This window comes from Quercus lobata, chromosome 8 (assembly GCF_001633185.2).
Source record: "Quercus lobata isolate SW786 chromosome 8, ValleyOak3.0 Primary Assembly, whole genome shotgun sequence".
Taxonomy (NCBI): Eukaryota; Viridiplantae; Streptophyta; class Magnoliopsida; order Fagales; family Fagaceae; genus Quercus; species Quercus lobata.
Window position 1 is genome coordinate 102,461 of NC_044911.1, and position 72,089 is coordinate 174,549.

At 35.7% G+C, this 72,089-nt stretch overlaps 4 protein-coding genes across 6 annotated transcripts; 1 reads left to right on the plus strand and 3 right to left on the minus strand.

Moving 5' to 3' along the window:
• Positions 1–25,992: 25,992 nt before the first annotated feature.
• On the minus strand, positions 25,993–41,538 carry LOC115955645 (peroxisome biogenesis protein 5). Its single transcript, XM_031073860.1, has 14 exons — positions 41,320–41,538; positions 40,975–41,242; positions 40,151–40,344; positions 39,269–39,517; positions 38,438–38,554; positions 38,200–38,355; positions 35,216–35,409; positions 34,416–34,662; positions 33,455–33,539; positions 33,188–33,297; positions 31,041–31,265; positions 28,542–28,607; positions 26,816–26,910; positions 25,993–26,735 (listed from the first exon to the last, which is right to left on the minus strand). The coding sequence occupies exons 1-14, from the start codon at positions 41,440–41,442 to the stop codon at positions 26,657–26,659; spliced, it is 2,208 nt and encodes a 735-aa protein (XP_030929720.1). The 5' UTR covers positions 41,443–41,538; the 3' UTR covers positions 25,993–26,656.
• A 712-nt stretch (positions 41,539–42,250) lies between these two features.
• Positions 42,251–53,729, plus strand: LOC115957662 (COP9 signalosome complex subunit 6a). The gene is made up of 8 exons (XM_031075965.1): positions 42,251–42,730; positions 43,547–43,640; positions 51,576–51,637; positions 51,728–51,806; positions 51,949–52,041; positions 52,490–52,590; positions 53,184–53,239; positions 53,363–53,729. Exons 1-8 carry the CDS (start codon positions 42,353–42,355, stop codon positions 53,442–53,444), a joined length of 945 nt encoding a protein of 314 aa, XP_030931825.1. The 5' UTR covers positions 42,251–42,352; the 3' UTR covers positions 53,445–53,729.
• Positions 53,730–61,339: 7,610 nt separating this feature from the next.
• LOC115955579 (F-box protein At-B) lies at positions 61,340–66,985 on the minus strand. Of its 2 annotated transcripts, XM_031073753.1 has the most exons (4): positions 66,704–66,985; positions 66,376–66,602; positions 63,100–63,190; positions 61,340–62,940 (listed from the first exon to the last, which is right to left on the minus strand). In XM_031073753.1, the coding sequence occupies exons 1-4, from the start codon at positions 66,854–66,856 to the stop codon at positions 61,570–61,572; spliced, it is 1,842 nt and encodes a 613-aa protein (XP_030929613.1). In that variant the 5' UTR covers positions 66,857–66,985; the 3' UTR covers positions 61,340–61,569. The 2 variants fall into 2 exon arrangements, with proteins under 2 accessions (XP_030929613.1, XP_030929614.1); XM_031073754.1 differs by lacking the exons at positions 66,376–66,602; positions 66,704–66,985 and adding an exon at positions 63,766–63,852.
• A 2,631-nt stretch (positions 66,986–69,616) lies between these two features.
• LOC115955580 (putative 4-hydroxy-4-methyl-2-oxoglutarate aldolase 3) lies at positions 69,617–71,920 on the minus strand. Of its 2 annotated transcripts, none has more exons than XM_031073756.1 (2): positions 71,798–71,920; positions 69,617–70,332 (listed from the first exon to the last, which is right to left on the minus strand). In XM_031073756.1, exon 2 carries the CDS (start codon positions 70,311–70,313, stop codon positions 69,813–69,815), a length of 501 nt encoding a protein of 166 aa, XP_030929616.1. In that variant the 5' UTR covers positions 70,314–70,332; positions 71,798–71,920; the 3' UTR covers positions 69,617–69,812. The 2 variants fall into 2 exon arrangements, with proteins under 2 accessions (XP_030929616.1, XP_030929615.1); XM_031073755.1 differs by having other exon boundaries at positions 69,617–70,320; positions 71,798–71,919.
• Positions 71,921–72,089: the final 169 nt, after the last annotated feature.

Here is a 72,089-nt window from a genome sequence, read left to right on the forward strand (position 1 = left end):
ATGTAACATGTCATCACAAGCATGAGGATACATGCTCATAAAGGCATTTTCACAAACAAATGGCATGTTACAATCAACATCATCCAAAACATGAAAAGAAACTCACAAAGCACTATCCATGGCAATAAACACAAAGGGTCAAGGATCACATTTAGGTATTTAAACCAAAATAAGTGTATCCACTCTGATACCAATTGAAAGCTCAGTTAGTGTGAAAATACTAATGCTTGTTTAGACCCTCAATTTTTAAAACATGGCTTAATTGCTTTTACCGTACTTAACTAAGTGCAGAATAAGAGTAAGTGTAATGCAATGAAACTGGAACTACTTTCTAAGGCATAAGCATATCCACTAAAAAATGAATATAAAGCTTAAAGAGTAAGGGAAGAGAGATGCAAGTACAAGATAACACCAAGACGTGTTATCGAAGAGGAAACTAAAGAACATGGCTAAAACCTCTCCGCGACCCTCCAAGTCGAAATCAATCCATTAGTGAATAAGTTGGAGTACACGAATATCAAAACGACCCTCCAAGACTTGTCTACCCAATGTACTTGAGCCATCCAAGCTCCTGCTACCAACAGACTTCTTGGAATCTTGTCTTCACTAGTTATTCGGATCCCGCAATACCGCCCGATTACATCTGCCAAGCCTTACTAGCTTTTTTTAGAAAATCTCAAATGCTTCCCAAGCTCCAAAACACTTTCTACACTCTGAATAAGTGTAGGTTGTGTTTAGGTACAAATCTCCTCTCAAAGTATAACAATGGGAGACGAAAGGAGAAGAGACTACAATGATTTCTCACTAAAGGATGAGTAGCTCTCTCTCTCTCTCTCTCTCTCTCTCTCTCTCTCTCTCTCTCTAAAAGGTCAGTGTATTGTAGAAACCTCTTTAGGGTTTTCTTCTGAATAGTCTCCTTTTCAATTTTGTGAGTAATGAGGGTATATATAGTATGGTAAAAAATATGAAAGGTTACACTTAAAATGCTCCAGGTAGAGAGTTTCACGGGTACCTCGTGAGATGGCCTTTCTCGTGAAGTACTGGCGAAATGACAGACTAGCATGATTCTTCAACTTCTAATCATGTGCTTCACACGTGGCCTTTTTGTGGGTACTTTTACTCGCGAGCTATTCGCGAAACTGCACTGATCTTCATTACATGCTTGATTCTTCACCAACTTAATACTAAACCCAATACAATAAAATCCCACAAAATACAAGGAAATAATTTGTTGCAATTACAATACTTTTTGTCATGGAATAAAGCCAACATAAAACATAGTTGTAAATCACAACTTTACAATCCTTAAGTCAATTTCTTTTGATTAGGGCATTTTCTGGCCTTGATCTTTGAGTTTAAGATTACTAATCACTCTTTTATTGAACTAAGAATAGATTTGACTGAGGGGAACGATAAAAAATAAAGCTTGAAGAGCTTTTGTTTGAGGTATTGAGTCTAAACTTTTCTTTTTCTTTTCTTTTCCTTTTTGCACTTTAATCTTTCTGTCTGCTTTAGTTTCTTGTTGTAATATGTTTTAATATGTTTATATAGCTTAGGTTTATGTAGTTGTACGTTTTAAAAGTGATAGGCCAAGAATGTATTGACCCTTTGGTAAATTAATCAATTAATTAGTCAAGTTAATTAATTAGATTCAATTACATGTAATAAGCGTGATAACATAAATAAATCACCAACTAAGTTAAATGTAGCGGAAAATAAATTTGACATAAGTAATTTGTTTACGAATAGGGATAACCGCCGTGGCAAAACCCCACCAAGTGAATTTAAGGTCACCACTCCCAAGAATCCACTATTATCAAAACAAGCGGTTACAAGTAAAAGGAATCCCAGTATCTAATACCAACCTACAATTGAACCCTTACTCCAATACCTAATTGGACTTGCAATGTAGTGACAATTTCTCTTTTCAATGCATGGCTCCCAGTACGTAATTAACCAATCGATGTATAGATCCAAGTATGTGACTAACACACCAACTCGAGGAAGATGTTGACTGCAAAATTCTTCAGTTCATCTAAACGATGAAGATCAAGAAACTCCTTGGTTACAAAACTCTCCGTGCAAAGACGCAATAGTGTCTATAAAGAATATGATGAACTAGGGCAATTGTCTCCAGTCAAAATATGCATGCACAATGACTTTGCATCAAGTTGCATAACCTTACATCATCTTTGAAGGACCTTAAAATAATTCTTATACATGTCTAGAGTTGTGAGAAAAGAAACCCTACACAAATAACTTAGATATGCGTGAAAAACAAATCTGGAAATTTGAATTTCGTAATTCTCGATAGATACTGTTTCTGTCGAGTAGCTGTTGAGAATTCTTATTAAAACTTGATAGATATTATCTGTCGAGATATCTGTCGAGCTTTAATGAACACAACTTCTTCACTTGTTTTTTGGAAAGACTTGCATAGCTTCAATACTAGACTTGAACTCTTGTTCCTTGAAGTAATAAACCATCCTAGATCTACCCAATTACAAGTAAAGTGCATTTTTTCAAAGGATTAGCCAATTTACAATAACATATGTTCTAACAAGTTCCACATATATCCTAATAATCTCCTCCTTTGGCAATTCGTGACAAAACTACAACAAACAAATAAAGTATGAGAGAAGTCATAAATCACTAAACTCATTATCACTTGTTGAATACAATAAAATCTAATCTTAACACAAACTCTTGAAAAACTTTGCAAGAAGAGAGTTCATGGCATGATAGATTTTGACAACCTGTCTTTCTAAAACACTTTAAACAAAAACTCATCAAGCATCTTAGTGTGAAACAGAAATAAAAGATTGTATACATTAATAGAAACATGTGTATAAAGAGAGAAAAGAAGCAACACATGGAGAGATAGGTGAAATGATAACAACATCATCATATATATAAAAGATAAATAAGTACAATGTTTGTTATCACTAAATGGTCACAAGACTGATGTACAAAAAGATAATGTAGCTACAAAGAAAGAAAGAAGAAAAGTACATAAATCCTCACTACATCCCTCAAAAACAAAAGACATTCCCCCTATCAAAAAATATCCTATACTAACACTCCCCCTAAATACATGACTACTCTCAACCCAAAACTACTCCTCCTTTTTGTCACGAATGACAAAGGGTAAGTCACTGAGAAGTCGTCATCTCCTCATCACTGGAAAAGCTAGCATCCTCATCCTTATCATCATCATCATCATCACCAAAACCATCATCAGCATCCTTGTCCTCAGAAGCCTTTGGAGAAGGAGAGGGAGACGGAGACGCGGTGGAGCCACCCATACGAGCCTATCGTTGTGCGATACGACTAACACGGGTGTTCACCTGATACAACTCAATAGAGAGTATATCAAGGCGAGCATCCATGTGCTCAAGCTGCGCCATGATGGCCTCAAGCGTCATACCATCACTCGAAGAAGAGGGAGCAAAGGTGGATGGAATGGAAGGAGCTAGAGGAGTCGTTGTCTCGGTCCATGGCCGCATCGGGTGAAGTTGGGCCTCGCTCCGGTGAACAGATGCCTCGCTAATGGCACCTATGATGGTGAAATCAGAAGACTTGAGATAAGGAATAAAAGAATGGCAAATGATCCTCGTGATAACCGAAGGGAAAATGAGCTTATCATGGGTCACCGTATCTTTATAGACATCCATGAGAGAGAGAATAAAGTGGGAATGAAAGTCTATAGTAAGGTCCTCAATGAGGGAAAGCAAAAGGTGAGCACAAGGCTCGGTAATGGAGTTATAGTGAGACAAAGGATGGAGAACAAATGTCATCACCATGTTTAGGAACCCCAGACCTTTTGCAAAACCCGAGCATGAGGTGTTTTAGCACTTACCCCATGAAGAAGGTGTCTTACAGAAAAGAGACAAAAGTTCGTCCTTGGACATAGTCCTCAAACATGGACAAGCAAGGTAATCAGGATGCGACACCTGCGGAAGATGTTGTATCTCGGAAATAATATCCAGAGTGACTATGATAAATGTACCTCGAACCTACGTAACAAACCGAGATATAGAGGTATTGAAACTGTGCATGTTGGAGTAGAACTCCTGAATGATCACGGTGGGACATCTCACGGGAATCTCACATAGAGATCCCCATCCCCGATTGTGAATGACAGTGGGTAGAGCAGTATCGAAAAAATCCGATAGAACCACGTGGCATTCCGAATGAATACCACGGTTGGAGAAGTTCTCCTAGAAGTCCTTACGGGCCTTCTCATCACAGAACTGGATGTGAAGAGGAGTAGGATCAGAAGAAGATGTCCCGAAACAAAGAGGGTTCCGAAATGGAGCAGATTTGCGATTGGGTCTTATGCGCAGACTATCAGAGAGAGGGAGACAAATAGAAAAGCACCATCACAACAAAGTACCAAAATATAGAAAAGAAAGGGTATGTATGCATAAAAGAAAATGCATGAACATGTGATATGCAAAAAAAAATTACATCATGGGTTCAACCCAATACAAACCTATCAATACATAATTTTCAACATATAAACACACATCTAAATGCATGAAACATTGTGAAAATGCAAAAATGGAATGCAATGCATGATCATATAGCATCAAAAATACAACACCCAACCCAAAAATTTCACAAGAAACTCAAAAGTTTTCAAAAACCCCGAAAATCTCACTAAAACCCAAAACCTAGGTCTAAATGCATGAAATGCATGAAGAATGAAGGATTAGAGAAGCATACCAAGGGGAAATGCTCAAACTAGGCCGAAATCTAAGAGAGTAGAAGGTTTCGAGTGAGAGGAGGGTGTTTGGGAGGTGAAAAGACAGTTTTTGTTGAGAGAGAATGAGAGAAATGAAAACAGATTACGCGCTGAAGCTATTTAAAGAAATTGCAGCTCGATGGATCGAGGACCTGTCGAAATCTGTCGAGCACTAAATCTTAACAGATAAAATCTATTGAGGTGCTGTCAAGAATCTGTCGATGGCAAAATTACCTCGATGGATCAAACAGCTATCGAGCAGCTATCAGCTAGACAAAAACTTTCTCGATGGATTGAGAATCTGTCAAGAAGCTATCGAGACAAATTCCAGTAGCTCAATGGATCGAAGATGCGATAAGATCTGTCAAGAAAAGAAGTCCAAGGAGCTCGATAGATAGTTATTTGTTGAGGATCTGTCGAGAAGATATCGAGCTTGATAAAAAACAATTTTTCAAAGAGAGGAAAAACACACAAAAATGAATGCAACCAAGCAAGCTACTCAACCAAAGATCTAAACAACATATTAAGCTTTCAAAAACATCCCTCAACAAGAAAAATGCAAAGCATTCATGATTCAAAACACACACACACACACACACACAATAAACAAGTCTAACCAATTTTATAATTCAAAAGAAGTCAAGACAGTTTAGTAAGCACACATTTGCACATGTATCCTTTGTAATGGCCAAATCACACTGTACCTGCACATGTATCAAAAGTAGCAAAGAATATGCATGTTGTGTGTGAAAATATCGCAAGAGTGAATAAGTGTCTCAAGCAGTTATGATTGTGTGAGAGTTAAAATAAGCACACCTTTGAGGTACATCCTATAACTCTCACATCTCCTAGAAACATGCTTGTCAACCATATTTAAAATAATTTTGATTCTTTTTGCTTTTATTTTTCTTTGCATATTTTTTTTTTCTTTTTAGCATATCATGCATGGGCATATAAGAGAGAGAAGAAATACCCAATTACATTAAGTTTTAAACATCACAATTTTGCTATGCTGAAGCACACAGATGTTATTAATGATTGGCGAGCTTTAGTGGTGAGATGGTTATTTATGTTTTTCTCTTAGAATTTTTTAGTCCTTCCCGTCAAAAAGAGTGATATGATTGTTAAGTATAAGAGATTACTTAATCGTACTCATCACAAACACGAGCCACAAAACTCACTTGCTTAGTTGAACATTGAGATGCTCATCTAAGCTAAAAAAGATACAAAGTTTAGAAAACTTTATTTCAATAGCCATCCAAGGTACACAAGTACCAATGTACACTAAACACATACTGTTTTTGTATTTTTCTGATTTTTTTTTTTCAATTAAATTTTTTTTTTGACAAAAAATAAAGCAAAACTGAAAACAAGCAAACAAAAATATGTTAAAAAAAACATAGCATAAAACTAGACTGATTGAATAGCAAGAAAGCAAAACACATAAGTAATGCATAAACAGAAAAAGGGAGAGAGAGAAAAAGTGACTAAATCACTTCGAGCCTTTTTTCCTTCCACACCTTGGAAGAACCTTCCCTTTTAGCGAACCTTTGATCAGGTGGTGAGGGGGAAGAATTGAAGCCGTTCAAGTTCGAAATGAACATGAAGGCCTTAAGAAGATCTCTAAGAGGAGCAAAAGAGGATGAAAACTGATTCTAGTTTCCAGATGAGATCATACTGTTGCTCTATTAAGTGGCTAACCATTTATAGCAATTTGGACGAGTATGCCCTAAAGCTCCACAGTGATGATAGACATGCTGCTTCTTTTGTTTAGACTTTTGGTTATTACCCTTCTTAGTCCTAGGGTTTCTAGTCTCTTTCTTTTCAAGTTTAGGGGGTTCTCCTAAAATTGATTTGCCCTTGTCTACGTTCTTACTAGTTATATCAGTTTTACATTCATTGTTCTCACAATTAACATTATTAGCAAGTGAGACAAACACACTAGAAGAGGCAATATTAGAAGAAAAGAAATCATACCCCAAATCGGTCCTATTAGAAGCAGATTTCATCAAGTTAAGCATTTCATCAAGCTTTGCACTAGAAGTCCTCTCCAGTTGAGCTTTGACCTGAAATAGCTCCGCTTTAAGCTTCTTAGTCCTTTCTGCTAAGAAATTGTTCTCAAATCGCAATGCTCCACTAGTCTGATTTGCTTCATCAAACTTCGTGGAAAGCTCCTCTCGATCTTGCTCAACATCACTTAGCTTCTTGGTGGCCAGCCTATATAGTTTCTCATGCTTCTCAGAAACCTTGTACAATTTTTCATAGGCTATATGGATATCATCTTGGTCGTCCATTTTCTCAAACTTAGAGCCTACCTAGTCCTCTTCATCATCTACTATTTCTAAAATCCCATCAGTAGGATAATTGTAGCAGTGAAGGCATTCAAGATTCCCTCGTCATCATTGTCATCTGAATCATCCTTAAGCTCGGTGTCACTCAAGGTAACAGCAAGGGCCTTGCTTTTCCCAATAGTCTTGAGATATGTTGGACATTCTTGTTTCATATGTCCAAAACCTTGACATCCGAAACACTTTGGTCCGAAGGGAACAGTGTACTGATTGCCATCCTTAGCATCCTTCTTTCCTCTGTCTTGGTTCTTGACCTGAGATGAACTGGATTGCTTACAGTTCTTGTCAAATCCTTTTACATTGGCATTTTTCATAAACTTCTTGAATTGCCTAGTGATGTAGGATTTCTTCTTGGAATCTTCATCATTAGAAGACTCATCTGTAACACTGCTTTTGGCCTTTAGTGCCATACTCTTGCTCTTGCTTGATTTTCTGATCCTAGTCAAACCCAATTCATAGGTTTGCAAGTTGCCTACCAGCACTATCAAAGGAATTTTGTAAATGTCATTTGATACCTTAATGGCAGTGATCTTGGCATGAAATTTCTTCAGTAGAGATCTGAGCACCTTTCTTAGAACCTTGTGTTTAGAATGGTTTCCCTAAGATTAAAGGCAGAGTTGACTATGTCCTTCAGCTTGGCATAGAACTCATCTAATGACTCCTCCTCCTCCATCTTAATTTCTTCAAAGCTTGTGGTAAGCCTTTGAACCTTTGAATCCTTAATAGCCTTAGTCCCTTCATAGGTTGTTTGAAGGATAGTCCATGCTTCCTTAGCAGTTTCTATAAAGGATATCTTCTTGAACTCCTCATTGGTGACTGCATTGAATAAAGCATTCAATGCTTTGCTATTGAAATTTGCCGCTTTGATCTTAGCATCATCCCAATTAGCCAGCACTTCCTTTGGCTTAGTTTAGCCAATCTCCACAGCTTGTCATACCTTCTCATCTAAGGACTACAAGAAAGCTCTCATGCATACTTTCTAGTATGCATAATTAGTGTCATCAAATAAATGAGGTATAATTAAAGATTTTCCTCTGTCCATGAAAAATAGGGGTCAATGGATCACACAGCAAAGATTAACCCTAATCAAAGTGTGCCCGCTCTAATACCACTTGATAGGCCAAGAATGTATTGACCCCTTTGGTAAATTAATCAATTAATTACCCAAGTTAATTAATTAGATTCAATTATATGCAATAAGCGTGATAGCACAAACAATCACCAACTAAGTTAAATGTAGCAAAAATAAATTTGACACGGGTGATTTGTTTACGAATGGAGAAAACCACCGAGGCAAAACCTCATCGGGTGAATTTAAGATCACCACTCCTGAGAATCCACTATTATCAAAACAAGTGGTTACAAGTAAAAGGAATCCCAATACCTAATACCAATCTACAGTTGAACCCTTACCCCAATACCTAATTGGACTTACAATGTAGTGACAATCTCTCCTTTCAATGCACGGCTCCCAGTATGTGACTAACTAATCGATGCACAAATCCAAGTACGTGACTAACACACCAACTTGAGGAAGATGTTGGTTGCAAAGTTCTTCAGTTCATCCAAACGATGATGATCAAGAAGCTCATTGGTTACAAAAACCTCGGTGCAAGTTCCACATATGTCCTAACAAAAAGTATGTTAGGTTGTTAGGTTCTAAGGTTTCTGGGTAGAAACCCACGTGTGCATAATCTTGCTTGTGAATGCAGGCTTGATTATGCGCACGCAGGGTTCATGTGTGCACATGAACTGGCCCGAAAACCCTAATTTTGTTTTATTTGCTTTTGCTTTTGCTTTCACATGTATACTTTTGTTTATACTTTTTTTCATGTTTTCATGCTTTTAACCTTCTGTTTTATATGTTTAATTATTGGTTTGTCTCTCACATGTTAGAGTTAGGGTTTATCTCATGTTGTCTTATTTTGATGCCATGAACATGCATTCACAAGCTTATGCATGATGTCATAGGTGCTGAGTTGCTGCAAGGTAAGTGAGGTAAGTCATGCATTAGTATGAACATGCATTTTTGTGTTGTTTGATGCTTGATTTCATGCTTAAGAGACTAGAATACATGTTATGACCTATGTATGATTGCCATGCCCTTTTGCCGCCTTGTCTTTGTTATTGCCTTGTTTGGGATGTTATGTCATGATTAGATGAATGCCAAGATGATGTGATATGCATGGTAGATGAATGTTAAGAGATGCCATGCTAGATGAATGTTAGGGTCTATGATGTGATGAGATGCTTGATTAGATGAATGTTAGGCTTTGGTTGACAAGCATGATCGATGTATTGTTAGGGATGATTGATGCCATGTTGTGTGCTTAGATGTATGCTAGTGTGTGGGGGGGTTAGATAACAATATTGAGGATATTTTGGTGGAGTTTCTATAGGACAAAAGTTTCTGACCTTTTGGATGTTGAAAATGAGGGTATTTATAGGGGAAATGGGTGTCTAGTGTTTGATGACATTGTTGGGCAAACAACTAATTAGGCTAGTTGCCCTAGAATCTAATCAAAATGGAGATTGAGTGATTTAAGGCTTTCTATCTAGAGACTGCATACACCACAGATTGGGTATGTATGCATCATACGCACTCTTTGTCAACCTCGGCCAAATTAGGTCAAAATAGGCTTTTTCGGCTTCGACTGTATCGAGCCACTTTTAGGGTTCTCATCCTCGTCAAACTCCACACATGATGCTGATCATTTTGGTAGCGATTTGATTTATCATTGTTGGGACTAGGGGACTTTAATATGGGTCTAAACGAAATGGGGTGTCTACATTAATCATTACCTATGGAATAATATTTAACAAAACTAACTAAATAAATCAAATTATCATATGTTTATAACATACACATTCAAATTGATTAAACTCAAAAGTTCTAACACATGATATACGAGCCAAAATATTAATTTTTTTTTCATCATCTTGCCTAATCAACTCCATCTAAGTCAATGTTTTCATCATGTTTATCATCTTTCAAATATATTCTTTCATTTACATTTTCTTCATCATCATCATGTACTATCTCTTTTCTTTTCTTTTTTTTCTTTTTTTTCCTTTTAGTCTAATAATTTTTTCTTTATATTTCTTTCTAGCATTCTAAATTATTAGGCTTATAACAATAATAACAAAAATAAAAAAAAGAACTATATTTTCATTTAATACATTTTGTTGATACCACAAGATCGTTGACCACCCTAAAACGACGATGCACATGCCTTTCCTTGGAGGGCATGCACAACTCAAGTGCGAAACTATGACTAGTGAGTCATTTTTAATGTTGTTCATCAAGCTTATGAAGTCTTCACCAAGCATTGGGTTTTTCTAGGTGTGATTGGTCACCTGAATTTATTTGTTTTTATTACCAATCTTAGGTTAAGAAAAAGTCGGTTTTCTCCTAATCTAAATAGATGATAAAAAAAAAAATCTATATTCTTAGATTCAGAAGTCTGGTTACGTGTAAGGAATGTGTTAGGCACCCCATAATGCCTGTTGTGAGATAGTCCTTTGTTTTGGTAAAATCTTAATTTTTTTGGTCGTTGGTAGATAAAAACAAGCTATTCGCATTAGGTTTCGGGGCTTTAAAGGAGTTAGGCTATGAGATTTGATTTGGGAAAAGTGTGTGGCCTTTATCAATGCTTTGCTAGCACATTGGAATTATCACCAAATTTCCATGACAAAAATTCGGTAGCATTTAGCCTTATTTTCGTGATGGAAATCTAGTAGCATTTCAGATCAGATGCGTGGTGGCACACATAACACTATTCTCACCATGTTTTCATGGTGTGAATATGGTAAGAAGATGCCACATTTTCACGGTGAAAATCCAATAGAATTTCATGCTAGGTGCGCCATGGCACACCGACAAGGTTTCATTCTTATGTGTACGACATGCATCAATGTGCTTGAACTAAGGCATGCCGAGGCTCACCGAAGTATCAAACACATGATGCATGTCACATATACGGGAAAACCAATGTCACTAGCTGACATGAATAAAGGCAATGACACACGTGGTAGGTCATGCACCCAATGAAGCATGAATACACATCTAGGACTGATATCAGGTCGGGTTGGGTCGGTTTTCCTGCCACCCGCAACCCAACCCGATAACAATCAAGTTTATCAAGGAGAAACCCGACCCAACCCAAAAATTACGGGTCTCAGGTTGGGTCAGGTGGTCGAGCATTGGGTCGGGTCTATCTTTTTTGTTTTTTTGCAAATTGTGTGAAGGTGAAACTATGAAAGGCCTAAAGGAACATTGAAATAGCCACCACTTTAATGAGTTATTAATGGGGAAAAAATTACTTACCCTATTACTCAAACTTGCCATTTAAAAGTTGTCATAGTTTTATTTTTATTTTTAAACTTCCATGTTTGAAGGATCTCCACTTTTTATGATAATAAATGTTAATTCCTTTTTTTTTTTTAATCAAGTTAATGCATGTATGTTTAGGCAATATTTTATTGAAATTATTTTACTTATTTATTTATCAAGAAGCATTTTCAACATGCAAATATCAACAGTGCCATGGAAATCAAAATCCCAAATTTGTCATGTGTTTCTGACTCTTATTTTTCTTTCGTTACATTGATAGGACTCTCAAAAGTCAAAATCAATTCAAAACACATATCTTTTCAACAGAGAGAAATTCAACATGCAAATTTAGTAGTTGTTTAGGAAATATTTTATTGAAATTATTTTACTAATTTAGTGATTTACATTAATGTGAAAAATTATATTCAATAATTTATTTATTGTCGTATAGGCTTAATGGTCGTGATTTCTTGATTAGGTAACAAACTTTTACAATTTTTTTCCTTGTGTATATCTTGACCCGCTCCTCATTGAATGAGAAAATAAAATTTACCATTTTTGTTTACATCAGCACTAGGCCTAGTTTGGAAATATACTTTCCAATAAGAAACAAGATCCTAGATATAATTAGGACTGAAATAAAATATTTTTTGAACAACAATTTGACTTTCACTATGGAAAATATTATTGTTAGAGTTATTCCTTTTTTGCAAATTCCAATTATTTTATTATCATTTTAACCTTCATTTGGATGGAAAGTATTGTCATTAGAAAATTATGCTACAATAAACTAAATTATGCTAAAAATCAACACTTGACATTGAAAATTACGGAAAAGATCTATTAAAAATATTAAATAGTAGAGTTAATATATGGAAACTCATTAAAGACTATTGAAAACACCCTTTAAACAATAAATTAAGAATATTAAATTTCATTATCCAATTAGGTGCTAAGTCTAACTAACGAGTATGGAATAGTATCATTTTCTTATTTGTTTCTATCATCATAAATACAGTCCTATTTTCTCTAGCATAACCAAAAAAAAAAAAAAAACACTACATGTCTCTCTCCCTCTCTCTCTCTCTCTTGGGTCTGTATCATATTTTTACTAAAAATAGTACAAGATTTTGAGCCATAGTTTCATGCTTGTCTGATACATTTGTTGTGTGTGTGGGTTTTTTTTTTTTTTTTTTTATAAGATCGGTCGGGTCGGGTTGGATCCGAAACCGACCCGAACCCAAGGCAGACTCAAAGATTGGACCCAAACCCGACCCAAGCATCCATTCAACCCACCCAAGACCCTTTGAGTCGGGTTGGGCCAGGTTGGCCGGGTCTATGCTCAGTCCTATACACATCTACAACATAAGCCTTGAATGCATACCCATACTCCAAGGTGAAAAGCATCCATGACTAGGGAAGGGTTGCCTTCCTAACCATGTATGTCCATCATACGAAGTGCATGACTACCTTTACAACATACATAGAATGCATAATATACATCAACACACAAAGCGGAAATGTAGATATACCCACAACCAGAGGGTGTGGCCCAAGGTAGAAGAAAGGAAACCCTAATCTAGGAAAGCTATAGACATGGTTCTAAAGGAAATGCTAGGATAAAAAGGATCTCAGGGAGGGGCTAAACCCCTAATCTATTGATCGTTGCCTTTTTGCTTGCATTAAGAAGTTGCGCATGTGCTCCATCCATCACATGCAACAAACAAAGAAAGAAACTAGTAGACAAGCATAGGAGCAATAAACAGAGAAAGATAGGACAAAACATGCAAATAAAGTAAACAAGCTAAGGAAGGAAGCATGCTAACAAACAAACACACGAAGGGGGCAAGCAATGATTAAGGCAATGCTTGATGACACAGACAAGCAAGCAAAGACACATGCATGAACAAGACAAGCGAATATGCCAAGATGCAACTAAAGCATGAAGTTCACACAAGATGGCATAGTAATGCAAAAAGCAAAAGAAGGTGAGGCATGTTATCACATATACATGGATAAAAGCTAATCATGTCATAACACATATACAAAGCTAACATGAGAAACTCTAACATGCAAACTAAGCAAGAGAGAGAGAGAGAGAGAGGCAAGAAATAAGCATGTCAACATCATCAAGATAGATCTCACACATGGTTGCTCCCAAACAAGCCACAAAAGGGAGAAGATGCAACCAAACAAGACAAGAAATGTACAAAAAGGAGCAAACAAACACATACTAGGAGAAGGAAAACATGTGAAGTAAGGTAAGGATGCTAGAAACTAGATCTAAGCATACAAACATGAATCTAAAGATGAACATGGACCTAAGCATGGAGCATCCAAACATATCATCACAAAAAAGAGGATCTAAGAAAAAGAACACTTAAAAGTAAAAAGGCCAACAAGCATAAACATGTAACTAAGACTCTAATCCAACATCATCAAAGCAATGAAAACATGATGGAGAGATAGATAAAGCAATAAAACATGCTAGGAATTCAAAATAAAGCAATAAAGAGCTAGGAATTAAATGGGCTACACCCTCAAAACCTCAAAACCAAGGAAGATGGACTAAGGAGAAGGAAATTAAAGCAAGAACACTACCTCTTGATGTATGGAAGATGAGAGAATCAAGGATTTATGTGTGTGTGTGTGTGTGGAGGGGGGAGAGAGAGAGAGAGAGAGAATTGCTTCAAAAAATTGCTCTGAGTGCCTAAAAATCGTCTATGAACTGAAGGGCTTATATATTGTGAGAGACCGCGCCCCCGGCCTCCTTTTTTAGGATATTGGGCCAAACCCGCTTGAATGAGTGAAGTCGTGTTATTGCCTCTCAAAATGGAGATTCGACTAGTTATATTTTCCCCTTTAGATTAAGGGTTTTATAATGGAGTTGTCACTTATTTAATTATTTGAATAAATAAGAAAACCAAAATTGAAAAACTCCTCATTTTATTAATTTGCTATTGAATTTACATTGATCATAGGAAAATTACATGGCTTTGATCCTAGATACAATCTAAGATAAAGTACATAGCTTTGTTTTCTAGTTACAATCTAGAAATTGAAAATTACAAGGATAAGCATTGGTCTATCAACCCTTGATCTAAGCTCGAAGGCTATGTTACAAAGTGGGAAGGTGTTAGGCACCCACCTTACCCAGTGAAACCAGTCTTCTAGACTATGGTGACCAACATTCATATCACATCATCCAATATGTTATCAATCAATTTGCATGTTGAATTTAAAGTGTGTGCATGTGATAAACCCTAATTCTATTTATTAAGCATTTCATTTAGATTGAAAAATAAATTCTAGTGAATGTGTGTTGATGGTGATATCCTAGATTCAAGAATTTAAAAGAATTATTAAACAAACATATTTTTCATGTTTTTTTATGTGGATTTAAGATCACAACTAGTGTTACGCATGAACATGTGATGAACAACCAAGAACACATAAGAACATTTAAGAACATTCAAACATATTCAAGAGAATTTAAATAGTCACTATCATGATTTAATCCTAAATTCTTATCATGGCAACACAAAAAACAAGTTAGGGAAAAGGATTATACCTTCATGCAAGATCCATATGGTAGAGGAGGAGACTCTTGGTAGAGGTCTTAAGGGTGGAGAAAAAGAAGAGTTGGGAGAGGAAGAGTGAGTCTCACTCAATACCTTAAGTTTTCGAAAAACCAAGATATGACAAGACTACTCGACTTCACTAGAACTCAAGAGAGGGAAAGAGAGGGTGTTTTTGTGTCTTTTGGAATGGAGGAGATAGGGGGTTTATATAGTAGTAGTGGAGGAAATATGAATGGAATGCCATTTAATGAGGGTTGACAAAGAATCATGAACCTAGACCTCATTTTAGCCTTGGGAGAAATTTGGTGCATTAAATGTAGAGATTGGTGGGAGTGAGGGGCAAGCAAAATTCGGTTTTCCCGTAGCTACTATAACAGCCTGTAAAGCCAATTTCAAAAAATCATATCTTACTCAATTCTGATCGGAATTATCTCGTTCTTGTGCTCAAATTGAAGCCTCGGATGTCTAGTTTTTGGGAAAATAAACCTCATGCACAGATTCAAAATATTCTGAGAGATATCAATGAAATAGTGAACAAAGGTCATTTGTTAAAAAACAATTTCAACACAATTAACATTAATAGTTCCAAATTTATCCTAATTAAAAGATAATTGCACAAATTACTCATTGAATAATTAATGTTTATCTATCTAATTAATTAGGTGTATGCAACCTTACCATAAAATGTAGTCCTAACCAATCAAATTATGACACATCATTAATCTCAAATTGATTATAATTATAACCAATTGGAATTAATTGTTCATAATCATATATAGTCGAACTCAATTTGTGATAGTTCATCTCAGCCATTAAAACTTGATTTGATAATAACTTTCAATCTAATGGTCTGATTAGGGCTTAAGACCAGTTGATATGATTGTTACAATATCAAGATCATTTTGGTGAAGTGAGATTAAGGATCTAGTGACCAAAATCAAGATGCATATTTCCAAGGCAAAATTATCCTTTTACCCTCCATGTGAGGTTAAATGCAGGTTGCAAAATGGGATGTCAACATATATATATATATATATATATATATATATATATATTTAATGATGTTTGTTCTAATATCCCCAATGCTTTTTGGCAAAGGAAAAAGCACACTGTTAATTTGCCTTATGTTAAAATAAGTTTTGATAATAAACCCCTGATGATCAATGAGAGAAGAAATTCTTTTGCATGATCTACTATTTCAGAAGATTTGAAAAGAAGAGATCAAGATCTCAATGAATATTTAGAAAATAATTATGAAAAACCTGATTTAAAACTGAAAGGAGTTGTAAGTGATAACTCTCAAGTAAGCATTGCTTATTATTCTACAAAAATGAAGCATCCTCCTAAACATGGCAAATATTCTATTAATGAAGAAGAAGAGACCGAATCTGGGTCTCCAACTGCTTCTAATTTTCAAGTTTCAACTGCTTCTGATTTTCAAACCCTAATTATTCATAGTCAACCAAGAGTTTTAAACAAAGCTTTTGAAATTGATATGATTGATTTATTTGATAAATTTAAATCTGCAAAGAACAAAGATAAGAGAAAATCTTATCATGCTACTTTTGATCAAAAAGAAAAAGATCATGTTAAAAGAAAGTGGAAATAGATAATGCATGAGTTGCAAAAACATATTTTGTTTTTCAATTTTGTTGAAAACTATTATGTTTCGAAACTATTTCAAAAAATAGTTTGAAGATGGTTAAAAAAATTTTTTTTTTAAGGAAGATAAGACTGTTGTTAGGTCTAGCCATCCGCCCCTTGACACGATTCTTATTAACTGTACAAGGACTGAGGTGAAGGCCTCCCCTTTCAAAATTGCTGAAATAATTGATGTTAACACCCCTATTTCCATTGAAAAAAAATTATTGAACAAAACAATTTTGTCAATAATTCTTTACGTATTATTAGCCAACAACTTGATCATATTGAAGAGAGAGAGAGAGAGAGAGAGAGAGAAACCTGTTTCTTCTATTAAAGTTGAAAAACCTTTGATTGATTTACCTGGTCAAAGGCAAAACCTGAGCCTCAAAACCACTCAGAGTAAAACCATTGAAAAGGTTGAACAAATGCTTTTTGATTTACAAAAGATAAAAACCAAGCAGAATACTACTTCTACTAGTACTGCCTATGCGATTTCAAGGAAAGGAAAATATATTGTTTCTTTAGGAACCAAATTTTGACTCATCATCCTCTGCTTCTAATATTAAGATATTACAAGTTTTGATAAACCTGCTTTTGAATTCCCTAAAGTTAAAAGATTTGTTGGAAAACCTAATCCCATGTCTTTTTCAAAAAATTGGTATTCAAAACCTACTCCTCTTGATATGCAATTTGAAGAAAGTTTTTTCAAGCCCAATTTTCTGTTTCTACTGATAAACTTTATGAATGGAATATTGATGGTTTACCTGAACAAGAAATTATTAATAAAATGGGTCATATGTCTACGGTTGCTAATGCCTATATAACCAATCATAATCTTGACCATGATGAGATTGTTGATCTTCTTATTACTGATTTTTCTAGAACTCTTCGTGGTTGGTGGGAGAAATACCTTATCGAAGAATCTAGAGAATCTATTAAAAAGGCTGTTAAAAAAGATGATGATGGTTTACCTATTTTTTATGAAAGAATTGTTCAAGGTATTCCTGATAGAGTTAATACTTTGATCTATACTATTATTAAACATTTTGTTGGAACCCCTGCTATTATTTCTTCTCGTATTAGTGATTACTTAAACAATTTGTGTTGCCCTACTATGTCTGACTACATATGGTACGAAGATGTTTTTATTTCCAAGTAATGCTTTGAAAAGACTGTTTAAAACCATATTGGAAAGAGAAGTTTATTGCTGGTTTGCCTCCTCTTTTTGCTCATATGGTAAAAGAAGAATTAACTTATAAAAATGGTACTATTAATTATGATGATTTAACCTATGGTGATATTTTTAGCACTATTAAAAAACTTGGTATTAACATGTTTAATGATCAAAAAATGTTTAAAAAAACAGTTAAAAAATAGTAAAAAGGCTAAATATGAAATGGGTAATTTTTGTGAACAATATGGTTTACCTCCTATTGCCCCATCCAAGCAAAAAAGTAAACAAAAACATGATAAAGTTCATAAAGATTACAAAACTGCTAAAAGAAGTTTAGTTAAAACTGAGGTTTATTATGCTAAAAAGAAAAATGTTAAACATGAAAAATAAAGATCTGGTAAAAGAAAATGTTTCAACTATGGCAAACCCGACCATTTCATCCATAATTGCAAACAGAAACCTAGTAAGCTAAAAAACAAAATCAACATGTTAAGTATTGCTGACAGTGATAAAGAATATTTGATTCGAATTCTCAAATCACAACCTTCTGGTTCATTTGATTCTTATGATACAAATATTTCAACTTCAACAGATTCTAGTTACCAATCTAATAATAAATCTCTTGATTCCCCTACCATTAGAATTGGTTGCTGAGATTCTTGTTGCAATAATATTAATGTTCTAACCAAAGGTCACAAAACAGTTAATGTTTTGACCAAAGGCGAAGAACAAGAAAACTTGCTAATCAACTTGATAAGCCAAATTGATAATCCTGAGCTTAAAGAAGAATATCTTAAAAAGCTCAAGAAAACCATGATCAAAGATGAAAATAATAAAAAGATAAGATCAAAGATCAACCTTGATGAAACTCTGGAAAGATTTAATAAAAAGAAATCCAAAGAAATAACTATTAATGATTTTCAACATGAAGTTAATGCTACTAAAAAATAAATCATTGAGCTAAAAAATGATTTAAAAAATGTTAAAGATGATAACTTTGGCTTAAAACAAGAAATATTACTTTTAAAAAATTGATAACCAACTTGATATTGAACAAACTAATAGCGAGCCCAATGAACAGAAATATGAAGATGGCCCCAATCAACAAGCTCCTCTTTCTGATACCGCTCCTGTTGATGTTAATAGACTCAGTCTTATTAACCGATTGATTCCTCCGAAATGGTTTTCGAAAGTTAAAATTGTCGTTTGCCATGAATATGAACTCAATGTTATTGCTATGATTGACTCTGGTGCTGGTATGAATTGCATTCAAGAAGGAATGATTCCTTCTAAATATAATGAAAAATCCATTGAGAAACTATTTTCTGCTAATGGTACTCAAATGAAAATCAAATATGAACTGAATAACGCCCATGTTTGCCATGATAATGTTTGTTATAAGATTCCCTCTGTTCTTGTTAAAAATATGACTGATAAAGTGATTCTTGGCATTCCTTTCATAAATTCTTTATATCATTTTCTTACTGAACATGATGGTATCACTACTGACCCCTTCAGGCAGAAAGTGAAATTTAAATTTTCTTCCAAATTTGAAATTGGTACTGATGATTCTTTAAACTTGTTTCATGCTAAAACCAAACACTTAAATTTTCTAAAATAGGAAGTTAGATATAGGAAGATTGCTGACCAACTTTCTGATAAATTATTACAATCCAAAATTGATCATTTTTATAAAATATTGATTAATGATGTTTGTTTTGATATCCCCAATGCATTTTGGCATAGGAAAAAATATATTGTTAATTTGCCTTATGTTAAAGACTTTAATGAGAAAAACATTCCTACTAAGGCTCGACCTATTCAAATGAATGCTGAAACTTTTGAATTTTGTAAAAAGGAAATTCATGATTTACTTGCTCAAAAACTGATTAGGAATAGCAAGTCACCCTAGTCTTATGCTGCTTTCTATGTTCAAAAAAATGTTGAAATTGAAAGAGGGACTCCTCACTTAGTTATTAATTACAAACCTCTAAACAAAATATTAGAATGGATTAGGTATCCTGTTCCTAATAAGAATGACCTAGTCCATAGGCCAAGTAATACTATCGTATTTTCTAAATTTGATATGAAATCTGGGTTTTGGCAAGTCCAAATTAGTGAAACTAATAAGTACAAGACTGCTTTCACCACTCCCTTTGGACATTATCAGTGGAATGTTATGCCTTTTGGTCTTAAGAATGCCCCTAGTGAATTCCAGAACATTATGAATGATATCTTCAATTCCTTTGGTCATTTCACCATTGTTTACATTGATGATGTCATTGTCTATTCCAAATCCATTGATGAAAATTGGAAACATTTATATTCATTTCTTGATGTCATCAAACGTAATGGTCTTGTTGTCTCTGCTAAGAGAATCAAACTATTTCAAACAAAGGTTTGTTTCCTTGGCTATGACATTTCTGAAGGACAGATTTGTCCCATTGACAAAGCCATTCAGTTTGCTAATAAATTTGCCAATGTCATCATTGATAAAACACAATTACAAAGATTCATTGGCTCTTTGAACTACATTGCTGAATTTTATAAGTACTTGAGTAAACAATGTAAACCTCTCTTTGATCAATTACAGAATAATCCTCCTCCCTGGTCTAATTCTCATACTTCTCTTGTTAAACAAATCAAGTCTCGTGTTAAAACTTTACCTTGTCTTGGTATCCCTACTATTAATGATTTCAAAATTGTTGAAATTGATGCCTCTGACATTGGTTTTAGAGGTATTCTAAAACAACTTGTTTCACCAGACTCATCTAAACAAATTGTTCGTTTCCATTCAGGAATCTGGAACACTGCACAAATAAATTATAGTACTATAAAAACAAAAATTTTATCTGTAGTGCTATGTATCTCCAAATTTCAAAGTGATTTGCTAAACCAAAAGTTTTTGTTATGCATTGATTACAAAAGTGCTAAATATGTTATAGAAAAAGATGTTGAAAATATTGCTTCAAAACATATTTTTGCCCGATGTCAAGCTATTTTTAGTTTTTTTGATTTTGATATTGAATATATTAAATGTTCTCAAAATGCTATCCTTAATTTCCTTCCCTGTGAATTCCTGCAACGCCACAATGGCAAGTAAAAGGTCCAAAGACAAACACCCTACTATAGATACTACAAAACAACTTGTTAAACAAGAATCTCCTTCCCCTATTGACATTGCTAACCATTTTACTACCCTGGGTACTATCCCCAGACCAAATTATTCTATTGTGTTAGCATTCTCTTATGACCCATATGCTATGGTCCCTACCAACCAACCTGTTAAAGCCATTTTCTCCAGAAACCCCAATGCTTCTCAATATGTCAAAAAACAATATTGCCAAAACCTTTTTTCCATAGAACCCCAACAGGGCTATGATCAAAGATCCCTTTAAACTTGCTAAAGAATATTTTCCACTAAATTTCCACTAGATACTCGAACATAATGGTAAAGATTTAAATTATTATTCTACTATCCTGTTCCATGAAAGATCAGTCTTTATCAAATCTGTTCCTGATAAGATTGATGAATCCAAAATTATTTACCATAGTGTTTTCATCCTCAACATTGTTACTGAAGAAAAATGGGGACTTCGCCCTACTTCTACAAAGCCTTTACCGGGTTCAACTATTCCTTATTCTTACCATGATTACATTCATGCTTGGTTCAAGTTCATGCACCAAGATGCAACTATGACCCACTCCTAGTTTGTTAATTTTGATAAGAATTTCAGTTCCAACTCCCCCTTTGGTTCATCCGTTGGTGGACACAATTCGGCCCTATTACTGATATTTTTCCAGGTTCCTTCAAGTAGTTTACAAGTGTTTATAAGACAGATGCACATGGTGCTAAGTTTCCTACAACCCTGCATTTTGTTAAAAAATACAAGGTCCCCTGGATCTTGAAATGGTAGTGTTGATGCTCATTTTGGCAGAAAAGCCCAATAGCATGAAGAAGCCCAATAATATGGGAAGAAAAGAGTTAGTAAATTGAGAGAAAAACCATTAAGCCCGAATGGCAGGAATAATGGATCATAGGCCTAGAAAATAATAAATGGGCCTCAAAGGAAGCAAGCGGGCCTAAAGGAGCCTAGAGTAAGAAGTAGTAAACCCACGGGCATTATGGAAAGCAAGAATGGGCCAAAGAAGGCCCAAAGTAATGAAGTAAGTGAGTAAAGGGTTGGTGGAAAGCCCATGAACCCCAAAAGTAAAGGATATGGTAATTAGGCCGGGAAAACTCAAAAGAGTTAGCAAAAGCCCATGGGGATGCAGAGTTAGAATGGGCCGAGGATGCCCAAGAAGGAAGAAATGGGCCAAGGAAGCCTGTGAGCAATGGAATGGGTTAGGAAAGCCTGGAGTAGTAAGAATGCAAGCCCAATCATACAGCAAGCTTGAAAGAGGACCAGCAATCACGGACCAAAAGATACCATGACAGGAATGACAGAATGGCATGGCAGAAATGCTAGCAAGTCTACGGAAGGAGCAAAGAGTGGGTTAAAGAGAGAAAAGCCCACGATCAAGCAAGGCTCAGCCCTTGAAGGAAGCAAGCCATAAAGAATAAAGGCTTAGAAACCTGTTCACGCCATAAGAGGTCAAGAATAAGCAACAAAACGCACAACAGGCCTCCAGGCCATGGCAAACGCATAAGTAGCAGACAAGCTTTTCACATACACAAAAGTGGAGCACGTACAAGGCTCAGGCACCACCAACCTATACCCAACCAATACATAAGTGGTGGGCCATAAGTCAAAGGTAAGAGAGGGTATGGTCTGGCGATGGGAAGAAGGGAAGAGCCTATTATGGGGTTCCCACTCAAACTCTTTTAGGGAAAATGTCCTATTGGGATGAGATACCACCCAAAAGAGGGAAAGATGAGTTGGAACCACTAGGTGCATGCCATGAGAGATAGTAAGAGAGAATGCCCACCCTTATCCGGATGGAAATGCCACGGTGAACTAGCAAACAAAATAAAATTCTTTGTCTGGTAATGGGATGTGGCACGGCCAGTACAGGTAAGTGGTGGTGGCAGCTAACAAACTAGTGGGTGGTTTAGAAGGACACCCACACCCAGACAAAAGTAGTTAAAGGATGAAATAGTAAAAAATTAGTCACGGCAGGCTATATATAAAGAGCCTCCACCGTGCACAGTAGGGACATCAATACAGCAACAATCACAATGAGAGAGTCACAGTATCACAACACAACCATCACCACAACACCGCAAGAGCAAGAACTTAAATAAAATAAAAAAATAAAAAATAAAAAAAGTGGGAAAAGCAGAGTAACCTAGAAAAGGAAAATAGGGAGAAAGAAAAACAGAGAGTAGGCAAGAGTGTGATAGCAAGAATGCACCAATAGGCTAATCCCTTCTCTCCCTCTAAAAGCCTACCCTCTATCAAGGATTAAAGATTTCCTGGGCATAAGCCATTTAGACCCATCTTTCTCAAAGTGGGTAATTTCTATAATAGGACCTTCCTATGAGGTTATCCACATTGAGGAAGTAGTTCCCTCTTTGGTCTTAGTTCCATAATGCAACTAAGCACGATAGATTAACCTTTTCTCCTTTAATCTTATTGATTAATTATTGGTGTTACTTTTTCTTTTATTATCATTTCTTCTTATAATGCGCTACTCTTTTCCTTAATTGGGAATTCTTTGCTTGTTTTGACTAACAGTAAGCGTTTTTCCTTTATCGTTGTTATATTATACTTGCCTGTCATAACTCTTTTGTAACAATTTCATCTGCCATGGGCATGTGACCAAAGTTTCAACAAAGGGGTTTTAGTTTGTGCACAAGCCAGCTCAAGGTGAGTTACAATTGGACCGGTCCTAACTCTCCTACCCAAAACCTTTAAGCCGTAGTGTGGCAGGAGGCAGCCTAGCCCACAATCTCAAAAAGGCCCACCACAGGTAGTATGTCAAGGATGGTGATGTTCTTACTCAACAATGGTTTGTTAAATGATGGGACAAGTTTTCCCACACCCAAGATTTTATTAATAATGTTACCAGGGAGTTCCCTATTGCTACTCAAAGCACTGCTAACACTATTACTCATGTTAAAGCTCAAGCTCTAGCTTATCCCCTTAGGCAGACACCCATGCCTCAACCCACTGCACCTGCTACTAAACCTGCTAAGTCTTCTGCCAAGACCAAAAGGAAAAACTCTACTTTTGATGGTCTTAGTAGATCTGATATAATTGCGCTATTAAAACAAAAATGGAAGGATGAAGAAGAAGTTGCAAATGCTAACTTAGAAGAAGAAGAAGATGACCAAGAATCCAAGGCATCCTCAGAAGCCTTTGTTGCTAATGACGATTCTTATTACCCTTATAATTAGGAATTATTTGGTCATGATGAAGCTTTCACAACAGACTTAGGTGAGAATTAACTCTGTCGACATAATGGCCAAAATTGTTAGTCCATAGACAAAGAATCTCCTGTTAAAGCTACTAATCTACATTGATTCCCTGCTAAAGTTACAAAAGTTGCTTTAATTCCCTGATAGAAGTATGGCTCTTGCTCTAGCTGTTCCCCATGGGGGATGATTCCCTCCAAACAGCACATGCCAACAAATTTGCTGACCTACTTTGAATAGTAAAAAAGTCAATTTTACTATTCACTATTGACTATTCAATCCACTATTCACTGTTTAAATAGTGTTTTATTTTGCCTATAAAGGGGGGATGTCCCTTTCATGAGGGCATCACAAATTTTCCTAGTTTCAAATTCCCTATAGTTTCCAGGCTACTTCCTAAGCTTGTAAGCTTTTTCCATTCCAGTTTAAAGCTTTGTATCTACTATTATCTCTTGTAAGTGTTTAAACTTATTATCAAAAGATATATCTATTGTGGTTATTAAAAGCTTTCGTATTTTAAGCATTTACTTCGTTATTATTGTGAACTCACCGAACTTTTCTTTTCTAACGCGCCCCTCATATGATATATGTATATGTTTTTTTTTTTTTTCCTCCATTTTTTTCGATTCCAACTTTAGTTGCTCATTTGAAGGCCTTCCCGAACTCCGATTGACCTGATTTTGGTGGCATTGGCAAGATATGGAAGTCTATTTTCCAAATCATTTGATCTTTTGAAAAGAAAACGGCTGTATCAAAAGTTATGACCTCGGGAAGCGAGCTAATATGCCCAGCACGATTTTCAAGATATCTCAATCGCTTTAACTTCAATTTTGACCAATGAGCAGTCATTTGAAAGGCAATTAGATATTCTTCGCAATGGCATTGGTTTCATCTTGTTTTGATGGTCAGATCAAAATTAGGATATTGGTTGCCTTTGGGAGTTAACTTTAGGTCAAACTCGATAAAAAGCTCCAATGATCTTGGATTTGATGTAAAAACATGGAAAATATCATTTTGGTGGGATTTTGACCAATTTTGATTATCGGTCAACCCTGGGTTGACTAGAGATGTTTTGGTCATTTTGACTTAAAATGACACTTGTACTCCGATACCTAAATGGATTGAACCATGATGATTTAAATGTTCCCACAGTCCCCTAGTATGAAAATGGTATTTTTGGAATTTTCATAGTCCAACACACAAATTAAGGGCAGACAAAATACAGTATCAACACATTATTCATAACATAGAAAAAAAATTAAAAATATGAAAGTGATGTGTCAAGTATGTAGTCCAAATTTTATAGAAGAAAAAGAAGAAGGGAAAAAAAACTCATGGACATGTTATTTTATTAGACTCAATTACAGAGTGTTATCTAATTAGTGGAGTTTGCATAGTTGTTAGTATCATACAATACACTATGTATCGTACTATACATATCGCATCATGTACAAAAAATTTTGTATCATAAGTGATCATGAATTTTACAATACATAGGTACATATCATATTGTTGAATTGTACGTATTGTATAGGTGAATTGTACCTATCATATGATACCCAGGCATGTGAATTTAAAATTAGTTTTTTTTTTTTTTTTTGTTAATTATAACTTTATCTGATTTACACAGTTGTTAGACTTTTTTCTTTTAACACAATTATTTGTGGTGTTATTTTATTTACACAAGTTGTTAGACTTCTTCATCCTTTAAACAGAGAAACCAACCAGCCAACTTCCTAATTTCTAAGTTCAACTAAGAACTTACTTTGTGTCCAATGCACTGATGCACTGAACTAAAGCCGTGTCCTCCAGAAATAATTTGATTACAATGTCAATGTACACATTACTTTGATGTTCCAACTTCCAACTGGACGTTCGAATATTGAGCATACAAGCTTTTGCTTGTACAATCTCAAGTAATTTTAAAGTAGTGTATTGTAGACTGAAGTAGCTGCAACATAATTATTATCACTAAGGAACAAGCTTTTCACAGCCACCACTTACCTTAAACTAAGATGGCCAAACATAAGGAAATATATGTGCCTATATCTGTAAGTATTTACATAAATAATATAACAACATACAATTCCCTTATGAAATTCCTTATTCATCAGCAGTAACTTGGCCCGGCTGTGTTATTTTTATGTTCCTCTTTCAAATAGAAGCATTAACTAGACCTACAATCCTCCCCATGATTGAGTACAACAGACCTTCAAAGCTCAACAAAAATAATTTCTCAGTTAATCCCAATGGCCCCAGTTAATCTTCCAATATCCAACTCTTAAGAATTACTGCCGAAACCAGGACACCATTTTATTCTGGGATGCAACTGCAGCAAAATTTGGGGCCAAAAAGCCTAGATTTATCATCTCGAGATAGCAAATAGCTATATACATGAGGATGCTTGATATTTCAGCCCACATGTCAATGCTGGACCCCATTATTCATCCACTGATTCAACTATATGTATATTACAGTGGGAATTCCTTCTGGAGAACATCTAGATTTCGAGAATCACAAGCTTCCAGCATGTCATCCCTAGAAGCACAGCTGCAAAGGATAAAACTTTGTGTAAGATGTGGTTAAAACACAAACAGGCAATAAAAAGAGCCCTTTTTTCTTTGAAGTACCTCAGAGAAATTCGCAAATATTGCCATGCATTGTCTGCCTTTGGATTCATAGCAAGTGCCCGGACATAGTAGCGAATGGAGTCCTCATACATGCCCTAGATTACCCAAAAAAAATGTAGATAATTCATTGGTCCAGAAAAATGGTGACCTTAAACCTACTCAACTCAACAAAAGCTCGTCCCCACAAATTCAAGTTGTTCAATCCTTTTCCCAATACAAAATGACTTGGGTAAATAATCATAGATCAATAAGTTTCAAGATTTTAAATTTTGCAAACAAATTTTGCACTTGAAATGTAGAGGGTTTTTCCTATAGGGCCAAATTACCAAACAAATAGTTCTTGAATCCTCCTAGCATTGTTTGGACTAGTTATGAATTATAAGTATTCTTAGTACATTCTTTATATATACCACAATAATAGCAACAAAGAGCAGTCCACTGGACTGAAGTCATATGGTGTGCAGGATTTGATAATATAGTTCATGTAAAGTTAAAGACAGCAGTTTTATGTTTATGGCCAAAAAAAAGCTCATTTGATGAAGCTTGCTTAAGGCACACTTTTTTGGCACTTTTTGAAGAAGCACAAAGTATGCCTAGGTGCGCTTTTTAATTTTATTGCCAAAAAATATATGAATACCAAAATCAGTTGTTTGATCCTGAAAGAAATGACATAAACCAATGACTCTTAAGGTGTTGTTTATTACACAAACAATTTTTTTTATTTACATGTCTCCAGATATGAACAAGATCCATTTACTATTCTTGAACTTTTTGGCCTCTGATTGTTAGATGTAGGTTGACTGATCCATATATATCATTTGATCATAACTATCATGGTTGTGTATTTTTTATAAAACGCTATGTCTATACTTTCTACAACTAGATTATTATGATATTGTCCATTGATAATTGTTTTCAATTAATTATATAAAATTTGAACTTACAAACATTATACAACTACACTTACCTAACAGGTAAAATATACAAATTTTGAGTTCATAAATATATTTTTTATTATATGTTATGAATATTTCTATTAAAAGTTATTAGATATTATATTTGAGAAAAGTGCGCTTTACTTCAAGCAAGTGCGCTTGCACTTTGCGCTTTGTGGCTAGGCTCCAAGAGGCCCATGCGCTTGACACTTTTACCAACATTGCAAGAAACTAGTTTGAGGAAAACATCAAAGTAACCAAATAGGAAAATTAAACAAAGCCAGTGACTTAATAGTAATTGCTTCTCCACCCTAGGAGTTACTTGATTTTTTTTTTTTTTTTTGATTTTTTTTTGATAGATAATAAGAGTTTCATTGATGAAAAGGAACAATGTGTTTACAATTGTAAACTCACTGCTCTTGAAACAAATACAATCAAATCAAAAGGAAAGTCTAATAGAGATAAGGAAATCAGACAAGGAGTTACTTGATAGGTTAGAAGTTACTTGATACAATCAATCAAGTTTTTTTTTGATAGGTTAGAAGTTACTTGATATTATTTGTTTGTTTGGCTTAAATAAAACCAAAAAACAAAAACAAAAACCGCTTCAATAGTTATTGGTTCAATATGCTCCCAAAGGTTCTCAGGATTATTTATTCTTTTAAAATAAATAATATAGCTTTATTTATGAGCATTTTACTAACCAGAAACAGATTTAGAAAAGAAAATCATTTCCCATTAACAAATGCCAAAGATGATGATGAGAGGGAACAACCAAGCATAGAACGAACCTGGTTGGCATAACTGATACCCATGTTTGCCCATGCACGAACATAATTAGGTTTTAGATCTAGTGCCTGGAAACCAGAGACAATGAAAAGATAGTAGTTTTATTTTCAGTAACCAGTGTTCCAGAAAAGAGACAGAAAATAACATCACAGTAGGAACTAAATTAAGACAGGCTAGTTTATCAGTTATGGTTGCTTTGTGGAAGGATGAATATAAAAACTTTGAGCCATCAACTCCTCCTGATGGCCTGCATTTGATTTTGATTATAACTTACAAGGAATCATGAGAATCACCAAACATAATAATTTACAAATTTTGAAAGAAAAAAATACAAGACAGAATGAAATTCAATAAACTGTAAGGTGACCACAATTCCAAAGTGTATTAAAAAAAATTATTAAAAAAGAAACACCCATCCTCCATACTCCAATAAGTATTTCCAATAACATTTTAAAGGCAAGATAGGTGACAGTAGTACACAAAACTATTTAAAGCTAGAAGCACGACATTCATAGTTATAAAAGTCATAGAATGAAGGGAACACCACCAATAGCGATATAATTTGTAGTGATATATGTCAAAGACTACTTATGGACCAACAGCTACCACACAATAATAATAAGTCACCTAACAAGCATAGTAGTCCAACAACTCTCCAAGGCCTCAAGCCAATCAGCTATAGCTCAAATGACACTTCCCCCATAAGAATAGGGTAGAGGATGAGATTGTGGGTTTTAAGACCCGCAAGGTGTCCATGTAACCAGTAGAAAAATGACCCCAAAAACGGCTCTGAAGCCTAACTATGCACCATCTCTACCTGATATCATATAACCAGCCCCAAATATTTGTAACAATATAGAAAGATCCTTGTTGAACCTCCTAATCATACCTTGCAACCATTAAAAACGTTATCAAGATTCAAGAGGCAATAGAGAGGCACTGCTCCTTAAATTGTTATCAAAAGACCCCATACGCGCATGCAAAGACACAAATATGCTCTGGCACCTCTTGTAACACTTAGAGCAAAGACATAAACAGTGCAGAAGTCTTTACAAATTAAATCATCCTATCATCAATATTCTTCATAGGGGAAAAGGAAATCATAAATCATGCAGATGAACTTGTTGTAAGTACTATAATGGACAGTATAATGTAAAATCTAGAGGGTCATTTTCACTAGAAAATAAGGTGCATATGGTATAAGGAAAGAAATCTAGCTGGCCCTTAACTGTTGGTGACTTCCGCCCACCAATCCCACAGTCCCCATACATGAACTGACCAGGTAGAAAAAACTAATAGAAGGAATTAAAAGGCACAACACAAGGCCTCACACCCCTGTATCATTCATATTTTATGTTCTTTATATATATATAAGAATGCAATCCAGGAAAATAGAGCACAAAAAGATTGTCCTAATCTTGCTGGAGAGATGCTCCACAACTTCAAAAGTACAATCGTTTTATCAATTCTTTCCCAATTTGCTCATTAACTCCATATATGTCTGATGTGGGAGACGCAAGAAGATTTTTATCTAATATTATTTATGTTTGCAAGTCAATTGTATTTATCATGTTTTAGGTCCTAGTAGTTTATTAGGCTATTAATATTTTAATTTGGAAGCAAGGTTATTTTCGTAATAAGGCAATTAGGGTTTCCTAACCAATTAGAACTAGGGTTTAGCAATCCTTAATAAGCAACCTATTGTACTCCTTGAGGAGGTAGTTGATATTTTGATGAATGAAAACAATGGCCATTTGGTCTTTCCTTGGTCTGATGCTGACTCCAGGTCCACCCTAAGTACTGACTCCTAGTGATTTTCCCGCTTGGTACTGACTCCAAGCCAGTCCTAGGTGCTATCTCCTAGGTCATATCTCTTTATTTTATTGTTTCAATTTTATTCTGGTTGTCTTACGTCAATGTCTGATCATATATGCATTACAAATTCCAAAAAAGGAGGAGGATTACTCCATTCATTACAATAATCTATAACAATTCAAATTAAGTACAATATCAAGCCTTGATAAATATTTTCTTGTCAGTTGAATTGACTTATAAGGGAGCATCAAGAAAATTTGTGTATTTTTTCAAGACATTGGAAGGCCTATTTTTTAATATAGCATCTGAATGACTATTTCAATTCCTTAGCACCTGTTAATAAAAGATTAATATCTCAACAAATTGACTCTTTAGTGATAATGATATGTAAAAGTCTCCAGCTGTCAAGCACAACTGCATATCTTTGAGTTTTGAGAGGGGCCACTCCATTCAAAAAAACAAAAATGCTGAAGGGTGGACCATAGCCAAGTCACCCGTCCAGAACCCTATTTAAGAGAGTCAAGTACTAAGTAATGACCCTCATTAATCATAGTGACAAACATTAAATCATGATGTCAAAACCGTTAACTTTAAAGTCAACATACAGCAAAACAACATAATTCAAACTTCACAGGACATCCAGATTAACCCTAAGTGTCTAAATGGAATAATAACATATAAATTACCTGTTGATAAGCAAATATTGCATCAGCACTGTGGACACTGTTTGCTTGTGTTGCACCAAGCTTGTTCCACAGAGAGTAATCATGTGGCTTGAGTTTCAAAGCTGTCTGAAAAGATTCAATGGCTTTATCATACTCCCTGGTCAAATTGTATAGGACACCAAGCACTATGTGCACATCAGCATCATCAGGTGACATTTGAGCAGCTTCATTGAATAATCTAGCAACCTGCATGCCACAAAAATAATTTTAATCTGCACCCCAAAAGAGAAGCTCTAAATAAAAACCCAGAGGATTTAATTACAAAATTTAATGTGTATGCCCACCAAAAAATAATACATTTTTTACATACAAATGAATCTTCTGCAGCCACAAACAGTCAGTCATGTTAATTGCACCTTGTGAAAAAAAAAAAAAGAAAAGAAAAAAGGAAGCAAATGTATTGTCTGGAAGTTTACCTACCTATCGTCATGTTCTTAAATACCATCAACAAACTCATTTAGTTGTGATGATCACCTAAAGGAACTCCTCCCATATAGATCAAATTTTGATTTCTCATAGGCTAGCTGGCAGCAACATCCAACTTAATTGGATGCAGCCCCATTTCTAAGATAATTTAGAAATCGAGTCATGGAGCCACCAAAATGGTTACCATTGAACATTGTGGAGTTTACCAACACAGGACGTGATGTAAGAACAAAACCAAAATTATTTTAGATTTTATATTTTCAGATTTTTGTATTTATCTCATAGGAAATTGGATAATTGTAGACTTTTATTTGGATAGGGATTACTATTTTTTTTTTTTTTTTTTTTTGGGATAAGTAATAAAAATATATTAAAAAGAAAAAGGGTGTCACCTAAGTATACAGGAAGTATACATGAAGTATACATCAGGGACCAAAAACAAATCAAATGCATAAAGTACAAAAGTCCATGAAACCATGGACTGAAGAAAAAGAATGAAAGCCTAACACTGCAACCCAATCCAGAAGACTCTAAAGGAAGAAGAGTTTAAGATCTGAAACTGAACTCTCTAAATCCTCAAAATGCCGGTTATTCCTCTCCTGCCAAATGCACCACATCAAACAATGGGCACAGCCATCCAAATAGCAGCATTCCAATGCCTCCCAAACTTTCCTTGCCAACAAGCCAACAGCTCCACCATCGTTTTCGGCATAACCCAGTGAATGCCAACCAAAGTAAACACCATAGACCACAAATCAAAAGCAAGAGGGCAATGGATAAGGAGGTGGTTTACTGATTCCCCATTTCTTTTACACATACAACACCAATCCAAAATCAAAATCTTCCATTTCCTAAGATTATTAGTATTTGAGTTCAGTTAGGATTAGTTTTCATTAGTTGTCATCTTTTTATCTCTTCATTTCCTGGAAGCTCTAGCTCTACTAAAGAGCCTGGTTTATTTGTATTTTAGAATAGACGATTGATTGATTGATGATATTCAGATTGGAGATTTTCTAATAGTTGGGTGCTAAGTCCTGAAACCTTAAGTGCTGATGGCTAAGATTTGCTTAGTGCTGATTCCAAGCGACCCCTAAGTGCTGATTCTTAAGATTTTCTTTACTGTTCTTGTAATTATTTTGTCTTGCATCAACATGCCCCATCTGTCTCATCTGCCTCACTCCCTCTCAGTATGTATTAACATCTGAGGTTACTATATCATATACAAGTCATTATTGTTTCCCTAATTAAATTTGAAACCTAAATTTCTTATTCAACCTCTGCTTTATTAACTAAAAATATTAAAGGAGAAGAAAGAATGATATGATTGATATTGGACTACTAATAAATCAAAATAACATCAGCACACATGGATGCATGAATCATCATAGTATGGAATACAAGAAATTCATTTGTTCTTATGTTATGGTGTGCCAAAATTTATACAAACACTGATGCCAGAATATTAAAAAGTACATTGCATCATCCTATGAACTTTACCATGTAACAAGCTCAAAATTCCCCCACAAAACAACAGCTGAAAGGGGCACACAAACACACACACACACACACACAAGTTCAGAGTTCCACACAAAATAGCTTCTAAAGCATAACTTACTAAAGAGGGTAAGAAAAGCTTTAGTGGAAACACACACAAACACAGAATTACGAAAAATGACACTTACATCAGCATAATATAAAGAATCAGACAGCTCTGGAGGGGCAAGTGTCCCATACTTTGGGTGATGACGTAACCATCCATATAAATATTTTAATGCAGCTGCCTGCTCAAGTTCTGCATATGTGAAACAAATATTAAGCTTTTTGGTCTTCCATCATTACTAGATAGTTTCAACTATTTTTCCCCCCATAACACTAAAAATAAAAGGTTCCTAACACTAAATTATTCCAAGAAAATTGTCAAAGGTAAGGTACAGCAAACAACCACTTACCATTTGTATGACTCACACCAAGAGCTAGAAGCACTTCCAGATTTGTAGAATCTGCCTCCTGTGCCCGCAACATGGCTGCAATAGCCTGCATGAATTTAAGTTCAGGCTGTTCAGCTTTATGCACATAATTGAGCAAAACACTGAAAGTAGAAAACTAAGAAAAATCAAATCAAATTCAGTAAAAACTATAAAAACTAAAATCCAATTCGGTAAAAACTACAAAAATTAAAATCAAATTCAGCCAGAAATCCTCAATTACAAATTTTCATATCATTTCTAGACATTTATTTTATTCAAAAGATGGTCATTAATCCAATTAGACAAGCATTCAGCTACCAATATAAGGAAAAATACAAATTTTAAGTTCATAGGGAAAAAAATTGTTGAGGAGATTCTTATCCAAAGCATGTTGAAGAGGACTTATTATTAACACTTGAGCACACAAAGAGGATAAAGGAAGCCTAGACATCCATAAGTTAGCTTTTGGGATCAATCCTGGATTCTTTTTAGTGGTTTTTGTTTTAAACCTTAATATGTTTGCCTTTTTTTTTTTTAAGTTTGTGTAATAAGTCATGTGACTTTCAAATGAGTCATTTCATCACTGATAAGTCATGTAACTTTTTAACGAGTCATATGACCACTCTAGGACAGATCTATGACACACAGGATGTGTGCTGCCTAAAACAAAGAATACAAATCAGAGAGAAAGAAATAGAAAAATTACAAAAAAAAACATTGAAGGAATGCCATCCTGGGCCCTCAAACATCATACAAGGAGATTACAAAGTTAGGTAAAGAAATCATAAATGTACAAATATACATGCTAGGAAGGGAAATGAAAGAGATGATCATAGAAGGCTAGGCAGTATAATAAAACAATAGACTCCAATCTTGTTGTATTGTAATACAAATATGCAGAACCTAAATAACTGAATGATTCAACATCAAGAAGTCGCATAACCTGTTGATCATCATCATTCTCTGCATGTGCTATTCCAAGCAGCCTCCAACCTTCAGCATTGTCAGGGTTTTTCAACACTTCAGCCTCTAATGCAAGCACTGCTTCACTCAGTAGGCCTTTGCGGAACAGCTCCTGGCCTTCTTTCAGGGGATTTGGGTGACCAACATAAGGATTCATATCAGAAAAGACATATACTCCCCTTGAAGTGTCAGACCGCTGCCTGGCAGTTACTTGCTCATTTAAGAACCTATATTTCAATGGCAGAAGCAATGAATTTATATCGTGGCATGGCACAATTTGGCACCATTTTTAACAATCACAGGATTGCTGATGAATAAGTACAAATTTATGTCAAGTTCAAAGGAAAGAAGAAAACAAAACGAAAGCAACAAGCATGCACAAGATGCAGTATCTTAAGCACCTATGTAGGTTATGATAACCATGAAAACACAAGGGAAAAAGGGAAAAATAAAAATTAAAAAAATATATATAAAGAATAAGTTTACAAATAAAATCAACAAGTTCATTACTTATCAAAAGAAAAGGTCTAACTCAACTCAGCATGCATCAGATAACAGAAAAAGACACTCATTATTAGTTATACATAGACTGGTATCTCTCCCATGCTTGACAAAAGCAAGTAAACAATAATAGATGAGGGAGGACCTACACTAACAACCTAAAAAATTGAGAAAAAACATTACAACCAGTTCTTGAAAAAGAATTCTACCCCAATTACAAAGGGATATTTGATAATTGTTCAACATTTCTATTTATTCTAGAAGGTCAATTGGACTTACTCATCATATGCATTTGCCCAATTATCTGTAGAATTCTCCCCCAAAGCCCCCTCACCAACCTGACGCCCGAATTCATCCGCCCAGTCATGGACATGCAACTTAGAGAACTCATTCACCCACTGATCATCAACTGGCCCATGTTGCTCTTGTTCAGTAGTAAACTCATTCACCCATTGATCAGGACCATGAGAAAGCTGAAAAGTGCTTAGAATCAGGTAACAGAGACTGGAGACAAACTCATCACTTATAAATATAATCTGAAGTAAGAACATGTGAGGTTTTTGTTAAAACTCATTATAAGTTGAGCATTTAGATTAAACGCTTATTTAGAAGCCCATGTGAACAAAACCTATTTGTTTTGCATACATCCCCTGAGGTAGGGTCCTCTATGAAAACTACCAATAAGTTGGACTCCAGAAGTCCTTGTTTCCATCTTAGGATGTCCCAAATTATCAAAAGTTAAAAAAACAACCATCTTTTTTTTTTTTTCTATACTTTTGCGTGATATGCTATTTTTTAATGAACAGAAAAATTTATTGAAACAAAAAACCAAATCCAGTGCACTTGAAGTACACAGGAGAAATGCCTAGAAAAAAAACGAAAAACAATAACAAAAAAATATGATCTATGACTACTAATAGATGAATTCCTCAAAGGAAAAAGTGAGATCTCCAATGGCCCTTGCACAATCAAACAAGGATCTAAGGAATAGAGGTTGCAAGTTGCAACTAAAGCAAGTGAAAATTTTCCCCTCAAACATTCTAGATTTTTGCCTCTAAATGCACCACATCAAGCAGAGCAGGACGGATTTCCATACTGTTAGGACATTCTCCTTTCTTTCAAATGAATAAAAATTTAGGACATGACTCAAATGGAATTTTATGGAGGGCAGGCATCCTAATTATATCCTTTAAAGTGAACTATCATTTTGGGTCAGAGGGCATTATACTTGGAAAAAAAAACTTGAAATTAATTGCATGAATTCCTCCTCCCCCCCCACCCCCTCCTTAAAAAAAAAGAACTCGAAATGAGGTTGAGATATAGTTTCATCGAGAATGAAATCATTTGCCTGTCTCCGCACATCAAAATATGATTGTTTTCTCATGCATCTTTGAAATTTTTATTTTAGAATATGACTCTTAAATGTTTTGGTTTCCTAACATGAACTGCACTTTTTCACTTTGTTATTTTGGTTTTCATCATGTACCCCAATTGACTGTTTTGTATAAGATTCTTCTTCAAAAATAATGGCAAAGGACATACTTATGGAAATCTGTCTATGAATTTTGTGGTGGGTTTTAGGAATGGAGAGTATGATTATAGGGTTTGTTACGGTGAGGGAAAGGCTTTAGGCTTTGTAATTTGAATTTGGTTTGGAAAAAAATATGGTTTATAGGGCAAAGAGGGGGCAGAAACAAAGAATGTTAGGTTGCAGGAGTTTGCCGGCAATGGCTTTTTGAAGGGTTTTTACAACTTGCAGTCTGATGAATTAGTCGAGCTTTTGTATTGGTATGGACAATAAATGGCTAAAGCTTGGATAATTTTGGGGCTTTTAGGGTTTCTAGGTTCTAAAGGAAGGGGTATGTACAAGGGTTGTAAAATGAGAGGAACTGTGAAGTTTAGAGGCTCTCAAGTTGAAAACTCTACCTATGTGCATTGAGGTGTTGGGCAACATAGGTCAGCATCTGTTTGGGATGTTATTTCGCAGTTTATTATGTGGAACATATGGCGAGAATGGAACAACAGAATTTTCAAAGTGGAGGAGCATTCTACGCATTGTGGCACATTGGCCTTGTGTGTGTGTGTGTGTGTTTGATTGGTAAATAAAAACTTTATTGAAAATAAGAGTAAAAACAAGAAAATAAGCAAATTACTTGGTACACTGTGTGTGTCCTAGGGGGCTAGCATGTTTTCTTCTATCTAATAAATATGATCTTTACCTATCAAAAAAAAAAAAAAAAAGGAAATATATATATATATATATATATATATATATAGCCTCCTTATACTAATTGCATGAAGACTTCTAAATTGATAGTAAACTAAAGACTTTTTTGGTCTGAATTGTAAACTAAAGACTTAATAATAATAACTTGGACTCAAGGAAGATGAAGAAAATAAAAGGCACTAAGAAACTCCTTGACAAGACTCATTTACCAAAATATCCATAACTCACAAGAGTTTCAAAATTTTACATATCTACCCATCATTACAAAAATAACCTTAAATTGGGCCACAACTTATGAAATAAAAACTCAGTATAAATTGTTTTAACCCTACAGTATGACTCAAGCCATTGAATCATGCAAGTCTCACATCCATCATACATTTGCATGAGGGCACCACATAGAAACTCTTTTTTTATAAATAAATATTTCATTTAAAAAAACTCAAAGGGCAACCCATGTACATGGGATGTGTACAAAAGCACACCAACATTAAGCACAACACAAACAACTCCAAGCATCTCAAACATATTAGCAAAAGAAAATAAAGAGGAAGCACTCATCCACTCAAATATAGATTTGAGTAAGAAAAGCTTAACATCTTGAATGGATTTTTTGCATCCTTCAAAGGTCCTAGGATCCTAGCATTTCTCTCACACAGAAACTCTATATTACCCGAATTGAGACACAGGTACAAAGAGTGGCGAAATCTCTTTGCATTGATGCTTCAGCTAAATTACAAATTCCATTAAAAAAATTACTTGCAAATATAAGATGAAGAATAATAAGAATTTTTACTTCTATGATCATTTTGTATAATCATAAAACACAAAAGTTGTGTGTGTGTGTGTGTGTGTTGTGTGTTTGTTGTTATATATATGCATGTTTTTGCATATAAACATATCCTTGTATGCATGCATACATCTGCACACACATACATGTAGGTACAATCGTACTTGTAAACGAACATGGGCAAATCAATCATGTTATATATAAGTTTACTGCATTAACCAAATCTATACATGACCGATCACATACAAATTCGTCAGCCCAAGCAGGACTCCTGTTGTACTGATGTTGATATTCTGATGCCCAATCCCCAGCTGCAGGTAATGCTGTCTGCTTGACTTGATTATCGTCAATAATAAGTTCACCACGACTCATCTTTGATACAAACTGCAGAAACTTTGAGTTCTGCATGTCACAAAACGACAGATATTTAGATATATGTGAAAGAAATTTATGTGAAACGTAAATCATGATAGAGCATATTAACCTGAAACTTTGGGTCATCATTTTGAGCTAACGTATTTGCAAGCATGCGAGTCTGCTCCATTGCAGCTAAGCTTGAGATATTAGAACCTCTCATTTGATCTACTGAAGTCAACTGAGACTGTACCAGTAACACCCAAAAAAAGGTATCAATGAAATGTCTTATAATATCATACGGCAAAGTAGAAAAGGATTACATTTTGTCATCAGCTCCAAGAAAAAGGTAGTAATGCATTGTCATATGATACATACAGTGAATGGCAAAGGAAAAAGTATGGCTCCAAACAGGTTTGCAGTTATCTTGCTCCAACCCATGATGTGAGAATTAAAGAGACCATCCAATTGTAGTTTTAGTCACATGAATTTTTTAATGAGTCATGTGTCTTGTTTAAATAATATACATGAATAGTCTTATAAATCACCATATAATGGGTTGAAAAAGATAGTTCCACACCAGTCTAGAGCCAATTTTGTCCAAGCATTTTTTAATAAATTTCCAATCCGAAGATATTGAATACTTTGCCTGTCATTAGAGTTTGTTTGAAATTCTTTGGCAAAATGGATACTTTTTTAATATTTCTTATGGGTAGCCTCATTTTTTTTAATAATAAATTCTTATGGGTAGTCTAGACATCACAATAATAATACCGGTTATAGTATTATATTTGGCAACTTAAGTTTTATAAATATGGTCAATTGATCCTAGCAAACCTTTGACTGGGGTCTTACTGAGCTTTAACTAGTTGCATAGCTACTTAACCAGAAGTTTTACTGTGTTCAGGGTATGAAAAAACATCACATAGGTACTAGGTTTAAAGGCAAAACAATTCATTGCCTGTTCAAATTCAGAGGCCCAGCCATTGGCACCGTGTTGTTGCTCAAATTCAGAGGCCCAGCCATTGGCACCATGTACCATCCTCTGCTGGTTATACTCAGCTACCCATCCATCTGCAGCATGAAAACCAGGTTTCAGAGTACCTTGGGACTCATTCCAATAATCCTCTAGTTCCCTAAATCTCCCTGGCAGAGGTCCCTTGGCACGAGCATCACCATCAATATCTAAAGAACACAAAAGAGCATTCACCTGGAAAAATAAAAATCAACCAAATAAGTATGTATCTGGCAAATGAACAACAAGGAAAGTCATGATAAGCAGCGAAAGATTCAAGTATATATTCCTTATGCAGATCCCACAAGACATATTTGCTATCCTTTTCAAGTTAAATAATAAACAACAGCAGCAGCAGCAGCAAGAGTTCTTATATTCCACTCACCAGGAAGATCTTCTCAAACTTTAAAAAGCAAAAATTCTATTCTTTTTTTAATAAGTAATAGCTTCATTTCAACGCAAAAAAAAAAAAAAAAAGGCACAACCTAGTACACAGGAAGTATACAAGGAAGGGCCAAAACAAAAGAAATAAATAATCTAAAAATTCAGATTATCCAAGAACTCTAGGTACTTCAACTTCATCAAATGGAACTCCACTCCTTCCCTTTGAGCAGCAAACATCTCTCTCTCTTCTCTCTAAATGCACCATATTAAGTACAATGGAATAGCTCTCCATACCTCCCCAAGGAAATTAATGGATATATGGTGAAATTAGGCTCACAATACCACAAGGTTAGAGTAATAGAAGGGGGGGTAGAGAAAATGACCAAAGAAGATCTGAAACTCATGTAGTAATAGAATTAGAAAAAAACAAGTGAGGTTCCAAACCTGTGAATTAATAAAATCTTCACTTTTATCTGCAAAAATGTGGCGAGCCATTATGCTGCTACGATCACGTATACATTGTTTGTCACCTTCAGACAAGCCTAACACTGGAAGTGGAGTAGCACGAAAGGGAACTCCACCACGGCTACTATCAACAAAGGAGTGCAAAAGGCTTGACAACATTCTTTGGGGTGGCCCTGCAATAGAGTTAGGAGAAAAACAATTTCATAAAAGTAAGTAGAAGATTTCCTCCATTTTGTCTGTGCAGGAGAGGAGGTCATCACCAGTATAGGTGCTTTGGTGAAAGACAAAACATTTTTATTCAATAAAAAAGAAAATACATCCATTTAAAACTTCCTTTTTCTACCTTCCAATAACGGCAAATCTCTCTCCCTCAACCCTTATTGATTAATTCTCCATTCGGTCTATAAACATGAAACTCATCTTACTTTCGAAAAGAGGCATGCATAAGCTGAGAATAGTCCTCGATAGAAGGACCAGAACTATTTAAACATGGAAAATGCTAAAGGTATTACAAGTGTTACTGACAAACAGATGTGGGATTGGTGCCACCTCTAATAAATGAGTGTTTGAAATTGAAATATACTTAATTGTGATTGGGAGAAAGTGAAACACAGCAGTTTGTAAAGACGTATGCACTGCACTGCACTGCATCAGTCTTTTAAACGTTTAATAAAAACATTAGTTTCATTTGTAAGTCGTGAATTCTTAATCTGATCAGTAAATGGTGTTTAATTGAACATGTAAGTAAAACAATTAGAAGAAGAAGTAAGGAAAAAAGGGGAAGAAGGAAGAAATAGAATTACCATCGAGAATTGGTTGTTGAGGGTGAGGATGAGTATCAGAGATATGATCCAATTGAGGAGGAGGATGGTGTATATCGTTCCAGGCGGCGTCAAGTTCAGTCTGACCTCCTCCTCCTCCTGAACCGTGAAAGCCGCGAAGAAAGTCGGAGTGTTGAGGGGCGTTGGGGTCCACAAATGGCTGATCAAGGCCTCCCAGATGGTCATTGGTCTCTGTGTAAATTTGCCTCTCGGAACTGGGGGTTATGGATGTAGGAATCTCCTTATTTTCCTATTAATAAACAAACAAACAAACAATAATTTTAGTTTTTAAATAAATAAATAAGAAGAGAAAAAGAGAAAGAAGACCTGAATCTTAGAAGAAGAGCCAATAAGAGTGTTGGCGAGAGCAGCAAGAGGATTAGAAGACGAAGAAGAAGAGCCTGGAACCGCACAAGCAGCTCCACCGGTTACAAGATCACGCATATCCATAACTCAACTCAACTCTCTCCGATTATTATTATTATTATTATTATTATTATTATTATTAGTCTCCTCCTTCTTCTTCTTTCTCAATTCTGTTCACCTTAATTAATTTGCTTTGTTTTCTGTGTGCCTTTTATATGAGAAGATAGGAAGGTTCCCATAGTCTTTTTTTTTTTTTAATATATATTTAAATATTATCTCTAATTCAATGAATTGGGAATGACCAAATAATGGGAACGCAAACCAATTTTGTTTTTATTTTTAGGATAAGCCAACCCATCTTATCTTTTTCTTTTTTCTTTTTTCTTTTTTTAGAATATCATCTTCATTCATTCATAAAAATGAAATAAATAAATAAAATACACCATTATGATTTTTTTTTTATTAAGAGTATTCTCACCTTAGGTTTTGTAAATTTTAGCCAAAATTTAAACTAAAATATTCTATTTACTTTAGTTACACCACTTTTCAATTTTTTTTTTTTTTTTTGAAACCTTCAAAATTTAAATATACTTTTATCTCGTATTTCTTGAAAAAAGACGATTACTTATTATCAAATTAAATTATTCATAAAAAAAATTATATTCTCTTTTTTTTTTAGTAGAAAATAGAGAGAGAAAGTTTGAATTAAAAAAAAAGAGACGAAAATTTAATAATTTAGAAAGCAAAATAGTGAAGGGGCCAGGGCCAATCTAACCGATATTGGGCTCCAACTTCCTAGTGAGCCCAGAGGATGTAAATGCGGGTCAAGCCCAATTGGAGCCAATTATCCAATGCAGCAAAGCTTATTATATTATACATACACACAACAACAACAACAAAAATTCCCTTAGAACATTGATTGAGAATAGAACCCTTGTTCTTCTTCTTCTTCAAAACCCCAAAGTTGGTGTGGCCCCAAAAGTGAGAATTGAGAATGGCATCGTCGTCGACTTCGAGCAGTGGACTGACATTCAAATTGCATCCACTGGTGATAGTGAACATATCGGATCACTACACTAGGGTTAAGTCTCAGATGCAGCAACCCAGTAGTAATAGTAATAGTGATAGTAATAGTAATAGTAATAGTAATGATAGGGTTTACGGTTGCGTGATTGGTGTCCAGAGAGGTCGCACCGTCGAGATCTTCAACAGCTTCGAACTCCTCTACGATGAGTCTACACATTCCCTTGACCGTACCTTCCTCGAAAAGAAGCAAGAGCTTTATAAAAAGGTCTTCCCTCACTTCTATATACTCGGATGGTATTCTACTGGCACTGATGCTCACGAATCTGATATGCTTATTCACAAGGCTGTGAGTCTCTCCTCTCTTCTCTTCTCTTTTCTATCTATCTATCAGTTTCATCTTTTCGTGTAACAATGGGGGGATTAGGGTTGCATTTATAAAAAGGGTAATTAATTGATGTGCTTTTAGAATCGGGGATTGGATTAACTCACTGTGCACTGCCTCGCAATTCATAAGTGGCTACATAGTCATGGTTTCTGAACCCCTGGACAAAGTGACGCGTAATTTGTCCTGGGTATTGGCATTATATCGTATTAAATCCAAACACTTCACATTTTACTACTCCTAAGGCTCAGAAACTTCTTGAGAAAGCTGTGGGTTTGGTAATTGGTACCATCTCCATCTGTGACAGCATAAACCATTGTTAACACTTATCAAATTAAGTAAGATAAACTCCCATTGAAATCCTGCATTAATGCATTGCAAACAAGCACCCTTGTAAGAAACACCAAAATTCCAAGAAAGAAGTAATCAGAGATTGACAATTTGGCCAATTAGTGTTGCCATCTGGCTTTAATTTGTGGTTTTGTATGTGTAATATTTTGTGGACTGATAGCTTTCACCAATGTAGATTACCAAGCTTTAAGAAGTCTGTCTACATTTTCATGACTCCTGAATTTGTCAGTTTGTTATTCTGCTCTTTATCAGTATAGGTTGTTTTCTTAGATTAGGTTTATATATTATTGTTCATCGAAAACTTTGTTGTAGGATGTGATATGCTACTTTATGGATTTAAAATTTCAAATTACTCTTTGTTTAGTGTAATGCTGCAATATAAGCTCTTTCAAATGTTAGTTAATTGTGACAAGCTTTCTTTTGTAACAGTTGATGGATATCAATGAAAGTCCTGTTTATGTTCTTCTCAATCCCTCAATTAATCATGCTCAAAAGGATCTTCCAGTCACTATTTATGAAAGTGGTATGTAACCTGCATCATTACCTCTTATTGCAAGTGAAATTCTCATGAGGAATGCTACGCAATTTTTAGCTTATGCCCTATTCTAATTGTGTGAGTTATCTATGCGATGTGATATTCATTCCTACTAGCCCCATTGTTTGTTTTGAGGTATGATATTGCAAATATACACTCTGTTGCCGTCATAAGTATATTTATATATTTTTGATAAGTAATAAATAAATATTAGGAAAAAATAAAACAAGGCACACAGGAAGTGTGCTAAAAGGCCAAAAAAAAAAAAAAAAAAAAAAAAAAAAAACCTAAACAGGAATGAAAGTACAAAAATCCATCATATCAAGAAGAGAAATGAAATTAACAACACCCGAAGCATTTGCCCATTCAAACAAAGTCTGAAAGAAGAAGAGCTTCAACTCATGAATCAACCTTTCATCCCCTTCAAAAGTATGTGTATTCCTTTCCCTCCATATGACCCACATAAGACAATGAGGGATCATACTCCAAAGCACCTTAGTTTTGGGTTTGTGAAACTTCTGTGACCAACTAGCTATAAGTTCCAATAGACTATGCGGCATGACCCAATGAACCCCAAAAAGGAAACACAGCATATTCCATAACTCTTGAGATATTGGGCAACGTAGAAGTAAGTGATCCAAAGTCTCCCCGTTCCTCTTACACATGCAACACCAATCCACCACCACCAGTTTTCGTCTCCTTAAATTATCAACAGTTAAAATTTTCCTTAATGCTGCTGTCCAAATAAAAAAGCTGACCTTAGTAGGCACCTTTGGTTTCCACAAAGGTTTCCATGGGAAAGGAAAGGTGATTGAAGGTTTTAAGGCCTTATAATAAGAGCGAACATCAAAAACCTTGAGGAGAAAATTTCCAATACATTTTATCTGTCCCATTTCTTCTCAAAGAAACATCATAAATACGATCCATAAATGAGTCAAATGATTCTACCTCTCAATCTTGAAACAATCGGATAAATCTGATATTCCAATGGAAAGTGCCCCCTGAAGACGACATCATCTCAGCCCTTGAAGCTTCCTTGTTACTAGCAAGGATAGAAATTATCCCACAGACCAACCCCATAAGGCCCCTGAACACTATGAGAACACCAACCCCCCACAAGCTACCATATTTTGTATCTATTACCCTTCTCCACAAGGCATTCCTTTCCATAGCATATCTCCACAACCATTTCCCCAATAAAGACTTGTTAAATAAAACCAAATTTAGAGCACCCAATCCCATTTTGAACCGGTGCTCAAACAGTCTTCCACTTAACCAAGTGATAATTAAACTCGTCTCCTTAGCCTCCCCACAAAAAATTCCTTTGTAATTTTTCAATACGTCTAGCAATTTTCACTGGGATAGGAAACAGAGATAAGTAGAAGTTAGGCAGGCTGGATAAGGTGCTCTTTAGTAAAGTGATTCGACCCCTCATAGAAAGATATAATCTTTTCCACCCAGCCAATTGCCTCTCCATTTTCTCTAATACACCAATCCCAATTTTTTTTTTTTTTTTGATAAATTTCTTTCGCCTTAAAAGTAGCACCTAATGGAAGCCCAAATAGGTCAAGGGTAACTTGGCTACTTTGCATCATAAGATACCAGCCAAAGTCTTGACATTTAGAACCTCACCAACTAGTGGGTGGATTTTTCCACTGCTGTCATAAGTATTTATAGTTAATAAACTTTGAAAGTTATGAAGAAATTATAGTGAATGCTTGTTTTATTTGTCTTTCATTTATTGATGTGAAGCAATTCCTTGATTAGATTTCAAGCGCTTAAAAGCGCGCATAGATGTTAGGAATAGCAACAGGACAAGTCGGGTCAAATCATGTGTGCCCCACCATCCAATGCTGCACAGACACGGCAATATTGGCCAAATACCCGTGTCCTACACAGGTACTGGTAAGAAGCCTAAAATTCGTACAGAACGAGTACCCTTTTTTTTTCTTTTTTTAATCTGGGTATGTCCTGGACACGGTTGCAACACGGTGGTATGTCCCAGACATGACAAGGCTTTAAAAATAAATAAATAAATAATAAAATAAATAAAAAGAACAGGACCAACGCCTCTCTCTTCCTTTCAATTCTCTGATCTGAATCATCTGATCTACCACGCCTCTCTCTTCCTCCCAGATCTCTTATCTGATCTGTGCGGTGTGCCTTCTCGGAGTAGATCAGCAACAACCGAACCTGCTCCAGCCTCCGGCAACTCCAAAGATCCCTTTCTCTCCCTTTCTCTTTGTTTTTTTTTTTTTTTTTTTGGCTTAACTTATCCGTACGTGTGTTTTTCTTATTTTATAGGTTTAGTTTTTTTTTTTTTTTTTTTTTTTTTTTGGTTTTTTCTGTCTTTTGGGTTTTGTAATGAAACATAAATTGTACTTTAGACAACATTTTATGGGTGTTATTGTACTTATTTGCTATTTTTACTTAATTTAAATCCTAAATTAAACATATATTGTCTAAAAATGTTTTAAAATATACCTAATTATATTATTATTTAATTATTTAATTGACGTACTCCTGACATGTCATACCCTTGTTTTTCAAGAATTGCCATACCCCCGTACCCGTATTATACCCGTACCCGTGTCTGTGCAACTTAGCCACCATCGCCCCACATGTCAACTATTATGCCTTGTACCTGCCTTACCTCACCCCATCTTTGTCTCCACCCTATCACCCCACATGTCAACTATTCTGCCATGTCCCTGCCTTACCTCACCCTATCTTTGTCCCACCCTGTCCCTACCCTGCAAGGCCTCACCCCGTCCTACACCATTTCTGTCATGCAAAGACCCGCTCCACACTTAATTTAACATGTACAAATAATCCATAACATAGATAACAAATTTTTATTTAAAAATTGGCATTCAATGACACAAACCAAATATTTGATAAATAAATTATACTGTCATTGGAAATTTTTTCAAATACAGTAGCTTCCCTTCTTTTTGGATGGAGGAATTGATTGTGGAAGAATTCTTCTAATATTTGGAATATGGTTCCAACTTGTCTTGTGTGGTTAATTTGGCGGGAACGTAATACTCACACTTTTGAAGATAATCTCAAATCTTTTGAAGTGTATGCTTGTTGGGTCTTTGTTTTTAGTGGGTTAGAATTTGGGTTTTTACACAATATACTTCCATTTCTGATTTTCTTCTTTCTATTCGGATCTCTTCTTGAGTTACTTATATTTGTTTTAAGTAAAAGAGTGTTCACCATCATGAACACGATGTACTTTTATGCAATAAATCTTTGATTACTTATCAAAGATAACACAAAGTAGACCAGAAAAAATACAAGAAAACTGACAAAATAATAGTAATAGTAATAGTAATAACTAGTCGCTAACCCGTGCGATGCACGGAAAAACTATTAGAAAATAATAAAGCATGCATATATTAAAAGACAATTTAAGTTCATGTGTGCTTGCAAGGGATACATACCTAAATAGTTCTTGCAGTAGAAATAAAAGCCTTATCTTTGAGATAAAGAACTGATGTAAACAAGCTAACCTTACATAAAACAAATTAAAAAAAAAAAAAAAAAAACATAAAACTGATGTCACGGAAAATTCAGCCACATAGTAGTAATATATAAATCTCTTAAAACTTAAACCTAAACATAAGAACTAAATATATAAACAAACTAACCTTACAAAAGCTGAACTTTATAAGCTAAAATCTATACCGTGCATTGTAGATCTTGAAATACCGTGCATTGTAGATCTTGAATGCTTTAGGGCTTCCTACGTCTGGAGAGAGAGAGTTTGCAGAAACCGTGACTTTATATTTCTTAACTTGAGAAAGGGGTAAGGTTGCTAGGGTTTTGTAGATCTTGAATGCTTTAGGGCTTCCTACGTTTGGAGAAAGAGAGAGTTTGCAGAAACCGTGACTTTATATTTCTTAACTTGAGAGATGGGTAAAGTTGCTAGGGTTTTAAGGAGTTATAATTTTTATTTATTTTTTATGCTGACGTGGAAAATTGTGGTGTCAGCAAAGGCTTCGGTTTTATATATATATATATAGATAATAATTTTAATTTTTAAAAAATTAATTACAAACAAGAAGAGAATTAAGGAACAAAGGGAGGGAATCACTAGATGTGAGTCCCCAAGCCCTAGACTAGTCAAACAAAGAACCACTAAATGATGCAAGCAACTGGTTTCCCGAGCTATCCATATCCTTAATTGTCCCCGATTACATTCCTTCCAAATACACCATATCAAGCACAACAGATCTAAATTCCAGATGCTTGACAAGTGCTTCCCCATCCAAGTCCACCTACCAAGGAGGATATTTGAAACCATTCGTGGTAAGACCTACGACACCCTAAACAATCTAAAAACAAAGCTCCACATCCAATGAGCCTTCTCATAATGAAGCAACAAATGATCCACAGCAACGACACATAACACACCAGTCTACAAAATTAAAATCCTTACACCTCTTGTCCATAAGTTGTTTTGTTTTCCTTTGTTGCTTGTAAATATTTACTTCATCTCTTTGATGGAGTAGCTTCTTTTTAATTCAAAATTTTCTTACCTATCAAAAAAAAAAAAAGTCCCTGCGCCTCTAACTATCACCCACGAGAATCTTATCTCAAGCTACAGTCCAAACAAAAAAACAAAAAAAGAAACTCTTCGAGGAGCCTTAACTTTCCAAACATCTTTCCAAGGAAAGATGACATAGAAAGAATCTCTCAACTCATTACAAAACAAATGAATGTCAAAATCCCCATCCATCTGCAACTTTCATCTCATATGATCCCCTTTCCAAAGGAGTATTGGATTCCAAGCTATGAAGGAAATATGCCATTAATTCTAACTCCCAATCATTTAGAACAATTAGTAATAATATTAAGGGATTTATCAAAGTTTGTTTTATTGGTGAGGCACCCTAAAGGGGCAATGAGGAGCAGCGATGTATGTTTTATTCGGTCCTTTGGTGATTGTGAGTTAGATTTAGTGGCTCATTCCCCCAACTTCTAGATTTTCACATTCCCATTAGAGAAGAGGGTGATCTGGTAAGGTGGAAGTCAGTCAAAGGCAAAAAACAACCTTAAGGCGTCAAGGCCTTGTATTGCATGAGGCGACAAAAAGGTGCCACCCCGAGTAAAGTGAGGCGCCAAATTCTTAATATATTTATTATACATATAGAACTTAAATCATATGAACCTAGTGTATTATAATATTATAATGAAGTGGTTTTCAATGTGTTGAATGAAGAAATTAGATCTATCAAATTATTTCAAAATAGGATTAACATGGTTTAGGCTCTATTAGTTATTTTAACAATAGGCTTTACAACAAGCTTCTATATAACAATAAGTTTTACAACAAACTTAACAAAAAAAAGTTTTACAACAAATTTTTGTAAATTAATTTAAATAACAATAGGTTTCATAACATGACCTTTTAAGTTAATAATCTAATAATAGGTTTCACAACAAACTTTTATAATTAAAAAATATATATTAAAATTTAAAAATAAATAAATAGCTGTGGTTCTCACCTTAGCGCATTTTTCATGGCTTAAGGCAGTTGCCTTGCTCACCTAGGCTCAAAAGGTGCCTTGCCTCACTAAAGGCACCTAGGCAAGCTCCCGACTCGCCTTTGACTACAAAGGTGGAAACTTAAGAAGAATGGGGATTCTGATATTTGTTCTTTCTATAATACTTTGGGGGGCTCCAGTATTGTTTCCTAACCTTGTAAAGGCATTTGCTGTGTGAGAGCACCACAAAGCGTGAATATTCCTACCTGTGATAATCTTGTTAAGAGAGATCATACCTTAGTAAGATGACGTTGCTTGCTAGAAAGTACAGACACTTTAGGGTGCCGTACCCATGTTGTACCCACCATGTTATTTTATAAGTTTTCAGAAATTGCTCATGTCGTCATGTCATGTTATTATTTTTGAAAATTGCTCGTGTCATACCTGTGTCCATGCTTCCTAGGTTGCTTGTGCCAGTATAGTAGGGAGATAGTAGACCACCTTTTAATTCATTGTATGGTTGCACATTATTTGTGGAGCTTTGTTTTTAGGTGCTTAGGAATTTATTTGGTCAAATCGGGAAGGTGAAGGATGTCATTGTTAGTTGGAGGAATTGGATGGGTAAGCATTTGTCAGCTATTAGGAACATGATTCCTTTGTGTTTGATGTGGACTACTTGGAGGGAATATAATCAACATACATTTTGAAGATGTGGAGTTAGTTGTTAGCAACTTTCTCTAGTTATTTATTTGATTGGTCTCGTGCATGGGGCTATACTCATTGTGATTCTATTGCAATGTTTCTAGAGTCCTTGTCTTTTTGTGCATAATTTTTTTGTAATTATTTGGCTTCTTGATGTCCCTTGCTCATGAAGTAGTCTTTCTTAATAAAATTTCTTATTTATCGAAAAGAAAACATTGCTTCCAACTCCTACCATCCCTGTCCATATGGATATGGAGTTATGGACTTCCACATTTGAAGCTAAAGAGAATCCACTGAGCACTCAAAAAATTAGTGTTAGATCCTTCAAAGGACAATGTGCACTTCAATGATCATACCAAGATCATACCAAACCCTAACTTGACTTCCTTCACCAAACACAAAAGCCACATGCTGGAAGAAACTATCTTAACCCCTCTGATACTCCGCCACAGACTACAACCATGTGATCTGCTACCAAGGTTTGTATACTAACCACCTCCTTCCTCCCCAGATGCTGTCACCCAATGCCTTAAGTGTGTGTCTTCATGCCCAAAACCTCATAACCATTTCCCCAACAGAGCTTGATTAAAATTCCTGATCTTATCCCTAAACCTCCAACCTCAATACGTGAACAAACCTTATCCCATGCCACTAACAGGTATTTGAATTCTTCCTTCATAACCCCTACAAGAAACTCTTCTAAATCCTTTCTAACCTATCAGCCACAAACATAAGGATGGTAAACAGAGAAAGATAATATGTTGGTAAGCTCAAAAGGGTGCACCTCAGCAAAGTATGACTACCACCCTTAGATAAGCATAGCCGCTTCCAACCTAAAGTTTCAGTTCCGTCTTCTCAAAAAATAGGGTTTCACACTGAAACTACCTTGAGCGGAGCTCCCAACGGCATCCCTAAGTAAGTTATCAGCAAACTACCAATTCTACAACATAAGATATCTGCTAATTGTTTTCAAAGTTACCATATAAAAATTTTAAGAAATTGAAATAACTTATTTAAAATTTAAACTTACAAACTTTTTGTAGTTGCACTATCCATTTGAAATAGCAAGCAAAAATATTACCATTTTGTGTTGATTAAATTTTTTTATTATGTCTTGCGCTTTACTTCAATTAGGCATGTTTTTGCACTTTGGCTCCAAGAGGCCTATGGCGCTGAAGTGTGCTTGCCACTTTTACCAAGTTGAAGTTAAAAAGAAGTGGATGGAATTGGGAGGCTAAATTTCTCATCGAACCTACTTTACACCATCTGAAGTGGCCAAAGTAGAGGGAAGTGAGTGACCCATTGACTGGTTTTTTTTTACCATACAAAGGTCAAAATGTATCATACACTTCACTTCTGACCTCCTCAGGCACATCTTATAGTTTATTTATTACTACCTGAATTGCCAATCATAGTTTAGAATCTTAAGGTTCAATGACCTACCAGAGACCTGAATCACTGTATATTCATTTGATGAGTAACTTAAGTTTTATTGACCATTTAGTTCTCTAGAATCTTTTTTTCTTTTTTTTTTACTTATCAAAAAAGGCTCTCTAGTATTTTTTATTTTTTATTTTTTTTTGTGTTAATTCCCAAATTATGTGGCTTATACATGCTATTCTATTTCCTGGTAGACTAGGATCATTTCCTTATTAGCTTTTCACTTGCCAAGTATACTGAAGTGATAACTTCTCTGTTCTGTTGGGTGTTGATCCTTGCAACTCAGAGCTGCATGTCATAGATGGGAATCCACAGCTAATTTTTGTTCGTTCAAGCTACACTATTGAGGTTAGGCTTGCTCATTCTTCTAAACCTAATTTGATCTAAGTAATATCATCTAGTGTTCTAGATTCACTTTTTTCTGTGTGCGCTGTGAAGACAGTTGAAGCAGAACGTATCTCAGTTGATCATGTTGCACATCTTAAACCATCTGATGGAGGTTCAGCAGCTACTCAATGTAAGCACTCCCTTTCCTTTCTATTTATTACTTTTCCAACATGTCTATCAGTAAACCTCTTTTCAGGAGGAAGTTGAAATTAGTTATATAAAAGTTTTGTTCTGTTGTGATGCACATTACTGTAACTTGGGTTTGATTACAGTGGCTGCTCACCTTACGGGCATTCACAGTGCCATCAAGATGCTCAATAGCAGAATCAGGGTGCTTCATCACTATCTTCTTGCAATGCAGAAAGGTATATTTATCTCTTTTTACCACCAAAAATAAATCTATCTATTGTATAAAAATAGCAATTAGCTTTGAAAATAAATATGAGTGGAAAAAAGTTTCTTAAAGCAAAAGAAGATGAGGAAAACAACTAATGTCACAATAAAATCCAGAAAATATGATGAAATCACATCTTTAACACTGCGTTTGGGAGTTCATAAAGGAATTGAATAGAAAAGATTAAGGTGCTCTTTTTCTTGTGTGATTGGGAGTTTATAAAGGAAGGGAAGGAAATGAAATAAATATACACTTTTACTGTTATGACCTGTATATTTTATTTGTGTAATAAAGAAATGGGGATAAGAATGCCCTGCATGGAATCACTAGTTGGCAATAATAACAATCAATATCTTGCCTGGGCTGTGCATGTTTAATGACCTAGGGTTAATTGTTTTGCTTTATATTGCTGAACACAGGTGATATCCCTTGCGAGAATGCCCTGCTAAGACAAGTATCAAGTCTTCTGAGAAGATTGCCAGCTATTGAATCAGAGAAATTTCAAGATGATTTCTTGATGGTTAGTGCTTTCTATTTATTCCCTCTTTGGATGTTATCAAGATCGGCACCGGTGATGCCTGTAGTAGTGAATGTAGCAAATTTATGCATAATTATAAAAATAGACTCGTTGAAAGAGAAATTGAAAGATAAATAAAAATTTCCAAGTCTTTGACAAAAGCAGAAAGAGAGTGATTTGTATCCTTGAATATGCAATTATTTCTACCCAAAGTACCCCTATAAACAAGAGTCTGCATACAAAGAAGGGGGTTGTGCTTGTTGATGTAATTTTTTCTATTTGTGTGATGGTGGTTATTGAAGAAGCAGATCCACACTATAAGCTATACGTTTGATTGTGATAATTGAAGAAGCAGATCCACACAATAAGTGTATTGTCTACAAAATATCATATGTATATATGCCTAATTATGCATATGCCTATAATATGTGGCTAATATCATAATATAGTCATAAAGAGTGCCTTGTTTTTCATGTTTCAAACATTTTTTCTTTGAGAACCCACGAAAAATATATAATCAGGAGATACAATAATGATTAGGTTGACATCTTGATCCAATTTAATTTTTGCTTTTGGTGGGTTTTTACCCTTTATAGGAATACAATGACACATTATTGATCACTTACCTAGCCATGTTCACCAACTGTTCGAGGTATGTTTGCTTCTGGCACTGCTATTTTTAAATTTATTTTTGACTGATGTTTTAATTTTATTGCCATCCATTTTTTAACATGCAACTGTTCCATTTTTTTTTTTTTTTTTATACTCCCCACAGCACAATGAATGAACTAGTCGACAAATTCAACACTGCATACGACAGGCATAGTCGAAGGGGTGGGCGGACTGCTTTTATGTGAAAGCTGATTGCTGTTATCTAGCAGTTTGCTAACTTCTGTTTCTTTTTTTGTGGGCATAGCACATAGGAGTCATATTGATAGGAGCCTAGGATCTGGTCAAATCAGAAAGAGAAATCTATCAGGAATTTCTTCTTTTTTTCCTTATATTTTTGGCTTTGCGTACCATACCAAGTAATTTTATGAGTGGAAAGAGATGATTTTAAGTGTGGTCCTTTGTGAATTGGTGCCTTTGTATTTGTTTTGGATGAAAGCATAATCAGTAGTCATAACCATTTTTTTGTTTTTTACACATTCCCATAAAATGTGCGTGTTTATTACACGGATGTGTACTACACAGGTAATTTACAAAAGATCAATATGGGAGTCCAAAATAGTTATTCATGGGTAAGGCTTGGCATAATTGAATGAAATGCTTGCAGAGATTGAATTAACCGTGTTAATGTGTGTTGATATAAATAAATGAAATAGATGTCGCTAATATATTTGCTATTTTAATGCCTTGGAAAATTTATACTAGCTTTGTTTAAACTTTTCGCATATCTTTCTTAGATAAATTATTGGAAATTATCGAAGGAGGTCAATGCAATTTACCCATAAATTATTTCCTGTTATACAGGACTAGGAACAAGTAGGAGGTTTTTTACCCCTATTTCTGGAAAATTTTAGTGCCACACTCAATTACACAACTTTGTTCACAACTCGTCCATGTGACGAGTAATGGTTGGTGGAGGAGTGTCTCCACATAGACCCACCATCACCCCTTCACTAACCACAATTTGTCACATGGGTAAGTTGTGGGTAAAGTTGTATAATTGGGTGTGGCACCAGAATTTCTTCTATTTCTATTTCTGTCCCACCAACTTTCTAAATTCTCCTCCTATTGGTATCTTTAACAGGATTGGAATAAAATAATTAACTTACAAATTACAGTATAATTTACTAGAATGCAGCGTCTGAACATTTATGCAAACATTTAACCTTCACCAAAGAATTGAAATTTTGTCCAGTTGCTGACACAAGCACATCCATTAATAAAAACCAAATATGTTTATCAAAAAAAAAAACCAAACATATCCGCGTAACAAAAGCCAACCCATCCGCTAAAATCAAGATCAACGACATTCTGGTCTATGAAATTGCCATCCATCATGACATCCCATTTCACGGCCATCCAAACAAAGAGTCAGCCATGGTTGTTCCTCCTAAGTTTCAGTAAGAAAAGCATTTCCTTTACCGGTTGAACGGTAGTTGACATTGTTTACCCTATTTGTAGGAGAAGTCATTATTTATTTGATGAGTGTATTTTTGACCTTAAGAAAATTTCGGTCCAAGGAAAGGAATCTAGAAGTTAAAGTCCTTTAATCGTCACTTTTTAGGGCATAATATGTCTCACATGTTGATTGAATTTTGATACCTCAAACGCCGTATCATATTGAAGTCACAGAAACAAAACAGTATTCATCTTTGTGGTTATGGACATCTTTGTTAAACCAAGTAATACAAAGATAAAACTTCCTTGAATTTCACTTTCAGTTTTCATCCATTCGTTTATGGGGTTTAGGGTTTAGGATTTGTGTAATTGTCGTGCACTCACAATTACACAAATCAACAAGTTTTGAAATTGGATGTAAAAATGGTTATGCCCATAGTATGGTTTCAGATATTTTATGGGTATTATTGTACTTATTTGCTATTTTCACTTAATTAAAATCCTAAAATAAACATATATTGTCTAAAAAAGTTTAAAAATATACCGAATTATATTATTAATTAATTATTTAATTGTCATACTCCCAACGTGTCGTACTCTTGTTTTTCAATAATTGTCATACTCCCATACCCATACCCATACCCGTATCGTACATGTACTATTTATTTGGATTAGAGTCTTCTTGGACAGTCTTGGATAGTAATATAGAAAATGTACTTTTTACAACTTAAACATCATTTTACGTCATGCTTATATTTAATTAGTTACAGTATTATTCTATGTTGCAAAAATTGAGTATTAAGACTTGAAAAAAAAAAGTATTAAGACTATTAACAACACAAATTAATAGTCACCCCCAACAATTAGCCATCAACTTACAGCAACCCTCCTCCTTTACCTAGGCTTGGAACCGATTATGAACTAAATATATGGCACAAAGCACAAACACAAGCAAGGTTAAACATGTGAACTATACTAAACAAAAAATAGCAAACATTGAAAAAAAAAGGTTGGCTTAGCATAAATCATATCATGTAGTAACTTCATCAATTTCAGTCTTTTAGAAACAACAGATGACATCCTTCCCAATATAACACACAGACTCATACACACACACATACACAATAACAGAGTCAATCTTGATAAAGGTAGACTTTCGTTTATTGGGGCTAGTTTTTTAATCTAGCATGGCATAGAGATTTAAAAATATTGTCACTTGAATGGGCAAACATGGTCCTCTCGAAGAAAGGTGTCCTATCAATTACAGGATGCCTTTTAAATCTAGCAAAACTTTTCTTTTAACAAACAAACAAAAAAAAAAAAAATTTAGTTTCACATTTTAATCTACAAATGTGCAACATTATATCATTTCTTCATGAGCTTAACAATGGGTTGAAGTCTAACCAAGTCTATGTGCATTCATTGGCCAGCCATGGTTAGACCTCAGATAAGGGGCAGGTGATCAAGGCCATAGCCACCCCCCTGTAGTATGGAAGCAATGGATAAGGGGACAAAGAGAAAATTTTTGTCACGTTCTTTTTAATTCATTATTGGTGGAAGCAAATGGTAAAATGCTAAATTTAGCAACTAAAAATATAACAAAAGTATGCCGCATCAGTGAAGCAAAAGCCGTTTTTTTTTTTTTTTTTTTTTTTTTTGAGAAACTAGACTAGTAGCCTAGGGCTTTTATTGGAAACAAAACTAGAATACTAATACTTAATAAACATCAAAGAGAGCCAAGGGTGCAATGTCATCCGGTAGGTCTTCCATCCATGCTTGAAATTTGTGAGAGTGCCCTTTTTTGTGACACTCAGGCCCAAGGATCCTGGGCCTAATAAAAGGTTTGGTGAACCGAGCCTTGACTCACCGCAGCTAACAAGCTGTTTAAGAGTCAAGTGATGCACAGGGGATGCTTCCTACAATACAAGTAAAATAACAAGTAAGGATATTCGTATGAAGAGACATGCCAAAACAACAAGGTAAATTCGGAAAAGAAAACAGGATCAACAAAGAGGTACAAAATAATGTTAAAGGGGTCCTTGAATTACTGAGACATATTTCATTAATATGTTCTTTGTTAAGTTACAGAAAGCTCACTAGGACGTGATACAAGATTCAATCAAGTTCAAAAATTACAGTCTTGAATGGCTATTTCAGCCTTCAAAACTTGCAAAGTTTGATTCTCTTTGAATCCGAGTATGTGCAATAGTGGCTTTTACAAGATACCGAGAAGCAATATTCATTTTTCCCTTAGTGTTTTCTTTCTCTTCACCACAACTTTACTTATAGTTCTTTTCTCTGAAAAAATCTCTTTTTTTTCTCTCTTTTTCGCTGCTCTGTCTTCGAAACCTACCCCTTCCTTTTATAATGAAGTTCTGGCCTTCCAGGGGAACCATTGGTTCCCCTGTTTTGCCTTCTTGTGAACAGAGCCTGTTCCGTGCCTTTCACTCGGCAGGTTCTATTTCCCGTTTTTCTCATTCTTTCCTTCTTTCAGCTTTGATTCCTTTGAAAGTCCCTGGTTGGTTACCTTCTTCGGGATGTACTAAGGTATGCCCTTCTCGATCTCACCATTTGTCAATTCCCTGTTTGCCCTTTTTTCCCATCTAGACGGAATCCCATTCTGCCAAATTGAAAGTCGCCTGATGCCATTCTCTTTTTCATATTTCTCTATTTTGGTTCCCCGAGACGCTTCCTGCTTGTGTCATGAGAGGTCGCTGGGTCTTTTAGCGCTTGTGTTTCTTTGCTCTGTTTCTTATTTTCTTTTCCCGTCCTTTTCTTTCAAACTGTCTTAATCTTCTTTGACTATGCGCCTGGAAGGATCCGCGCCCCTTGATGATTGCTAAGGATCCTGGCTACTTAGCCTCTTGCCATGAGTTTCTTTTCCTTCTTGATGTTTCTTTTCTTGGGCCTTTTTATTCTTTCGTGGTCCCCTTGCACCTGCTTCTTTGGACTTAGCTTGTTTTTTTTCCTTTTGGGCCTAGCTCACTCTTTTAGGCCTCCCTCACTGTGATCCCTTTTAGACCTCAACAAAATTCTACCCCAAATTTGGCTTGTTTTACTAATGCATCAGCTACCCTATTACAAGAACGTTTAGCAAGACAAAATTCAAAGCAGGATAAATGAGAAGTATGAATAAGTATATCATTGATCAGGTTGCCCTATAGGGCTTCACTAGTAGAGCCATGAGTCAGAGCTTGAATCATAATCATCGAGTCTCCCTCGAAAAATCTTCTTGGATACCAATTTTGGATGCAAACTTCATAGCACGACAACATGCCAAAGCTTCGACCTCAACTACTAAATTTGGAAGGGGAATACGTTCAGCCATAGCCACAATCACCTCGCTACGACTATTGCAAATGACCATTCCCATACCAATCGAGTGAGTGCTGCTGAATACGGCACCATCCGAATTTGCCTTGAAGCCCAGGGAGATCGGAGGACACCACAGGCTAGGAGGAGCAGTTGGATTGATGACGAACTAATCATCTTGAGCATTGATGAATTCTTGAGGAAATTTTGCAGCATGTGGTCCAACTCTATCCAACGGTGGAGATGGGAGACCAAGCCTTAGAGTATTACGACGATTCCAAAGTCCCCACGCCATACAGATAAACAATTCATCCCTGTTATCATCAAAAACCTGCAAAAATCTAGACAAAAAGGTCAATAAAATCAACCGATGGGGAGGAGATCGCTTGGCTGAACCAAGCATGGTCACTCCACACCTTTTCCACCTCGAGTCAGCCCTAAATGGCATGCAGAGGATCCTCAAAAACAATTTTACAGTTATTGCACAGGTCCAAATCAACAATATGCGCTGGAACAAATTATTCATGGTAGGCAAGGCTTTGTTGTAAGCTTTCTAGGCAAAGAGCTTCACTTTGTTAAGGACTTGTAGCTTCCAAAGCCCTCTCCAAAATTTCTTCTGGGGGTTTTGGTCAGAGCTACTAGCACTGTTAGCCATTGCAGCATTGACCAACAGTTGATAAGCACTATGGGTAGCAAACACTTCCGTAGGCGTTTGAGACCAGATTAGACGTTCAGGAGGAAGTCTAACACTAAGAAGAATGCTAAGAATCAATTTGGATTCATGAGGCATGAACAGTTGCTAAACTTGATCCACTTTCCATGTAGCTGACTCGGCATCAATGAGAGAACTGACCTTGGCATCAGGGGGAAGAGAAGGTGGAGGAGCAATGACAGTTTTGCAAATTTTATCTGGTAGCCATTTATCTTCCCTGATGCACACAAATTTCCCATTCCCAACCCGCCACACCATGCCTTTTTTAATAACATCTCTTGCACTTAAAATGCTCTTCCATGCATATGAGCCAAGAGTGGATTCTTTGGCCTCTAAAATGGAACAGTTAGGAAAGAATCTTTGCTTTAAACCCTAAACCCTAAACTTCTCAATCTCCTTGAACCCCACCCACCATTTTCTTTGGCCTCACACACTTGCTCTTATTTAACCCAATGAATTTTTCTACCTTAGTTGCTATAACCCCACCAAAATTTTCGAATCATGGTCTCCAAGTCTTTAATCAAACCCTTTAGAAGCTTGAAACAACTAATGAAATAAGTTGGAATGGCTTGAATCACTACTTTAATTAGAACCTCTCTACCAGCTTGAGACAGTAACTTCTCCTTCCACCCTTGATATAAGTGAAAATTTGTTTTTTAGCTCTTCCCACAAGGGCTGGAAGCCCCAAATATTTTTCAAAGTTTCTGATTGAAGGGACACCAAGGAGCTGTTGAATGCAAATCTGAACATCCTAATGAGTGTTAGAGCTAAAGAAAATATTGGTCTTATCCTTGTTGATTTTTTGCCCATTGCCTTTTTCATAAGTAGCCAAAATGTCTAGGATAACTTGGCATTCTATTTCCTTTGCTTGGCAAAAGAAAACACTATCATCCGAAAAGAAAAGGTGAGAAACCCGTGGACCATTTTTGCATATAGAAACTCCACAAATCAAAACTTAGATCAAATAAGATCACAATATTCAAAACCCACTACAAACCCAAATATTAAAACCCAAACAAGCTGAAGATTCTTGGGACTAACCATCAAGTAACTCACTTGGGAAGTCTAATCAACCACCAAGCGATGAAGGCAGAAACAACACCTTGAAGATCTGACCTGGGTGGCACCGTGGCAGCAAAAGCAGAGGTGGCTTGAAGATAAAAACCTGAATCAGTGGTGGGTTTTATGTTGTGGGTGGGGATGGAAATCTTAGATCTGACTTGAAGGGGGTATAAATCTCAAGTTTTGTGTATATATAAGCAAATCGGTTCGGTTCAGTGTTCATCAGAATCCAAAATCCTTTGCCAACAACCGTACCGGCCAACTTCGGTGCTTGAAAATCATTGCCGACCACCATGCCTAACACCTGCTCTGGAGGTTTGAGGTGGGCGGATTGGTTTGGCTCCAGTCGGTTTTGTCGGTGGCGGGCGGTTCCTGTACAACCCTACACAAAAGGAACATGTACAGAGACAATGAATCACCTTGATGTAACCCTTTACCTGGTTTGATGCGCCCCACAGGTTCTCCATTGAGAAGCACAGCATAAGAAATTGACTTGATGCAAGACATGATAGTGGACACAATTTTACCAGAGAAACCCAAGTGAATCATCACCTTCTCTAAAAATTGTCATTCAACTCTGTCGTAGGCTTTGCTTATGTCAAGTTTGAGAGCCATGTAACCCAAATTTCCTTGTGTCTTACATTTTAAATAATGTAGAGTCTCAAATGCTACCAGCACATTATCAGTGATTAGCCTTCCAGATAAGAACGCACTATATGAGTCAAAAACAACATGGGGCAATACTACCTTCAACAAATTAACTAACACCTTAGTAATAATCTTATAAAAAACATTGCAAAGGCTAATAGGAAGACAACCAAACTCTTATCCAAAGCCATGTTTTTTTGGCTGTTGAGCTAAAATGCACAACCATCTATATATTATTTTATTGTGTTGGTGATGGTGGTTGTTATTTATTGTAATAAATATATTATTTTATTGTGTTATTTATATTATTTTATTGTATTGAATGCTAAAATAAAACTATTAATATTGGGTGTTTTGTAAAGAGAAGTAGTAAAATAAATAAAGTAGCTTTTTGTGGTGCCAAATTGTTAAGTTTTTGACACCACCAATGTCAAAGAAAAAAAATACTAAGATAAAAATATGGAAGCTAACTATTCTGCCAGGATGCAATATGGTATTTAACTGTTACCTGAGCAAAATTTGATGCCCTACCTAATATCTTCTATCAACATATTTCTACCATACATTAAATCAAATTTACTTTATGTTCACGATGATAGTAGAAAGTGTTAAAAAAAATACAGAATTAGTAATTAGCTAAATTCTTTTGTTAGTAAAATTAGCAACTAAAATTTTTGCTAGTAACTTAATTAGTAATTACCTAATCTTAGGAGTATTCATAGTAACACAAACCTCTTCAAACAAAATAAATTTAAAACTAGGAATTTAATCTTGATAGCAAAAAAATTTACCTAATCCATCTATTTCCAGTGGGTAAATCACGATTTTTGATTTCTACTACTTTATTAGAATTCAATTTTAATCCTAAAAACCAAACAATCCCTAGAGCCTTCACCAGAGAATTGTATAAATTGATTCAACCTTTTTAGCCATTAGTGATTCTCAGTACAATTTTAAATTTTTACCGCTTTTTTTATTTTCATTTTATGTTATACCAAACACGGGAAAATATTTTACACAACATTTTCATATACACTTTTAAACACTGTAAAATAAAAATATTTTCCTGCAAATAATTTAGATGTAAAATATTTTACCTTTGTAAATATTTTACATCGAAATAAATGGAGCGTAAAAACCAAACACATCCACGAAAACAAAAACCAACCCATCCACTAAAATCAAGACCAGCGATATTCTGGTATATGAAATTGCCATCCATCATGACATCCCATTTCACAGCCATCCAAACAAAGAGTCAGCCATGGTCGTTCCTCAAAAATTTCAGTTAGAATAGCATTTCCTTTCCCGGTCAAACGTGTGTGCCCAATACCAAGCCAGTGTAACCCAGGGAACAAAGGCCTCTTAAGTGATTTAATTGAATTAACAGACAAGCCACTGCATTTATAAATATCAAGCCTTCGAAGTGGTTTACTTTCATCTTGGAACCTTCTCTTCATAGCCAATACTTCCATGGATGAATCGGTCACATAGAAGCAACACCTAATACTCAACTCAGTAATGCCTATACCAACCTTAGCAATTGTAAGTATTGCTTTATCTGATATTCGAGGCATGTATCCTAAATCCAAGGCTGACAATGATTTGCCAATTGTCCCACTATGGAGCAAAATAGATAAACCTTCATCAGTTACCCTCTTACAGCCTCGTAGACACAAATGTGTGATGGGTGGACTCCCCTGACCAAGAATAGATATTCCATGGTCTGTAACATCAGCTCCTGAGAGATTCAGAGAAGTCAATCTATGAAGACACGAAATGGACCTCAGGCAGGAATCTGCTATGCTCCTGCAACCATATAGATCAAGGACCTCCAGGCTGCTAGAACAAGCCAATTTTTTCACAGTTTCACAGGTTAGAAGACTGCATGAAAATAATCTCACCTCAACAAGGGAACAAGGCACCCCGGTGAGATCATGAAAGGCCAAGTCTGACAATAATAGGGCACTACGAACTTCAAATTTTTTTAACCTTTGGCAGGAGTGTAGAATTGATGCAAAGCCTGCATCACTAACTTTAGAAAACCCACAAAGTCTCACCGACTCTAGGCCCTTGCAGCCCTCAGAAAGCAGAAACATGCCCATATCATTTATTCTTTTGAATGACACTTGCTGGTTCCGTTTACTCCGAATAAGTGAGAGACTTGTTAAATGATGACAAGAGCCCAAGGACTGGAGCCCGTTGTTGCTCAAGTCATTGTGCAATAGTGGTTCCTGATGTGGTCTGTCTTCAAGATCCAGCTCTATCAAAAGAGGAAGAGAGTTGGTGATCAAAATAATCAGATCATCGGATATAATATCTAGGACCAGTGACAAGCACTGCAATGGAATACAGGTTCCCAATGGAGAGATGATGCCAAAATCAGCTGTCTCAGAAAAAGTCCTATCAACTTGAAGTTGGTTTATGAGGTGGATCCCGTCTTGCTCAAGCAGTGGCTGCAATTTCAGGATTTTAAGAGTTTTGGGCAGGAAGAATTCAATGGATTGCAAAGCGATTGCATCACCTGTTCCTCGAATCTTTAGGCAAAATGACTGAAGTATTATAAAAGAAACAGGCTTCAATTATTTTGGTAAAACATGCTTGAGTTGAAAAACATACTTTGTCCGACATAAGTCAAAATATATTGAAAGAGCATCTACGGAGAAGTAAATAATCAATTTAAAGAAAAGAGTTTGATCCCTTTATCTTACCTCCAGGTACAAGCATCCTTTGAGCATACGGACAAGGTTACATTTGAAAATTTCAGGTGAGTCCTGCTCTACCAATTCAAGCGTAAGCACCCTGATATGAAAAAGGGGAAACGGAAAATGGTTCAGATTTTAGTATATTCTGAATGGTTTGCACTTTGCAGTTAGAAAAGGTCCAGAATGATATGTGCACATGGAAAATAGCCTTTTTTTTTCTTTTTCTTTTTAAATATCTGCCAGGTAAGCCTATTCTCCTTAACCTCAACTAATAAGTGTCCTAAAACAGGAGATGGAGTTTGTGGAGGAGCGGTTGGACAGAGCTTCTGTGAATAATGCGTGGTCGGAACTCTTCCCTAGAGCAAGCGTGGAACATCTTAATGTTGCATACTCAGACCATGACCCCATCCAACTAAATGTTGACAACTCAAGCCCACAAATTGTTCGTCGGAAACGTTTACAACGATTTGAGGAGAAATGGGTGGCTCATACGGAATGCGAAGACAGAATTAGAACTTCTTGGGCTCAGGAGGTACTGTCAGGAAGTCCGATGTTTCGCTTATTCGAAAAAATAAAGAGATGCTGCCTGGACCTTCTTAGCTGGAGCCGGGTCACTTTCAGGGATACAAGAACCAGGTTGAATCAAAAGCAGAGGGAGTTAGATGAACTTACACATGGGGACTTCTCATCAAATTTGGGCAGGATTACGGAGGTCAAAAAATCCATCACCGAGCTTCTACATCATGAGGAGGTCTTCTGGAAACAGCGGTCTAGAGCTGTATGGCTTCCTGCTGGGGATAAGAACACAAAGTTCTTTCACCAGCGAGCAAGCCATAGACGACGCCAAAATCATATCAAAGGTCTGCATGATAGGCAGGGAGTTTGGCAAATGGATGAGGGTAGAGTGGCCTCTATAGCTGAAGAGTATTACAAAGAATTGTTTACCTCCAATAAACCGATGCACATGGATGAGGTGTTGGACTCTATAGACTGGGTTGTCACAGAAGGCATGAATGAAACTTTAGCGCAGCCGTACATTGAGGAAGAGGTTCGTACAGCATTGTTCCAGATGCACCCCTCAAAATCCCCGAGACCGGATGGTATGTCTCCTTTTTTCTTTCAAAAGTATTGGCATATTGTAGGGCGGGATGTTACCTCTGCCGTGCTCTCGTCTTTACATTCAGGGAGATGCCTCCGTAAAATGAACTTTACTCACATTGTGCTTGTCCCAAAAGTAAATGACCCCCAGCATATTACTGAATTCCGTCCGATCAGCTTGAGTAATGTGGTCTCTAGAATTGTATCCAAGGTGTTAGCAAACAGGTTGAAAACTATCCTCCCTAATGTCATCTCGGATTCACAGAGTGCTTTTGTACCAGGTAGACTTATTACTGATAATACAACAGTGGCATTTGAGATGTTGCATCGAATGCGAAATAGGAGGCGAGGCCGTACTAGGCACATGGCTGTCAAGCTGGGTATCAGTAAAGCATATGATCGAGTGGAATGGGCTTTCCTCAGAAGGATAATGCTCAAGTTGGGGTTATCCGTGCAGTGGGTAGATTTGGCCATGAAAACTGTTTGCACAACCTCCTACTCCATTCTTATAAATGGAGAGCCAAAAGGTTTCATCACCCCAACCCGAGGGATAAGGCAAGGGGACCCCCTATCTCCCTATTTATTCCTATTATGTGCTGAGGGTCTCTCATCTATGCTTAGGAAAGCCACATAAAGCAATCAAGTTCATGGATTATTGTCATGTCGTGGGGGTGTAAGGATATCTCATCTTCTCTTTGCTGATAATACTTTGCTTTTCTGTGAGGCTCGCACTAGGGAGTGCCAAAACCTTTTAGCCATATTGGCACAATATGAAGCTGCTTCTAGCCAAGCTATCAATAGGCGAAAAACAACTCTCTTCTTCAGCCAGAACACTGCACCTGAGGTTAAGCAAGAGATTCAAGCCTTACTTGGTGCACAAGTGATGAATGACTGCGAGAAATATTTGGGGCTACCAATGGTAGGGGGACAATCCAAGGTGTCTACTTTCAAGGGGTTGCTGGAACGTATAACGAATGAGGTGATGGGGTGGAAGGAGAAACATATTTCAAAAGCTGGAAGAGAGGTATTGATAAAGACCGTGGCACAAGCTATTCCGACTTATTCTATGAGTCTTTTCAAAATTCCCAAGGCCATTTGTGATGGTATAAATTCTGTCTTGGCTAAATCTTGGTGGGGTCAATCTCGAAATGAGAGGAAAATTCATTGGATTAATTGGAACAAGCTTTGTTCCCCCAAGAATAAAGGTGGTATTGGATTCCGGGATATTCATGTTTTCAACCTGGCCATGCTTGCCAAACAAGCTTGGAGCCTTATCCAGGGGTCCCACTCTCTGTTTTATAGGGTGTATAAAGCTCGATACTTTCCTTCCTGCTCATTTATGGATGCTGAATTGGGTAGCAACCCCTCCTTTGTCTGGCGCAGCCTCCTTCAAGCAAGAGAGCTCATCACTCATCATTGCGGGCTCTGCCTGGAAGATTGGCGATGGCGAAACTGTTGGTATAGAAAGTCATAAATGGCTCCCACGGCCTCCTAGTTTCAAGCCTGGAGCTGACAGATCACTAAAGGTGAGTCATCTGTTTGATGCTGATACCAGACAGTGGAATAGACCTTTGATTCAGTCACTGTTCCATGCTTCCACAAGGGATGATATCCTGCGGATTAAGCTTGGGGATGCATGGACACGAGATAAGCTTCACTGGATTGAGACAAAGAGTCGAACATTCTTGGTCAAATCCGCCTACCATGTTGCACTTCGTCTTTCCAATGCAACCATTGGGGAGCATTCTCTTGCTCACCAGGACAAGGGTTTGTGGGGAATGAAGTTTGGCAAAAATTTCATCTCAGCTTCAAATTATGAACATGAATAATCTTTGTGTACTTATTTTTAAGTGTTGAAGATTTCATATATGAGCAATGTTAGTGAAAAATACAAAGAGAGTTCTACTTCTTCTACTACAGCGTGGTTGGAGCAAGCAGCGGAGAATTCAGTAGATAAAAAAAGCAAGTGTTAAGAATATAAGGCACAATCAATCTCTAACATAATTGGTGATGGGGAGTGTGATCTTATCTCTTTTAAATTTGGTAATCAAAAAAGGGTTTATGGATTAAAAAAAAAGGGGGCCATGGCATGGATAAAAGTGATTGAAAATTGGGGGGGGGGGGGGGGGGGTGGCATTTATGAAATGAATTGAAAAGGAAAAGGTGAAGTTGGAATGGAGTTACCTTAGATTGGGGCAGGTTTCCCCAATGGAAGGAAGAAGATGATATGAAAGCAGAGAGCAGGAGAGCAAATTGAGGTCATGGAGATGTGGGCTGAGAAATAAGGGCACACAGGAATCATCAAGGCGGAGGCAATTTATGGTCAGGCTCTTAAGAAGGCTGCCGCCGTTGGTCCTGGTCCTGGTCCTACCCAGAATGTGAGCAACAGTCTGGGCATCCGGAGAAAACGTCTGCCAGAGCCAGACAAACAAACAAACAAACAAACAATGAATGCCTTCCGTCATTAGAAATTTGGGAAAAGAGAGCGAGCGAGCGAGCGAGAAAGACATACTGAGAGATTGAGAGCAGAGAATAATGAAAGGGCTTGAGAGACGGAGAAGCGGAGAGATCTGCTGACACATGCAAGAGAGCAAAGCGTCTCCACATCTAACTTCAGGAGAACCTCCTTTATCATCACACCGCTTGCTACTCCCTCCAACCCCATCTAAAATCTTCCCTCTTCCTCTCCTGCTTATTTTAGCTTATGGCTCTTAATATTATACTTTAGGCCCCTTTTTTTTCCACTGTGACTCTGAGGCCCCATTTTATTCATTCTTCAGCTATGGACTATATGTATGACTTCTCCCAACTTTTCAATTACTACATTACAAGCTGTCTTCAGTTTCACTGCCATGGACTTCATCAGTGGCCTACCATCTGCACTTTGATTTTTACAACTCAGATTAATAAATACCTTATTAAACTTTCAATTTTTTCACTTTTCTAATTTTTAAAGGCTGAAGAAACAGGTTTAACTTCTAATTTCAAACGCTTAAAACCAATTGCACTGCATCTCAATTTTGTTTTCTTAAGCCAAGAATACCATAGATACAACAAATTTCACAACCTTTTTTGCATAACATATTAAAGTAACACATTCTAATTAATGCAACATCTTTTTTTCTTGACAACCATAAAATCACTTTTATTGTGCATCATTTTCTGGCTGCCTTTATATATATATATTCTTATCTTTGATATTATAGAAACAGTTAAAAATTACGTTGTCATTGCTCATCATTCGACTTGAGGGTTCAACACTAACATCCAGCTATACGACCTCCAATGCCACAAGGTCTACAATTCATTAGCCTGGCTAGTCGTTACAAAGAGACAAGCATTTGGTTAGCTTAAAACTTTAACACACTGCATCCACCCCTATTTGAAACTGAGACATGATGTTCAAAAGCAGATAGGAATAATTACAACAACATCTACAAACCATTAGTCCCAAATTTTTAGGTTCGGCTATTGATCCTCAACAACAAATAAGTACGATTACAAAAGGTAAATATATAAAATAAAATAAAAATGAAATCATTAAACTATTAAGCCCATATCTCTTTGTACAAGTGATGGATGAGGTCACTAGATCGATTCAAGAAGTATCCCAGTATATGCATTTTGCAGATGATAAAGTTTTAGTGAATGAAACTATAAGTGGAGTTAATGCCAAATTAGAAATTTGGCGAGAGTAGGGTAGAATGTTCACCAAACCACACAAATCGCACCGCTTGTAAAATGGCGTGACCATACCGCACAGCAAGTAGTAGTGAACTACACTACATGTTACAATGTGGCGTGTGGTTTTATAATTAGAAAACCAAACAAACCGCGCCCTATATATATATATATATATATATATATTAATATCTATTATTTATTTATTTTATATTAAATATATATTATAAATTTATAATATCAAATAGTCAAATAGTCAAATAGCCTAGCTAAGCCGCCTCTCAAGTATCACTGATTCACTGTATCAAACTATCCGTGTATGAGTAAGTTGATGTGCACAGACACACACTATTGTAATGCGTTGACACTTACAATCTATTTCAAATGCATCTTATCTTAATTAGGAGGATGATCTTAGTACTACCAGGTTCTACAATTCAATCAACAAAATTTACAGAAAAGTAATGAGCAGAAATAAAAATATATATATATATATATATATATATATATATATATTACTACTTACCAACCAACCACTTCTGAGTATGTTTCTGTTTTAATAATAGGAAAAAATTTTCTCAAAGACAAAGCCTACCAGCAAAAATCAATAAAACGCAATCAAATGCATTCTATTCAACCAGAATTAACCACAATATTAAAACTACACCACAAATAGAAGAGGATCGGACAGAAAAGAAGATAAATGAGCCTTGTATATGGGTTTTATCAAATGTCTATTGGTGTAAATGAATAATTATCAATGTTTACAGGTGTTGATTAGAAAAGTCAGCTCAAAATAAAGAAAAATTAACTCAACAGTTTAAAACTTGGCTTAAAACAAGGGAAAAATCAGTTTTTGGCTGGGCAAGAAAAGTCCAAAATTTTGAAAAATATAATAGTCCAAAACCGTTCAAACCGCACCTATGACCACAAACTGAGGTGTGCTGCGGTTATGGTTTTGGCCAAACTACACCATAAAGTGCAGTGCTAAAATAGTCCAAAACCTCACTGAACTGCATCGCAAACACCCCTATGTGAGACGCTCTAGAATCTAAAACCTTTCATTTAAGTAGGACTAAAACAAAGCGCATGAAATGTAAGTTTAGCAAAAATAAAAATAGAGACGAAAGGGCAGTAAGATTTGATAAGATGACTATATCACTAGTTATGCTCTATAAAACCGAATGTTGGGTAGTTAAGAAGCAATTTATCCATAAAATGAGTATAGTGAAAATGAAAAATGTTAAGATGAATAAATGAGAACAAACAGAAAGATAAGATTCGAAATAAGGAAATCATTTCAAAGGTAGGGAATAGGGATAGCCCCTATTGATGAAAAGATGAGAGTGAATTGCTTGAGATGATTTAGTCATGTTCAAAGGAGAGCGAGCAATGAACCAAGTGAATTAATCCAAGTTGAGGGAATGAAAAAATGTGAAGGAAGGCCAAAAATAACATTAGTAGAAGTAATTAACAAAAATAAATAAATAAATAAAGACATGTCAATTACAGAAGCAACAGAGAGCATAACTCAAATGAAATAGACTAGATAAAAAGAATTCATGTAGCCAACCCAATCTAATTTGTCGAGGGTCCATAGCTGACCCCAAATTAGTAGTTGTTGTTGTATTAGTATTAAACTCTTGGGCCTTGCTTCTGCACAACTAGTATCATAACAGGGTAAACAGTTTGTTTTAAATATGATTGAGAGAGCAAAATTTCAATATTTATTTATATATGGAACAAGAAAATATCTGTTGTAAATTTTTAAGTCTAATACACTTCAGAACTTTTGAAGAAATGTTTATTCATCCAAAAATAAATACACTTAAGAACTCAGTCCCAGAGACAACCAATAAATTTAGAAAATCACAACTGACTTCATGACTCAGTCCTCTTATTCATGTCGTAATTTGACATGCAACTCCTTGAATGATGGTTCAGATGGACAGCTCAGATTTTGAGACAAGGATTCCATCACTATCTGCATACAACCATTCCCCATCACGAATCCAGGTTCCTGCAATGTATACGGGGACATGCTTTTCACCAATGCCTTTTTTGTTCGATTTCAAGGGATTAGATGCCAAAGCTCTCACCCCAATATCACATGCATTGATTTCATCAACATCTCTAATGCAGCCATTTAGTACAATACCAGCCCACCCCATATTTTGAGCCAATTGTCCCAAATTCCCTCCAACCAAAGCACATCTCATGCTCCCTCCGCCATCTATAACCAAAACTCTACCTTCACCTCTGATTTCGAGAAGCTCCCTAACCAATACATTGTCCTCAAAAACCTTAAGAGTGACAATTGAGCCTGAGAATGCACGACACTGGCCATATATCTGGAAAGTAGGTTGAAGAACACGCAAATCACCACTTGCCAGTAGCGCTGCATTTGTATCACAAGCTTCTGCAGTTGCTAAGGCAGCCATATTTTTTCTGCATTCACAGCTGTCTAAATATCACTAAAATGCAACAGCATGTATACTCCATGCCTCTGGCTACCAAAGCATGTATTCAGTAAAAAGAAACAATAAAGAAATGCAAATATGTGGATGCTGATCCCTTATGCATCAACATATGTGCCTAAACAGCAACATATAGCGCATATGAATGGCTTTATTGAAGATGTAAATGTATAATATTCATAAGCAAGACCGTAAACTAGCTTAAAAACTCCAGGAAAATAAACAAAAATGGATGGCTTAGTCCAATTTTTGAATTTATCAAAATTAAAACAATTGCAATCATTATGCTGGACGTCATTAAAGCACCCAAAAAATAAACAAATAAATAACGTGATTGCTCCCATAATTTTGTAGGAAAGGGAGTCAACTATGCCCAAATTTTTATGAGTACTATCAGAAAGGACATAAAATCCCAGTACTCAAGTACATGAGAACATAATCAAGCCTTATCTAGGGGACTCAACTAACTTACATAGGAGTTGCAATAAACTAAGTAGCTCTTTAGATCAATATTGTACCTAACTAGAGGTTAAATTTGCCACTGAAATCTGTGGACATAATAAAGTTTTCATAAAGATTGACCTGACATAAGAATTTCCAAACTTCATTAAAATATGAATCAAGAGTTACGCCAGAATTTCCAAACTTCAATTACAAGAAGACATTGCCCCAAATATTACAAAATTTGCTATTTTTAAAATCTTCTTTTTTGCTAGCACCATCTACATTTGCTCAGACCATTGGCAGTTAACTAACAATTGGTTAGCTTTTCAGATGGAATTTAAATTCATGCATATAGATGTTAGAATCATTCTCTTAAAAATAGTAATAGTAATAAATATGGACTCATAAATTATATTAGGAAAATGCATTGAACAGAGAGAGTGTGTGAGAAGCATACGCCACACCCATTAGTATGCTCTAGCTAGAGTTCTAAGTGGGTACTTCATTCAATTCTAAGTCAAAGTGCTATCTTAGTTAAGCCAAACCATATCTTCCTAAAATGAGAGGAACAGCAGAACATTAAAAATAACTTCTTTGAACCCCGGATGACTGGTCGGGGCTAAAACATGGACAAATACAGCATATATGACATTGAAATAGTTGGAGATATAAGTTATTATTGCATATAAAATTAGAGGAGTTGGTAAAAACAAATATGTATTGTTTAGAAGGACGTTTAACTTTAAAGTAATGAGGGGGAAAATTAAGAAAAAAGCCAACTACTAACATCTCTAATCCATTAGAGATAACAGATAATTTAATAAGAGCGGACAAGATTGTAACCCCCACACACCACACTACTCCTCAGTATGATATTGGTGTATGTTTATGTTTAATTAAGAGGACCCACGAAAAAAGACTAACTGACGAGAATGCAAATAGATATGTAAAAAAGAACGTATATTATACAAAAACACACAAGAAAGAAAAATAATGAAGCTTACCCAGATGAGAAGGAGAAACAAAGCTTGTTATTTGGATGGAGAGGCTTAGGTTAATGTGGAAATTGAAGGGTCTGCAGGTAGGTTTGCAGAATGTAGAAAGAGGAAAAAGATGATATGTATTGGAATATATATATATCAAAATATAACACTATCTTATTGATATCTGTGACCTCTGACCGAGTCTGACATATGGTTAAAACCATTTCTCAAAAAAAATCTCATTGTCACAACAATTTTTACTATTTTTGTCGTTACATAATCATCAATGGCCACGTAACAAAGTTATAAAAAG

Excerpts from the sequence above, each read along its gene's own strand:
- LOC115955580 (XM_031073756.1), bottom strand. The coding sequence starts at position 70,313 with ATGGCTGCCTTAGCAACTGCAGAAGCTTGTGATACAAATGCAGCGCTA.
- LOC115955645 (XM_031073860.1), bottom strand. The coding sequence starts at position 41,442 with ATGGATATGCGTGATCTTGTAACCGGTGGAGCTGCTTGTGCGGTTCCA. Across the intron at positions 40,345-40,974 it reads TCAACAACCAATTCTCGATG|GGCCACCCCAAAGAATGTTG; the intron begins GTAATTCTATTT and ends ACTCTATTGCAG. Across the intron at positions 39,518-40,150 it reads AAGATTTTATTAATTCACAG|GTGAATGCTCTTTTGTGTTC; the intron begins GTTTGGAACCTC and ends TTATTTTTCCAG.
- LOC115955579 (XM_031073753.1), bottom strand. The coding sequence starts at position 66,856 with ATGGGGTTGGAGGGAGTAGCAAGCGGTGTGATGATAAAGGAGGTTCTC. Across the intron at positions 66,603-66,703 it reads TCTCTGCTCTCAATCTCTCA|ACGTTTTCTCCGGATGCCCA; the intron begins GTATGTCTTTCT and ends TGGCTCTGGCAG. Across the intron at positions 63,191-66,375 it reads GAAACCTGCCCCAATCTAAG|GGTGCTTACGCTTGAATTGG; the intron begins GTAACTCCATTC and ends TTTTCATATCAG.
- LOC115957662 (XM_031075965.1), top strand. The coding sequence starts at position 42,353 with ATGGCATCGTCGTCGACTTCGAGCAGTGGACTGACATTCAAATTGCAT. Across the intron at positions 52,042-52,489 it reads TCTTCTTGCAATGCAGAAAG|GTGATATCCCTTGCGAGAAT; the intron begins GTATATTTATCT and ends TGCTGAACACAG. Across the intron at positions 53,240-53,362 it reads ATGTTCACCAACTGTTCGAG|CACAATGAATGAACTAGTCG; the intron begins GTATGTTTGCTT and ends TACTCCCCACAG.